Below are 72,089 nucleotides of genomic sequence, written 5' to 3' on the forward strand. Positions count from 1 at the left end.
TCATATACAGTCATACCTCGGAACTCGTCAGACCCTGTACTTGCCACCTTTTGATGAGAAAACAATGTTTCAGCACTCGTCACTTGCTAGAACTTATATGAGTAACACCAGTGCCCCCTGCCACCTCCCCCGCCACAAAAGAAAATGCTTCATCACTCGTTGCCTGTTCGGTACTTGTCAGTTTTGGGCACTTGTCACAAGTTCTGGAATGAATGAATGGGTATCGAAGTGTCCCTGTATTGGCCTGACTGCAGATTAGTTGGAAATTTGTCCTTTTGTTTTGTCTTTCATCATCTGGTTTTTGAGGGGTTTTATTTTGCTCTTTTTTTGTCCTTCATTCCTGAAGGATATTTTCATCGGTACCCACTTCTAGGTTGACAATATTTTTCTTTTTTTATATTTTAAAAGCGCCATGACCCTTCCTTCTGGCTCCCATGATTTCTGAAAAGAAATCTACAATCATTCGAATAATTATTTCTCTGTGTGGTAACATATCACTTCTTAAGATTTTCCCTTTTCTTTTGTTTATAGAAGTTTAATTGTATTTTGGGGCATAGAGGTCTTTGAACTTTTTCCTGCTTGGAATTTGTTCAGCCATTTGGTCTTTCTTAAAGTTGAAATGTTTTCAGCCATTATTTATTCAATATATATATTTGTTAATACTGTACTCTTTCTCCTCTCTACAAGGCAGTGAAAGATAATCTGTTACTATCCAACAAGCTCCTAAGACTCTGTTTATTGTTTTTCTTTTTGATGTTCAGATTGGACAATTTTTATTGTTCTATCCTTAGATTCACTGACTATTTTCTCTTTTATCTCCATGCTGCTACTGAGCCCATTAAATGAATTCTCAATGCTATTTATTATATTTTTCAATTCATTAGTTCAATTAATTCCTCATAACATCTTTTTTTCTGTGAGAAGGCATTCTATTTTTCCATTTGCTTCCAGCGTACTTGCAATTATTTGTGAAAGAACATTCATATTCTAAATTCTTTATAAAATAATTCCAACAATTCTGTCATCTGGCGATCAACATCTGCTTGTTGTCTTTTGCTATACAAGTTGAGAGTTTCCTAGTTCTTTGAATATCTGGTAATTTTGGTTTTAATTGTGGACACTTGGAGTATTAAGTGCCAGGACTGGGAGACTTGTCACATCCTAAGGAGGATGTGTACATCTTGGGTTTAGCAGGTCAGGTCCAAGCTGCACATCACAATGTGCCATTTGGGGGCTATTGCCTCAGTGTCCCTTCAGTGTTCATGTCCTTTTTGGTAGTATTCAGATGTGTCCCACCTGCGTGCCACAGTGGCTAGTGAGGATCTGGGTCTTGGTATATTTGTTCGTTCAGCTTTGGACTTATTTACTGTGCTTATTAGAATCAGATCTTTGCCTGTGGTCCAATAGTACATAAAGAATTGCATGGGGTTACTGTCCCAAGCTTCTCCACAATCAGCCCAATATTTTTCATATCCTTGGAGTGCCCTTTTCAGTTCTTCATCCGTGATTTTCATCCAAAGCACCGGAGGGAGCTTTGGTGACCCAGCAGCACACAGCTCTGCTGTGGACGACCTTGCTCAAGCCTGCATCCAGGGTCAGGTTACAAGAGTGTAGAGACACAGACCAAACAGCAACACAAATCCCTCTCTGCACACACGCACACACACATCACACACACACAAACCAACATTCTCCTCACTGTCTTGGAACCAGAGCTCCACACAATAGAGAGGAAGGTGTAGCCTTCTCAGGTGTTTGACTCCTGCAGGCTCCCATTTCCACCACAACTGTGGCTAGACCAGGGTAGCCTGGGGCCTGGAGTGTGAGCAAGGGTAGAAAATCGAGAGAGAAGAAAAATGGGGAGTTCTGTCTGCTTTCTTAAAGCTGGGAGCTCCTCTTCTGCTCTTTCAGCCAGAATGAGAAGAATCAGTCTGTGTTTCACTGCCCCACTGCTTGGGGGTTTCAGGGTACACTCAGATCGGGCTCAGAGAGGGAACCCAAAAGTTGGTAAACTCATTGCCAGTTCAGGGGAACCGTGATTTCTCATGTCCTTTCCCAGCCTGCTTGTTGCTATTTCTATTTCAGAATCCTCAAATAGTTGCTTCATGCATTCTGTCTGGTGTTTATAGCTGAATACAGTGCGAGGGAAGGTGGGCTAAGCATGCACCATCTCTTCTGCTCCTGGGACCAGTTTGCTGAGCACTAAAGTGTTAGTAAAAATATAGCCAGTTTCGTGTAAAGGTTTAAAAATACTTAACAAAGAAAGATTTTGGAATTTATAACGTCAGTGCCACTATTTCAGCTTTAGGATTACTACCAAAAGAAAGGACTATACCGATGTATTAGGAATTTTAAACATGAATAGGTGTTTTTAATATTGTCCATTGAGTGAGTAGCAATCGCAAAAGTTTATCTCTTCTTCAAACCCACGCATTGTCTTCAGTGAACTTTCACAGCACCTACACGAAGTACTTTCAACGGAGAACTGTACTGTGTGATTATGGATCATCTATTTTACTGTATGTTAACAGACAAATATTACTTTGAAACAAAGCTATAATATACTATCCAATTATTAAAAATGGGGAACAGGACATAGGGGAATATGTTGTTCATCAAGATACTCTCAGGATATCAGTTTGTGTGAAAAAATAAAATAAAAACAACCCCGCAAACAAACCAGTCATTCTATAAAACTGTTCTATATATTTGAATTCTGTACAAATAATGGCATGTTAAGTAGTTCTGCCCCAGGCAACAGAGAGTACCTTTAAGATACTCGAGACAGTGATCCATTTTAATTGGTGCTTTAGGTGAAAGTTCTTTGTAAGAAAAAACTGAAGCAAGAGCTTTGGGGGTACTCAGAATATAAGGTGTTGCAGGCAGCCTTCTTATTTTTTTCCTAAGTGGAAAGGTGAATACGACAGGAAATAGGTTTTCTTGAAATACTTCTTGCCCATATTGGCACCTCATTGTTCACCTTTCCCATTTCTATAAGGTATATTGTTTTTTTGTAAGCCAACAAGATGATAAGTGATTTCTTATTGAAGTTTTGTCTGAAAACTCTATCACACCTCTTATAATGGTAAACTACTGAAGAATAGCAGGGTTGAAAGGATGACATCCAATAGGAGAATTTCAGACATGGTAGGTAGTTGGTAATGAAGGAAACATTCTGAATTAAAGGCAATCCCATTCCTCCAAAGTTAAAGCTCATGTGTAAATGCTCATTTATAATGTCGCGTCCATCTTACGCTTCTTTATTGTCTATGAAACACGTGGTCTTTAAGACTATCATTCATAGAGCTGGAGTCACTGGTATACAGCATCGCCATGTGAAGGAGAACCTGAATTAGCCATTTATTAAGTATGAGTAAATGAGGGCAGCAGTTCCCCTAACAAACGGTAAATAGTAACTGTGGGTGTTCTTTTTGTCCTCAGTGACATGGTGCTCTTTGTTCTATGATGACGAGGTTCTACTTTCAAAAGAGGTGACTCAGCCTGTAAAACCACGTCTCCTTACTCGAAGAGTCGCGCAGCTAGTACTGGAAGAATGGACTCTTGCACTTAAGAGGCTCCCTATCTCTTAGGTTCCCAAGTGACAAAAAAAATTAGTAATACCAATAGCTGAAATTCATCAGGTCCTTCTAGGTGCCAAGTATTGTGTTAAGCCCTATACATGCATTAGTTAGTCTCATGTTAACCACGCAACTAATGTGGGCAGATACTGGTTTTATTCCTATTTAGGGGTATATTAAACTGACATGCTGAGAGGCAACGTACATTACTCAGGATAATTTAGGCTGCAAGTGGCAGCGCTAGCGTTTAAACCTTGATGCACTTGAGGTGTCCAACATCAAGGCCAATGTCTTACCCATTCTGCTCTAAGTAAATAGGAAACAGCTGTTGCTTCTAACCTTTTGGTTAACTTTTTTTTTTTTATGTTTCTCTCTCTGCTTTGACAGTCTCATTAGACCACCATTCTCACTCGCCAAAGCTACTCAGAATCTTTTTAGAAATTCCCAGGCATTTCTCCCAGGGCACCTGAGATCATTTTTATTGCCACTGTATGGCGTGGAGGCTTTCCCCTCCCTTCTTTTTTCCATGGAACTAGAAGAGGGTCTCCACTGACCCCACTGCAGTGCCATCTCCAGATGCCCAAGTTGGGTCCTTCGCTGGCTCCCAGGCGTCCCACCATTCTCAGGCCTCTGTACCCATGTACCAATGCCGTATCCATAGAAACACTGATGCTGGCTCTTTCCCACTGTGATCTGACTATAGTAGCCATTGGCTGAATTCCTCTTCTTCCTACTCTTCACAATGCGGTCCCCTCATCTTGCAACTCTCTTCAAAGATCTTTGATGTCATCACCCAAATGACATCTATACTCCCACTCAGGTTCATTTCTGCCAGATCACCATTCCCAATGTGATTATGGGTTTGTCACTTTGCTTAGTTGTTTTTCATTGACTGGATGGTGAATTCCATGACCATGGTTTTTTTCTACTTCACTCTTCATGGTTCCTAATGATTAGCATTGCATCTGGCATTGGGTAAGGACTCGACAAATGCCTGTTGAAGGTGAGAGTGAACTTTAACCTGGGTTTGAACCCCTTAAACTTGGCATAGGATTTATTGCAGTCAACATCTAAAGGTAGCTGCATGCACCCCAAGGTATAGGAAGAAGATATTATAAACTATACATTTATTTACCATGCATATGAATGTAAAGGATGGAATGAACTGAATTACATTTTATCTACAAGTTAACCTGAAATATTCTTGGGGAAGCATGGGAAGTCCATAAGATGAGGTGTTGACAGGGGTCCCCTCACTCCTCCGTCTTCATTGAATATATTGAGGCACATTGCCGTTTATATCTGCTTTGTCCAGCGGATGTGCAGACTGTATTACCAGGTTTTAACTAAACTAACTAAGATGGACACACAGCTTAAATAGACACTTGCAAAGAAACTGTAGATTGGACATGATAAAATACTAATAATGGAAGCATAAGTGAACCCCTGAAAATGAAAGAACCAGCACGTTTAGGGCTAGAATGAAATCTTCAAAAACAAGAAACTAGGTGAAAAATCAAACAATGTCCACCATATTATTCAGACTATAAGACAGCCCCCAAATTTGGGAAGGAAATGGGGGTGCATTTTATAGCCTGAATGTAGCTTATCTGGTGCCCTGTAGTGGGGGGCAGTGGCCTATGTTTCTTATGTTATTAAATATTTTACCACATTTTTTGCTTCAAAAAAATTTCCCTATTTTTCTCTGCTAACAACTTGTCCAAAAGATTTGGTATATAGTCACATTTGTCTGATTGAAAAGTCGATGTCCACAGGTTTAATTTAGCAAGAAGGATATCAGATGTAAGGGCTTGTCTACTGTTGTCGAGGATCACCTTGGCCCTGTGTGTGGTACCTCGAGATACCAGCTAGAGTGAAGTCATTACAATTAACAAGACATTTAGCAGATCACCATTGGAACTCTGGGAGCTTAAGGGCAAACCTTAGAGTTGCTTGAAGGCAAACCCTAAAGTTGTTTCAGGAATATGAAAAGGCATCTACTGTTCAATTCAGTACCTTACACAGTAACTGCACTGAATGATTAATGTCTAGAAGACTATTTAGAGGTTTCTTAATAGCAAGAAATAAAAAGAGCCACATACTTGTTCTTCCTGCTACTGCAGAAATTGCTGAAATAACATACAGGAAATAATGTAGAGTATAAGCTAAAATACTTACATTTATTAATAAATCGTGTAAAATAATGCATAAAGTATCAGCAAATATTTGAAGAAATAATCATCGTCTTGAATTATGCAATGTGGAACAGATCTACACTGTTTAATAAATATACAGCTGTTATAAACTATCCTAATTTATAATATTTGCTGAATTTTTATTCAACAATGTATTACATAACTTCTTTTTTGAGCCACTAGGGGAAATGTTCCCAAGAAAATATTTTTCACTATGGTAGGGTTTCTCTAATACAAACCATATTTTATGAAAAAGAGTGGGACTTTATCAGTAACTGAAATTATTGATGATATAGCTTCATTGGCTGGAATTACTTACAAAAAAGATTCTAGTGTTAAGTCTATGAAAAGAGCACCAGAAATGAAATGTATTCACCACTGCATCCAGGTGTAAACTAGAAATGCTCATGTGAATACACATTACAAGCAAGGTGGCTAATTTCATAAAGCAAGACTATGAAAACATAGAAGTCTCTCCATACAGGTTATAATGAAATGGAGATAGATTATAAAGACTTTTGTCCCTCAGAGATGCTCAGATTTTATCGTTGCAAATTTCTTAAAAATGTTGTTGAATTCAAAGGTGACTTATGTGTTAGTGTGCTGCCCAGAAGATACACATTTTTAAAAGGCCCACTTACGCAGTCTCTTTGGTGACATATTCACAATGGGTAGGAAAGAAGGATGTATTTTTAAAATACTGCACTCTGGGAATACATTTTGAAATACAATGTTTGATGAAATTTACACTGAAAGGCAATTTTGTTGCTGAAAACAACGTGTGTCCCACTTAAAAACAGCAATAACTCGTCATCTGAGCCGTTGAAAACCTGGCTGTGCCATTTTCGATCCTATTTTAAAATACTCTAAATAATATTTACAGGAAGGAGCAGTGCATAGAATAGATACTGAATGAATCAATCCACCACTACGTGCCTTTGTTTTCCTAATCTCTGAGTATAACCATTGCCTCATTTGTAAACTTCTCATAAAAACACTGAAGCAATAAAATGTCTATGTGTCAAAATACCACTATCGTCTGCAGTGTAAGTGACAAGAATGATAACTGTTAGGAGTATAGTTTAGGAAGAACGTGATGTTCTTTCTAATAAATTAAGTAATGCAATTAAATAACACAAACTACGTACCATAAAATTGCGTTTTATGCTTACCTCCTTTTAAATATTGCTTTTCATATACCTCATCATGTATGTTAATTGGTGGAGCATTAAATACATATAATGTGCATGTAAAGAAGAGTATTATGCTCACACCCAACAAATTGCTGCGGGGACGCATGCTCAGTTTACAAGAATGAGGCCACTGGAGTGAGTTTCCCGTGTGTGGGCTGCGGCAATGGATAGTGGGTAGAAAAGAGCATTTCGAGTCAGAGGTGCCTGGGTTTCAAGATGAGGCCTGCTCCAGCCTTGCCAGTTTTTCCCACTCTCCCGACCTCAGTTCCCTTTTCTGCACAGTGGAGGCGAAATTACCTCCTTCAGAGTGGCACGGTGATGGCCTGCTCTGTAAAACCGAGCCCAGTGCTCATCACTAGTAAGAGTGCAGCGCACGTGAACATATCTTTAAAAAACACCTTTGTAGGTTGTCCCGAAACATGTGAGGAGGCGGCCACATAGTTATCCCAAGTAGATGGTAATTTATCTGTAAACCTGCAAAAGAACGATAATGCCCACGTGTCATAGCAGCATGGCTTGTGATTGTACCAAAAATAGAATCTGGCACTCAGTTGAAAAGAGTGCATGATTAAATTGCATTATATCTCTTCAAGTAGACAGTCTATGAAATGAAAACAAATGCACCGACGTGGGTAGATCTCAGACACACAATTCTGAGGTGGTTTTAATTGAATTTATTGGGATGGCACTGGTTCACGAAACCATACAGGCTTCAAGTGTGTCACTCAGTGGAACCTCACCTGCACACCGCATTGTGCACCCATTGTCCAAAACAAAGTCTCTTTCCGTCCCCATTTTTCCCACCTTTGCCCGCCTCCACCTACTTCCCAACCCCAGGTCCCTCTGGCTAAAATTGTAGGATTTTTTTTAAAAAAGCGAGTTATATAACAACACACAAAAACTTCAGGAACATAAAAAACAAAATCGTTTACAGATAGGCACCCATGGAATGAAGGCATGGAGAAATGATCAGGGAGGTTGTATACCAAATTTGGGGGGTCCCCTCACAGTGTGCGGAGAAGGAATGTAGACAGAGGTAAAAACATGCCTCTTCACAGTGTTTGTAAGGTTTTATTCTTTAACCTTAATGGTCGAAACATGAAAGGTCATTTTATTCCCATTTGTACTTTGCTATTGCCATAGTTTTCACTCTTAAGAAAAGTCAAAGAAAGAAAAACACTTGTATATAAAGTAGTGAACAGTCAAGATTTGAGACTGCTGTGTAGGAGGGAGGGAGGGAGGGAGGGAGGAAGCAACGAAGGAAGGAAGGAAGGAAGGAAGGAAGGAAGGAAGGAAGGAAGGAAGGAAGGAAGGAAGGAAATTTTGAATACAAATGATTTGTTTGATATTTTCCTTCAAAAGGCATCTTGAAAAATATGTTGCTGCTTTTTTAAAATAAAAGGCATGTTGAATAAGTAAGCCCCCCAAAAGTTGGGGGGCAGCATATCTGGTTGCCGGGTTGGCATTTGGTACTTAATTATTCCCCTTTTGACAAAGGACATGTTTTAACATCTTCAGCATCCAGGTAACTCTCCTTGTGTGAAGTCTGAGTGAGAAAAGGAAGTGCATTGTTAGTTTCTCTACCTTTCTTCTTTTTATTTTAATAAGAAATGGTATCATCGCAGGCAGACAGTTTGATGTCACATGTCTCTGATATTTTCACGGTGCATAGCAGGGCGCCGGCGCTCTGCAGCTGTACGACATGCAGGCAATTTTTTTCTCTCCCCCTTCACATCAGAGGCTCCAAAACCAGCTCCCCAGCACCAGGCACAAAGACTATCAATAAACATTCCATCTTTTCATCTTTCCCTTTGTTATTTTAGAAAGAAAAGGCAGAGCCATGATTTTTAACTGTCAAACAGTAAACATTTCAGAAATGACTTCTCTTCGCGTCTTTGTTGGCCAGGAGCTCTCCTACCTCCAGCCCCTGGGCTCGACCCCAGGGGATGGGTTGGAAGCTTCATTCCCTAGGGAGAGTCACTGCGTGCTGGGCACAGTCACTGGCCTTTCCACTGATCAGACAGGCAGGCAGGAGCCTTGGGAGGATGTGTGTGGCTCTTCCTGGCACCTGTGTGTGTCCCCTCCCTGGCTGTCTCCATGCCATTCCCTCCAAGCCTTTCCTGTCAATGGGAGTGGCTCGCTCACATACCTGGCAGAATTGCAGGCCACTTGTGTTAGCATACCAGCAATGCCGGGTTGCTAGGGAGCTGTCCTCTGTGCCTCCCTTGATCTATTTTTAAATTTCCACGCTTGTTTCCTCTCTGAAAAGAAGCAAAGAATAATACGGCTTGGCTTTCTCCTCTCTTAAGAGACAAAGTAACCAACAAGGCTAAGACTTGTTGTGAAGTTAAAAAGCATTTGCTAATTAAGCTTCAGAATGTTACGGTGTTTGTACCCATCTAGTTTCTGCTTAATTAATTTCCAGATAAGGCAGCATCTCAGAAGAGGTAGAAGCTGGTGTCTGTAAGGAGTGTAGGTGAAATTTGCTGATATTTTTAAAATCCATTATGAAGCTCTTGAACCACTATTTTTTCCAAGCGTTTAACAATAACCCATTGTGAGGCGCCCAGAACCCCCCACCGCGGGGACTAGATGAGACATTTAGAGGGCTATTGAAGAGTGAGTTTTCACAGCTGATACACAGAAAAGTATTTAGCACAGGTGTTTCAATAACTGTGAAATCCTGAGGAAATTCACTGTTCTGTGACAGTTACGTTCGGTGTCTTGTATGGGATGAAGTCTTATGGTAACTTGCAAAATATCTGTAATATAAATAAAAGAAGAAGGAGAACAAAATTAGCTTTTCACAGAACTCCAGAATTGTTCCTTGTATGGAAAAGTCTTCCTTTTTGGCCATTGGTAACTAGCAGTTTTCTTGGTATTTTTTCCCAAGTTAAAATGAATCCAATTTCAAATGTTGCTGGTGAATTTTTAAAGCGATGTGTTATATGCATGCAGGTGTGGAGAAATCTGGTAAATAACAAGTGTGCTTGTCTCCATGTGTCGGGATAATTTTTTCTGAGCCTTTAAGAAAAGATATTTTTCTCCTTCTCCACAAGGCACTTTCTAACCTCGATAGCAGCTGATCAACAAGGTTAGGAGCTGATCACTCTCCAAATTGCAAGGCCAGAAGTTACACTGTCTAGGATCCATAGGAATATCCAAATGCCACTATTTAAGAAGGCATGAGCTTGGGTATTGTGGTTTCTTTGTATATCGATGCAGGGTTCAGGAAAATAGGTGAGGTCTTTTTGTGGGGACTGTTATTCTATACAAAGTTCCAAAACGCTCTTGGTCTGTCTTTTATAGTATTCCTCAAATACATTTTACCAGTTGAGATATTGTTAAAAATGCACCCATCCATAGGAGAGTTTATGTGGAAACCACCAGAATTACAGTGGAATTTCTTCATTTTAAAACCCACAGTTTGAATTTCTAATATCTGTTGACATCTTTTTCAGGGGAGCGATCCTTTTTCTAAACTCTTCATTGCCTTTAATTTTCACACCAAAAAAAAAATCCTATAAAGGAAATACTATTACTATTCCCATTTTAACAGCTGAAACAACTTCAGTTTCTTGGGAGGAAGTCATTCGAGCTAGATCATTCGAACCCAGGCCAGCCAGGTCACAGAATCCATGCACGTACCCATCCTGCTATGTGACCCCCCCTCCCATGGACACACGGTCCAAGTCACTGGTGTTAGCTTAAATGTTTGGAACGGTTTTTCAGCTAACCAGTTCAAGGATCTGCCAAGATGGACCCCTGAAAAGTTGGCACGTGGCATATGGTACTCAAGAAATTAGCCTGGGAGAGGCAAGTTGTCCTTACAGATCGGCAAAATATGTGTTTTCATCCTGGCCACTCTACTGAGTAATTTAACCAGGGTGAGTTCATTCAGTTTCTCCATCTATACGCTGGCGGTCATACTATCTGCCTCCCAGGGGGCTATGAGGAATGAATGAGATGCAACCCGTAAAACACCTGGCATGTGGCAACTTGGGATACATAGCCGCTAAACGCCAACACTCGCACCGTCCAAGTGGAGTTCGGAAATTGTGGTCACAGTTTACCTTCCAATGTCAGGGCTCAGGCTTGTTCCTACGTGTCGAAGGACAGTGCTCGGTGTTAAGCTCTGAGCACCAAAGCCCACTTCCATGTTTCTGGCAACATATGGGAGGACGTGGCTCTAGTCTTCAAGGGGAAAAACTGGAACAGCAGAACATGGAACCAGGGTTGCCCATCAGCTACATCATGAAGGGTGCCCTCCTTCGCCCACCTCGGTGATGTTTTGGTGTACTGATGTTCTTGGAGACGGGGGACTTGCTCCTCGTTGACATCTGGATTTCCTTTATGACTCAGACACCGTTGATATCATAAAAGGACGCATCGCTGGTGAGAAATTGGCTTTTCGTTTTTTAGCATTTCATGGCGTGACTCGGAAGCCATTGGCTGACAGCCCAAAATGCCCTCCTGGTGACTTGGTGTTTATGGAAGAGGGACACAGAAAACCACAGAGTCTCCCCAGCGAAATGGGATCTTCTCGCACTGTTTTTGGTGTAGACCTGTCACGTGTGACACCTCATCTGGGCTGGGGCGAAGATTCCAATATTACCACTGCAGTGATCAACTAAGAAGGTGCAAAGCAATCTCCGAGAGTACCTGGTGTTCTTTCACTTGCTAAGTAGTTACTACCGCTCAACGCAAAATGCCCAGCACACAGTGCTCTGTACAGTGTACCAAACGCCGCGAGATACCAAACAACATGGAGAGCAACGGACTCCCTTCCCGCTCATTTGCATGAGAAAAGCAGGCAGGTAAACTGGACAGGGGGTGCCCTCCTTGTTCTCTGACAATGTTGGGGTGGGCAAAAAGAGGCTTGCAGCCGTGAGTACATGAAACCCAGAGTGTGTTCTTATATTATTATTTATTAATTTTTACAGTCTTTTCCACATGAACAGCTATGAACCTACTTTTGTCTACCCCTGTGTTGCGGAAGGAGGTAGCAATGGCCAGGGTGAGTTTTTTCAGGACATACCTGTTCTTTGCTTTCTTCTTCTCTTTGGCTTCCAAAGCAGTGCAGAAATGAGTCCAGAAGTAAGAGATGAATAACGTGGTTAACTTGGTCACAGGAAAGCTGGGTTGGAGACTGTGGCTAGGATTTAGGGCCCTCGTGGGTTTCTCCCAGCCCGCCGCGTCCCATTGGCCAGCCCAGTGAACTGATTCCTGCCCTGCTCTCCCTGGCTCCGGCGGATCTCCGTGGTGGCTCACCAAGGGGACGAGAGCCTCCAAGAGGGAAATGAATGTGTGGTGGCACTTTTCCTCCCACCACGAAAGTTGTCATTCTGCCTCGTGTGAACAGACGTGAGAAATGGGGCTGGAAAAAAAGGGTGAGCACTTTTCCCTTTCCCAAGAAGCCAAAAGAAGTTGCATTTTGGCTCAAGAGGGAAACCCATGTAGACGGGAAAATCTGTTCCCCTTACAATCAGTTTGTGAGCCGAATCCTGAAGGACAAGAGGAGCCTGCAGAAGCGGATGGGAAAAGCAGGTCAGACGGACGACGCAGCGTGTGCCAAGGGGGAGATGAAAGGGCCTGGCGTGAGATCCAGGCGAATGAAGGGAAGAAAATAGACTTGCTTTCGGGTTTATGTTTACAGCTCCCAACGTGCTTCGCTATCAATATTTCCTTTTGATCTTCACAATAATGCTGACGGATAAATGGTGATAGCAATTGATATTCCTTTTTTTATATATGGCATCCGAGATGGAATGAGCTAGGTTATAGAAGCACTTCAAGCATCTAGACTACAAATAATAAATATTTGTCATTAAAACAACCTTTCTTTGCAACAGCCCTCTTGCTTAGCTTTTCACATCTCTCACTGTGGGCAGAAAGCAGCCTCCATTGGCTGGGGGGAAGGAACCTTGTGTAGTTGGGAAATATGAACTCAGGTTTGTCTCTCAATGCCCAAGAGGACCAAGTGAATTCTAGTGTTGGCCAAATGCACTCTTGCATTCCTAATCACCTGTGTGTTATACCAGATGAAGGGAGCACTGCCTTGCTCACTGTCTCTCCCCTCTTTTCCTATAGCCCATCCCTTTAGGAGGTATTAAAAAAAATATATCACAAACATTTAGAGGGGAGNGCTGGGGGGAAGGAACCTTGTATAGTTGGGAAATATGAACTCAGGTTTGTCTCTCAATGCCCAAGAGGACCAAGTGGATTCTAGTGTTGGCCAAATGCACTCTTGCATTCCTAATCACCTGTGTGTTATACCAGATGAAGGGAGCACTGCCTTGCTCACTGTCTCTCCCCTCTTTTCCTACAGCCCATCCCTTTAGGAGGTATTAAAAAAATATATCACAAACATTTAGAGGGGAGCAGGGGAACTCATTGATTTTCTGAAAGCAATTTGTTAATTAACATCAAAGGAATGGAATCTGACTTGCATTGCCTAGTGAGTGGCATTTTTCCATAGTCCTGGTTGCTATGGTGATGAAGGAAACTCATTTGTTCTGGGTCACTCCTAAATTTGTGCATGAAAGCATAAGAGATTATTCCTGTCTAATCAAGTTATATGGAAAAGTTGAAGGGGCGGTGCTGTGTTTTACAGCCATCAGCCCTCAACAGAAGAAAACACAATAGCCGAGAAAAGGGGATTATATCTTCCTTTCAAAAACAGAACTGAGAGTCTCTAACTGACCCCAAAGCCTCTTCCAGCAGGATATCTTTTTCCCCCCTGCACTAATATGAGGGATGTGGAATCACGTTTCTTAAAGGGAATTAGAGTACATATTGAAAAACTCTACAACCGACTTTGCATAATGAATAAGGAGTAGGGTGTGCATTCATTAAACAATTTTACTTTTGAACTTAAATTCTACAGTGTGTCAAATGCCTCACTAGCTCTGCACTGCCAGGAAACCAAGTTCTGTTACAATTAACATAATTGGGAAAGCTGGAATCAAGAAGAAATGGCTCACCTCCTTTTCACCAGATGTCCTGGCCCCTGTGGTGTGCAGATTTAAGCATCTCAGGCACATTCCCCTGCCTGTCCAACACCTCAGTTACTCCTTAAGCAGATGGTGGTTTTGTATGTCATTATTGAACGTCTGCTTTAACCCAAACATTCTTATAAGATTGAGGCTTCGTTATATTTTGATTTTTATTTATATGAAGTATTCCCCCCCCAAGACACATGGACGTGAATTCAAATCTTTATCCTGCCATTCATTAGCTGTGTGATTTGAAAAAAAAAATCTGTTGACATGTCGACACCTCAGCCTTCTTATGTATAGAATGAGTATACTAAAGTTTACCTATACAGGATTGTTTGCATCCCTCACCTATTGCCGAGTAACAAATGGTGCCTGACATTTAGCAGCCTTAATAAGCAAACATTTGTTATCTCACACAGGTTCTGATGGTGAGGGCTCAGAGCAGTTTAGCTGGGTGATTCTGGCTAAGGATCTCTTGTGCAATCACAACTGGATACCAGTCACAGCTGTAGTCATCTGTAGCATCCATGGAGGCTGGAGATAGCCAGCCTTCTGAGCTCACTCACGTGGTTGCTAGGGAGTTCCAATTTCCTCCAGGCATTTGGCCTGAGACTGCAGTATTCCTCATCCTGTGGTCCACTCCCTAGCAGAGGGCTTCTCCCAGAAGGAGTGATCTGAGAAGAAAAGAGTGAGAGCTCAAGAACAAGAGAAAGCACTAGACACAGAAGCCACAGTCCTTTTTATAACCTAATCTCGATAGTGACAACCCATCACTCTTGCTATAATTTAGTAGAGATAAGTTACTGACCCCAAAGGTGCCCAGAAAGATCATACTCAAGGAAAAGAAAATTAAGTTCCACTTCCAGAAGAAATGAATAGCAGAGAAATGACCACTTAACCCATATTATATTGACAACAGAAGTCACAGTCGGTGTCAACATTATTGGGTTGATAAAATAGACTCTGCCTTTAATGGAAGAACTATAAAGTCACCTAGAAGAAGATACAGAGAAAGGTATATTCTCTGCCCTTTGAGATTGAGAACAATAATAGAATTTATAATAAGTAACAGAATATGGTAAAGTCCCTAAGAGACATCAGTGAAGAAGAAGAATGAGCCATGGACCATTAGATCTTACTGTAAACCCATCTCTTCCTCTTATAAAATATGAATTTGTTATTTAACTTTTTGGCACCTCAGTTTCTTCATCATAACAATGGTTTTTGTAAAGATTAAATCTGATCCCATCATGGAAGTGAATACCAGTGTCTGGTCCACAGCAAGAACTCAGTAAAGAAAGAAATTACAAGACTAGAGCTGTGAGAATTCATGTTCTCATGACAGAAGCAAGACATCCCTATGAGAAACAACTAGGGAATGATTATAGGTAAGAACAGAATAAGAGAAAATAGTGTGTAAAATTTGATCCACATGGAGAGGGTTTAGTTAGGAAAATCGTCTCCATCTACGTAGAATGTTGGGCACCGAATAAGTAACTTTAGTTCTTTCTCTCCTTTGTTTGTTATCAATTAATTTCAGAAGAAGATGCATATATTTATATTTATTCTGACCACTTATAGGCTATTCTGTCAATAAATTGATGTCGTTGTCATGGAAGCAATTAAGAATCAGGAATCAAAACTCAGAAGAATATAGGCTCCTGACCATGGCTCATTTTTACAATGTATTTTTTTTCCTTTACAATAAGTCACTTGTAAGGGAACTTGTCTTCCTTTTGTGGTTTCAAAGAAAATTTATTAAGCAAATATAGTTCTATAAGTGTCTAAATACAGATGCACATGTGTTTGATATATATAGTTGACATCTATATGCATTTTACACATATTTGTGCATTTCAGTTATGGCTAATTATATTATTCCCTCATTGACTTGGCTAAGTTTAGAATTTTCCTGTTATCCTAGATATTGAGACTAAACTCAAACTCAAGGATTCTTTATATTCGAGTTTTCTTTGTCCTTGGGTAAAATCTCTGCTCTCAAGGAGTTTCCAATGTATTTGAGGAAATAAAAAAAAAAACATTCAAAAATAAATGTTCTAGAAAATGTGTAAGGTTCTATAGAAGGAATTAGACTCCCTCATGTCCTGTATCTGTCTTCCTATGCATTCTGGTACACCTCCTCCATGTTTTTAACTTTAAGTATTTTAGCAGACTTTCTTCAAAGGCGCCATCCTTATTCATTCTCCTTTATTTCAGTTCAATTAGCAGTGATCAACAATGTTCTAATTGTGGAAGGACTGTGTTAGATGCTTTGGAAAGTGGGAAATGAAAGGTCACCATGGTTGTTGAGAGATCCTAGCACATGAGGGAGTCGTATTAAAAAACTATCTGTTTGGTATATCTAATGAAATTTTCTGTGTTCCTTCTTCGAAGGGAAGAAGTCACAAAGTAAGTGACATTTGAGCTGTTCTTAACTGATGATGAAGACTTTGTTAAGAAAACATAAAGATAGAAGTACTGTACAAACAAAAACACAGAGATGTCTTGCAGGCGTTTCAAACTTTGTGTGTTAATTTGGGCAAAGGACCAAGGCTGGAAGTGGAGCTATGGAAGTTTAAGAATAATGATATTTTTGTGAAACCGTATATATAGAGAGCCATAGAGAGACACTATGGACAGAAGGAATGAGAAACATGAAGAATCATCAATTATGGACAGAAAAAGAAAACAGCAGTGGAGACAAAGAAGTTATTACAATAAAGGGAGTGCAGTGTCATGGAAAATGAGGGAGTCTGAAATGCAAAAGAAAAATCAATCGTAGAATAAATGAGGACAATGAAGATGAAGTTGGTGAAAATTCATTATCTTACCGGAGAGAGGATTTTTCTTATGAGTCATGAGAACACAAAGAAAGAACAAGTGAGCAAAGAATAAAATTTTAACGAGACTAGAAAAGACGTTGAAGAAGTCCATATGAAAGGGTCTCAGTGTTATTATTTCATCGATCGATCTGGGTGTGGTGAAGTTAGTAGTGAGTTCATTCTTTCGCTCACTGCCCCTTACACTGGATCGCTAGACTCCTTTCATAATCTGAACAAAATCCCAGCCAAGTACTACAGCTTTTCTGGCCTCTTTAATTCCCAAGAACAGCCTTCTTTTGCTAAATGAATATTCCCAACCAGTGTAATGTTTCGTCTCAAATGCATTCAGATTAAATTAATGCACTCAAATGAAAACCTTCTCTATTCCCTCAGCTCAGGCTTACTTTAGGCCTAGAAGCTTGCAGTGGGAAAGGATGCATGGATTTATTCTTCTCTCTCCCTTCCTCACCCGATTCCCTACTCTCTATCTTTTTTTTTTCCTCGTTCCCCCAGGACCTAGTTACATAGAGAGTGGACTAAAGGGAACATTGCTGTCTATATGACTGGAACAGTGGCACTCTATTGTCCTTATTCTCTTGAGATGAATGTACAATGTCTGGTTCCATATTTGTTTCATTGAGTTTCTCAAAAGAGAATCTTTTGGTGAGTGTTTCAAACATTCTCCCACTGGGAAGCACCATTTACAACTTTGGTAATCCAAGCAAAGCTTCTTAGTCTGCTCAACTACTTTCAGTTCCACCTTCATCCTCTCCTTCTGGCTGTCCATCTCTTGCTGGATCACTTCATGCCACTATGCAGTTCTTAGGACAATCCTAGCTGGTACTCTGTCTCGAGGGCCTTTCATTCACCAGGAGATTGTGACAGTGTTTCCAGCTACTGGTAGAGGGACAGTTTCTTCCCTGGCTACTCCAGACACCCCCAGCTTTTCCCAGCAAGAGGCAGGGAAGATCCTAGGTTCTCTACCTCCAAGGATATATATTTAGGTCTCCTCTTAAAAGGTTTTTCACTTGGAATAGGGTGAGGAGCGAGGACAAGATGTAATGGTACTTCAACTCTTCTCCCCAGTGAAATTCCCTCAGGAACCCTTAAGCCTTAACATCTTATACATTCAAAAGGAATGATGGGCCTATGCTAGCAGAATTGGTTTTGAGCCATCTCCTTTGCAAGTCCTATGTAGCTGGTTTAGCAACACTCTTTAGAATGGGGGAGTGTTTGGCAACTGTTTTGTTATAGTCAGCCAAGGACCATGGAGAAAATTCAAGACAACAGGAAGAGATGAATTTTACATCCTGATACATTAGTAAAATGGGAGATTAGATCATTTGTTGAGTCTGAACAGGGGCATTTAGGGATCTTTGTGGTTAATAAAAGAGAAATAGGGACCACAATAAATGAAGCAGACAGTCAATTAACAATGAGGAGAAAGATTTGGTGAATACAATCAGGAGGTTCAATAACATGAATATAAACTCCAAGCCATCAGTGCAATTATGGGAATTTTGCTGTTGTAAACCAGTAAATGAAATAGAGAATTTGATTCCAATGGTGATGACTGGCAAACAGTTTGCAGCAGAAGGTGGTACTAATCAATAGTTAAGACCTGCAAGAGAAACCAGACGAGGTAGAAAGAGAATGACAGTAACCTTCACCTTTGAATTAACAGTTCCTAGGTGCCAAGGAGTTGCTAAAGTCTTTACATACATACACTTATGTGATATTATCCTTGTTTTACAGGGAAAAGAAGGGCGTTTTCAGACTCTTTGACTTAAGTAACTTTGCCTTCAAGTCCTACAGCTTCGAGTAGAATGTGGAGTTTGAACTCAGGTCTGTTGCACATAGAGTCAGTACTTGGGGGCGAATCAGAGAAGTACAAGTAGACTTGGAGGTGCATGTGTATATAGATCCAAATGAAAAGAAGGGTGTGGTTAGTGTCAAGTGAAATGATGGAAGCCTGTAAATCAAGAAAAGGAGTTTAAAGTTATACTCAGAGAGTACTAATGAGGTGCACGGTTGCTTAGTGGAGTGGAGCTGAAAGTCACTGGAGTAGAAATAAATCTAAGGACTGATTCACTAGGGTGTTGTGTACTTGATTCTTGTGATGTATCCATTCTAGCTGAACACGGAGCGTAAGGAACAAAAGAGAGAATATGTGATATAGCAGTGGTCCCCAACTTTTTAGTCCCAGGGACTGGTTTTGGGGAAGAATATTTTTCCACACATCGGACCATTTGTTGGGGGGGGGGGTTTAGGGATGATCCAAGTACATTACATTTAAGCTCATCTCCTGTTGTGTGGAGTCAGTTCCCAACAGGCCTGGACTGGTATTGGTCTATGGCCTGGAGGGTGGGGACCCCCGATCTAGGGAATAAAGATGTCAAAGAACAGGGAAATGCCATGGATGTAGGCAACATGTGCCGTCCTCGTAACAAGCCGAAGTTGTTAAATGAAATGAATAGCAAAAAGAACCAGGAATTAGGAGTGGAATTTATACTAAGAATAAACACAGTGCCAATACTGAGTCCTCATTCTAAGGTATGAGAAAAGGAGTTACCTTTAGAAGAAATTGAGTGGGATGTGTGGTTTTCAAGGAGAGAAAGAAGACCATTCTCTATACTTTCTCTTCCCCAGTGAGACCTTTCCTTGCCACCTACTCTAAAGTAACTCCCTCCGTTAATCCTTCTCCATCACGCTAACGTCCTTTCTTTTCTTCATGTTGCTTATGATTACATAAAACCATGCAGTTGTTGAATACTTTAGCCATCACTCACATGTGAACCTGGGGGCAGAAACTTTGATTTGTTGTCCCCTATAGTTTTATCATAGAAAATAGGGCCTGGCCCATAGTAGATGCTCAGTAAATCTGGGTTAGGTAAATGCGTGAAGTGGAATGAATGAGAAAAATCTTGAGAGTATGTTCCAGCTTTGAGAGAGTATAATCAAAGTAGCAAAGAGAAGAAGCAGGAACGATGGTCAATTTGAGAAGAATGGGTCTGAGCCAGATGGAGAGAGTGTTTAGCAAAATATAAAATACTCCCAACTAGACAAGTTTAACTTTCACTGGTACATGGAAATGCCTTGAATGGTGGCGTTAGACAGCCAAGAAGCAACCAGAAAGTAATCAGATGATCGGGTTCAATATTCCAAAGATGTCTTTGGGACTTGGGTGAGTTGTGGATTCTTCACCACCAATGACTTCCTAACATCAGCTGTGACTGTTGAAGAAGGTGATGAGGACACTGGAGAAGGTAATGAGGTCACTGAATAGGAGCTCTTATTTTTTCCCATTCCTTTTTTTATTTATCATATTTATGTTAAAACTCCTTAAATGATTCTGGGTTTTTTTTTCAGCTAACATAAAGTGAAATGTTGATGTTATTCCATAAAAAATTGTGTTTCTTTAATAAAGAAAACTACGATTGGAGAAGGATATGGTAAATGAGTGCTCACAAAATAATTTCATTTGCATATCGGTTTCCAATAGTGAAGAAGAGGGAGAAAATAAGGCTCTATGGGGTACATTCCTTTCGCAACGTTAAAGTTGAAAACAGGCAGAGAAATCGGAAAATGGCGGCAAGCAGAAGGGCTGAGAAAGCTAATTTTTCCATCTACATGAAAAACAGACTAGAATTTGGATTAAATGGGTGTTATCATTGTTACACAATATAAAATTTGCTTAGGGATCTACATTGGAGTTAACCAGAAACAGCCTCCAAAATGTCTGTGTGGAATGGTTACTGGGCCGTCTGTTTCAACGGGGCGAGGTGGGGTGGCCAAGCCTCGACAATTCTCTAGCATGCAGATCTGTGCAAGACAGTCTGTTCTTATGAGGGTCTAATAAAATCAAGCTTTTAAAAAAAAATTGATTCTCTAAATTCTGACCAAATAGTCTGAAACGGTTGTTTATCCTAACGTATTAGTGCTCATTAGATAGAACACAGGAATTGCCAAGGAGGATTAGTGTGGGTTTTATTTGTTTGTTTGTTTATATTTCCTTATTGGGATTTATAACTTCAGCCACGGATAGAAGGCGGGATACAGCAGTGTGTGATCTGAAAAAAAAAATAATTAAAATATGGGAAAACAAGGGATTTGGTCCATGATCCAGATTGCAAGTTTGAACAGACAGGGAAGGCATTCAGAGAACAAACATAAAATTTAAAAATATGGTAAGGCAAGAAGGCTCATTATCTTTACGGTCTACTCAAAAGGACGTGGACAGGGCAGGAGGTCTTACCAAATCCCAGGAGGCGGAGGCACCAGCAATGGGGGTCTGTGACGTCAGAGGCTGTGCAGTGTAGGTTCAGACTGCTGTACTCTGTAGTTAGATTGCGGTGTGCATGACCCAGCCAGACCACTTGTGAGCAGGTCTTTGACAAATTACTTTGCCTCTCTGAACCCTGTTTTCTCGTCTGTGAAATGAGGAAAGTAATAGAATCCACCGTATAAGTTGTTAAAGGGATCAAATCAGACAATGCTTAGAACAATATCTGGCCTATAAATATTCATTATTATTTCATCACCACCACCATTTCTGGCACCTATTACAATATCGGGCACATGGCAGACAGGAGGTAAATATGCAACACCTGACTGAATGAATGAAGTTCATTTTACCCTGGGGGGCTAAAACTGGGCCACATGCTCAGTACCTGCATGCTTCAGTCCGTCAAGGCATGGAAATGAGTCATGCGTACTCAGTGTACATTAAGCAAAAAGCAATCAGTCTTTTTGGACTGCCTCTTATTTTCTCACTCTGGCTGTACATCTAGGCTCAGAAATATTTCTGTACTCTCCATAATATGTCAGCTCAAACACTGATCAATGGCAACTGCCTACTCTTCTGTGTCAAGGAAGCGTTAGGGAGGAGTGGGGACTGTGGCACCTTGGGAACCCCGTAAGCTTGTAGAGCAGACAGCCTCTCCACCAGTCCAACTGATTGTTGCATTTGAGGATACAAGCCTAGTGTTGCTGACTCTGACTTTTTTTAGAAAAACCTGGAAACTCAGTATTTTTCTTTACACGTCGCCTCGATGTTTGTAGTCATTGCTTGTCTTTTCAACACTGGGCATGCTTGCTGGCTATTCTGTGACCATACACTGATGATCCAGGAATAGGACTCTAGGTGGGAGAGTGATCTATTAAAATGCAAATCCCACTGGAATGCATAGCTCCTAACAGCACCACCATCAGCAAGTGTCACTAGAGAGAGGACTGGGAGAGGGGCCTAAAAACATCTGGGGGAGGAGAGATAAAAGGAGAGAGGGGAGGAAGCCAGAGGCCAAACCTGCTTACTCCACCATTTCAGCCACAACTGGTCAGAATACAGAGAACGAGAGGGAAATGGGATGCTATTTTTGAGTGGCCATGAAGGGAGAGTTTAAGGGAATATTTCAAAGTAAGAGTCCTTGGAAAAGATGAAAAAAAACTAAAAGTTCTGTTTTCCAGTTGACATGAAAAGTGTGGGGCGGTCAGTTTTAAAACCTCCCTCTTAGAAAGACAGTGTTGTCTGCCACTTGGCTCCATCCACTCATGCTTGTTTCTGAGACACACAGATCCCTCAGCGCTTTCTCATGGGGGGAGACATTTGGGGAAACTGATCGTTCTCTCTTTGAACCACTTGCTGAGCACATTTTTCTTCTGCCTAAGCTTGCTGCTCTTGTCTTTGATCATGGTCTTGTTACACGTTTCACAAAAGTCTGCCTTTGATTTTGGTCATGACCTATACTGTGGCATGCACCTGGAAGCTCCCTTCACTGCACAAGCTGGCCACATCCCTGCTTCTGGGTACCAGGTTCCTGCCATTGTCCACATCATTGATTTAAGGCCCATTGCATCTGATTTCCCATTCAAGGAGAGAAGCAATAAAACAGAAATAGAGCATGCAGTCATGGCCTGGGAGGAGCTTAACATCTAGAGGAGAATGTAAAACATTAAACAATAGCAATGTGTGATATCCTCTATAGTATTATATATAGTATGTATATAGTATGAAATAGTAGTCCATATAGTATACTGAAAAGTACTGCCTTGCAAATAGAAAGATAGGATTAACTACAAAAATTGCATAGAGTTCTTTACCTCCCAGGTAGGTGAGGATGAAAACAAATACTGTTTATTCAGCAGCTGACGTGCAGTCCTGGCTTATAATAGGTGATCCCAAAACACAAATACATAGTTTCTTGCCATCCACTGTCATACTAGAAATTTATTTTCCCCCATTTTTTCTTGTCTATGTCTCTTGACCTCCATTCCCACTTTACTGTGCTGATTTCAATCATCGAAGACTAGTTTTGCCTTTTCTTAACTGTATGTAAATGGAATTGTTCGTTATGTACTCTGTTGTACCCGGCTTCTTTCATTCAACACTTCTTTTCCTGTGATAGTCATCCATAAACAAGGTATGAGAGAGTTCCTATTGCTTCACATTCTCACCAACATTTAATATTCCCACTTTTTAAATGTAGACATCCTGGGAAGGATATATTAGTACCCACTGATGATTTGATTTGTTTTATGTGTAAGGGGAGTAGAAAGGTTAATACTGTCTTGCATTCAGTGGTCATTTGGATATTCCCCCACTCCTTTCTGAAATACTTGTTCATCTCTCTAGCTCATTTTTTTAAAAAACTGGTTACTTGGTTAATTGCCTTCTCCTTTGGATTTGCTTTCTTATTTCTAGAAGCAATTGAGAGTGTCTTTATTGGTCTAAGGCTTGTCTTTTCACTCTCTCAATGGTGCCTTGAAAAGGAAAATTTTAATTTTATTGAATTTCAATTTATGAAATGTTTAATGGTTTTTTTTTTGTGGACTTAAGGAAACTTAGCTTATCCAAGTAGCTCAGCTGATGTATCGATTCTTTTGAGATGGTTCTTTTGGAACCCCACTGATTAAACACCTGTCAAAAGTTTGTACATACGTGTTAGTCCCAATCAAAAGATGTATCTGAAGTATATTAGAACTTATCACTACTGTTCACTATCCTTGAATTTAAGTATTGGCACAGCTCAAACTTTTAAGTCTGGATTGCTCACTCAACAACTCTGGACTGGTCTTCACATACCTTTTCTACAGGACTAGTCTCAATGGGCCTTTCTACAGCCCACAGCCCATGGCTGAGATGCACCCAGAGTAACTGGAGACATTTTCAGCTATAGGAGGGGGATAAAGGCTCTGTCTTTTTTATGTTCGTTAAGTAAGTGCGTTTATTCTAAAATTGAGTTGGCCCACAGTTGGCTATGTATTACATTATTGAGCATCTGTCCTTTACTTCCATCCTCCAAAGTTTTCTAAATGTTTGGGGAAGAACATCTGTGATCAGAAGGGCTCTGCCTCATTTTAATTTTATTTTCACCAGGACAGAAATTACAGGACTCTTGTGCCTCCAAGTTCAACTTCCTTTTAAGTTATATGACATACCTGGGGCAAATTTCTCCCTACTCTATTGAGAAGGACTCAAAATTGATTGCTTAATAAATAAGTTTAAATTAATTTACCTAATGATATTATTTTTTCTTATAGCTTACCTTTCAGTGATAATGGAGGATTGGGATTTAGATCATTATATTAGTTTGTGAGGGCTGCCATAAGAAAATAGCACAGACTGGCTGACCTAAACAATGGAAATTAGTTTTCCCACCATCCTGGAAGCTGAAGGTTCAAAGTCAAAGTGTCAGCAGGCTTGGTTTCTTCTGAGGTCTCTTTGCTTGGCTTGCAGGTGGCTGCCCTCTCACTATGACATCACACAGTCTTTCCTCTGTGCTCACCCAGCCCTGGTATCTCTCTGTGTGTTTAAATTTTCTCTTCTTGTAAGGACATCAGTCAGACTGGCTGAGGACCCATCCTAATAGCTTCATTGTAAACTTAATTACCTTCTCTAAATATAGTCTAAACACATGGAGGGGTGTCGGGAGGTTAAATCTTCAACATATGGGTTTTGAGGGAGACACCATTCAGCCCACAACCATCACTGATGTGTCTTTAGGAGAGTTTGATAAAGAGAAGCCCTAGATTAGAAAGCAGATAGTTTGTCCAACAATCTGCATTCCTGCCATTGTCATGGAAGGTTTGAGAAACTGAGTAGCCATGGAAAGCCCAGAAAACAACATGACCCAGATGTACAAATGAGGAGATAGCAGAGCGAATGGATAAGTGCTGAGGTGATGCAGTTCAGGGCCACACCCTGAGCCAAGAGGGATCCCAAAGGAAGGTTTTCTGATTCAGGATATTTGGTTGTTGATTTTGAAGGGGTTGAAGATCGTGCATTTTCTGGAAGATGGAGGACATCACCTGAGAGAGGGAGGTTAAGTACACAGACCAAGGATGTCAGCCAGAGATAAATGGATGGGATAGAAATGAAAATGGGTTCTATTTATTGGAGTCACTTCAGGTCTTCCTTCATGGAACTCGGTTTGATGTGTAAAACCCTACCACTGATTTAGGAAACATTTATTGAAGTGTTTGTTAAAATAAAATTTGTATGATGTTTGAGTCTTGTTTCCTGAGTGGGGAAAAATCTCTTCTATTATGCCATCTAATACTGGTCAAATCTGTTACTGTGCAGTCCCCCAGTGACTCCAAATCCTAGGACTCAGATCCTGTGGAAAATCCTTCCTTCCCTAGGGGCATATCAGACCAGTGGTCTGACATAGCATCTCATGTCCAAGATGAGCCATGAGAAGAAAGTGAAACAATAGCCAGTGCCCCCTTCATGTGGCCCGGGACACACAGGTTGTCTCGTGTCTACAGAGGTCCCAGGTGAGGTGGCAGCCAGACACACGCAGGGAGAAAAAGTGTCTGAGAACTGCTTGCCTAATGAGCTGCATGCTCCTAACTTATTAAACTATTCTGTCCATTGAAAATGGAGTTTTCCTTTTTAAAGTCAAAATCGAACTAGATTCTAAATTTTTTCTCCATGTAAAACTATGCACATTGTTTAAAAGAAATCAAACAATGCAGTAGAATATAAAGCATAAAACAACAATCACCTGAAAATCTTCCACCCCGAATTAAGCATTGTATCCTATTGGTGATAATTATTTTCAACATCTTTCCATGACTAGGTATTTATAAAATTTTACATAGTTGAAATCATATCGTAGCAGCTTATGGGTCACCTGCTTTTGTCATTTAATGATAGATCATGGATTCCTTTAGACAGTAACGCATTTGGGTCTCCTTCATTAGTTTTAATGGCTGCATGGTACTCCTTTGTGTGGATAACCCAAAATTTTTTTTAACATTTTGAAGGACCTTGGAGTTGTCTCTGACTTTTTTGCTGTTATAAGCAGACTTTAGTGAACCTGACAGTGTACTATTATGCACTGGTCCTATTATTTTCTTGGATAAATTCCTAGAATCTGGAGACATTCTTAAAATAACTATTTGTGGATAAGATACAACATTTTCCCAACATATGCCAGACCCCTCTTTTAGTTTTAGTCATTTTGCATTAAATATTTATGGCTTCCCCTTTCACCTTCAAAGACTCTGCCACCCTCAGCCTCAAACCTTGCTTGGTTGGAGGGAGAGAGCACCCAATGCAGTTTTTATGTTGATGTTTGAGTTGTCATGGACTCTTATTAATGGGTGGGGATGATAGAAATTCTTATGGTAGATCCATGAAATGCACAGCTGCTGTGAATTGGTTGATTTCTCCCCAGACATTAAAAGAAGGATGGAACTTAGGTAGAGCACTTTTGAAAGGAAAAACGGAAGAACAGTGAGGATAGTAAATGGAATGTGCTTGGCATTTGGGGAGAAAAGAAGAGAAAAATGATTACAATCTTTTTGCTTAAGATCTTTCCCCATTTACTTCTCCAGACATCTCTCCATATCCCTTCCTGATCTCTTCCCCATCTAGGGATTGTCTTTCAATCTCTCAAGCAGAGGAAGCTCTCACCTATCCCTGCTTGTGTCATTTCCTTTGCTCTATGTCTGGAGCACCCCTCTCCCTTCCATTCCTCTCTCCCTAAAACACCATCTTTCACTTGACTGAGAAATGTGTACCAGTGGTGCTCATCTTATGCCTAGTTCCCGGTGTTACTCACACTAGGAAAGCCCTCCCCGAATCACCCAGATGAATTACTCTATTTGCATCCATCTGGCCACTAATAGGGTCTTGGTTTCATTGGCTTTAAATACCTTATTTTAATTGCCTGCTTCCTTCCATTCAAGGGTGATACCATATGTGTATAGTGGCTGTGCCCATCATATGCATCACTCATATCATTAGGGTGTAATTCAGGGCTTGGAAATTGTGGACACCGATGAATGTTTTAATGAACAGATGAATAAATGAACGAAATGCAACCAACAGACCAGTGTTGTTAGAATGTACTGACCTGCAAGTAGACAGTTGGAACTGAGGCTAGAGAGTCGGAGTGTCTTTCGTGCAGTGTCTCGGAGGCGGACGAGAATGTTAAAAATAGTTTAGCATTAAAATCTTAATCTATAAGCTCCTCCGGAACTCTCAAAGCTAAAAGGAGAAATACCAAAGGTTTTTAAAAACCAATTAAATGCAGTTAGTTATTTTTTCTTATCAAATCAATGGTGGCCAATGGAAAACATCAGACTGGCAACTTGGGAAGGAGGTGATCACAAGCAACTCTGTGATTGTTCCAGGAAAATAGTTGTTTCTCCAGAAAATGGAGAGAAGTGAAAATAAAAACTGTAATTCTCCCTCAAGTCATGATTAGCTTAGAGCAGCCTTTGCCAAAATAGTATTTTGTGGAAAATAATTTCAGATTATAATAGTAGATGTGCACAATGACATTTAAGCTTGGGAAAGACTGCCTATAAAATTCACTTCTTGGATGTTCAGCATGCACATTAGCATATTAGATGTTCCCAGAACTCCTGAAAGAAAGTTGTTTGGCTTCTTTTAACCTCCTGTTTCCCAAACTTAATTGTGACGCAGAATATGTTCCAAAGCATATGCATGGGTGTGTTGCAGAAGAATAGAGTGTGAGAACCATTGCCCTAAGAAGTCAGAGGTAGAATTTCTGAGACTATTCAGGATTAATAATATATTTGATACCACTTTTGCCACTGTGCTTCCTAGGACTTACTGGATCTTGTGTGTTCTTACAATTAAACTACTTATTTTAAATTATTTAAACTGCATCCTAGACTCTTCACTTTCAGACAAATCTATGGAGACAAAAAGTCTCAGCTAAAGTATGCTGCTGGTAAAATATATGTTCATCTTTCTTGGATACTCATGAGACACAAATGCATGGGGAAGAAGAGATACCACTAGACTACTTTTAATAATGATGTGAAAAACATCTAAGCTTGGCATACTGTTTGTAAACAGCTACAGGATTTCTGTTTCTTTCTTCTTTTAAGTGCCTCCATGTATTTTCCAGAGAAGGATAAATATTCACACTCCACTCCTACTAGTCGTTTTCATTTGCTCATTTCTAAAATTCTGTAAGTCAATGAATTTCAAATTGGCAGAATGTGAATTAATGTGACTTAGATCATAAATCAACAGTTTAGCATTTTAAATGAAAATATATTTCCTATTGTGTAGCCGAGTTCTGTGAAGTGTATAAAGTACTCCTCATCTGAGTAAGCAACCCTAACAACTACATATTACTTTCATTTTCAGACATTTTTTTGGAAAAAAATTCTATTCCAGAAAAGGTTTCTATGTGTAAAGGAACCCAATAAATCAGAACAGATAAAAGTGGAGCATTTTCTTTGAAGTGGGGGATCATCATCACTAAACAGTGACCATAAAGTAGGATGCAGAAAACTTTTTAAAAATGAATATGAATACATCTTAAGAGCAGAGACTCCTGTATATGTCGCAGGTACATTGCAATGGGAGAGAAAGTGTAATTGGGTTCAAATTGCAGGTTAACCACATACTAATTCTGTAATCCTGGGCAAGTTCATGTCTGTCAAATTGGGAAAATGCCATTACTTCCTCTTTATGATTGTTGTAATACATAAATGAGCGAATGTAAAGTTCTTAGCATACACTAGACACACAGAGAGGCTCAGTGAATGTTATTTATTATAATTATAAGGTTATTATAAGCTGGTGGATAAATTAGTTCTGATCTTTTCATTTCCATAGGCTTTTCCAATTGTTTTAGAAGGAAACTATCTTAAGTACACCTCAGTTTCCATGCTCAGTGGTACATTTCGTACATTCTGCATAATCAATATTGATTTGCTGTTTTTGAGTTGATCTGCTAGTATTTGCTGATTTGTTGCTTATATCTCTAAAATCTATTTTTTTTGGCTTTTCCCCTGGTCTCTATTTGCCAAGCAATAGGCAGAAATCTATCTCATTTTCCCTCATCTTCTCATGTCATCCCTAATTTCCCTCCCCTACCCCAAGGGACGGTCTCTTTTTCTGAAAGATTTTATTTTTTTTAATAACCAGATTCTGTGTGGACAGTGTTGTTTTTTTTTTCTGTTCATCTTGGCTTATACTATAGTTACAATCTCCAGGTGGAAGCTAGCTGTCACTTCTACTACTTTCTGTTTTGATTTTGTTTGGTTTTGTTTAAAAGAAAAGAAGAAAGTACTTTTGCCCGTTCTACTAAAATATACTCTCCAGTGAGGGGTAATGATATAAAAAATGGACGTTGGACACAGGCATACTTGGGTTCCTATTAACCACTCTTTATTACTAGCTCTATCAGCTTGGGCAATTCACTTCACCACAGGGAGCCTCAGCTTCCTCATTTGTGTAATGAGCAGACCGCTAACTTTGTAGAATGGCAGGGAAGAGAAAACATGTACCTCTAGGATAAAAGGACCCCATAAACGTGGACTCTGATAATTATCACTTCCCTGTTTTGTTTTAAAAGTTTGTCTTTCAGTTAGCAAATCAAAAGGCAAAATTTATTTTAACATTTAATTTCAGCAAAACAGACGTGTGCTTAATCGTCAAGTATAATTTGAATCTGGCAGGGGCTACCATCAGAATCTTCTCTCATTTCAGCTGATGAAGCATTATTCAGCTCCTGTTCTGTATAGCAAACCAATAGGGCATTGATTTTAAATTTTAAAAGATTCCCTTTTAACAATTTGGAGGTATTCCGTCATTGAAGAATACCTTGCTCAATGACTTTGTTAACAGTCTAGGTGAAGTTATTTTGAAGAGTATGAGGAGCACAGGGCATCGTTTAAAATGCAGAGTCTAATTTTAGCTTCTAGTTAGAATCATATCTGAAATGTGATGCAGTGTAAATGAACAAACACACATTGTGTGTGTGGGAGGGGGGTGTGTGTGTAATCACGTATCTCTCCTCCCCACTAGAGAGAGAGTGAAATCCTGCCAAAATTAGAGTCAAGGTCACCAGACTTGAAGACGCCAAGTGATTGATGTGATGCAAGTTAGAATCACTGTCACAGACTCATTCAAAAATGTTTCTGCTGGAGTGGAAAACCTTGGCTTTGGAGTGTGACCATCCTGAATTCAAACCATCACTCATGGACTTTGTAACCATGAGCAAACTTGTTAGCCTCTTTGATCAATTTTTATGGGAATACTAGCATCTACCCTGTAATGTGGTTATATACAACGAGGAAGATAATGTGCTTGCTGTGTGGTGATGACTCTGGGATCACCAGTATACCTTTCCCCCCGAGGACCCCACCCTGATGGAGGTCTCACCCTGAGTGTAGTACACCAAGCCGGATGCTCCATCTGGGATTTACAACCATGCGTTAAGTTCACACACTGGCACACTTTAGACTTAAACATTGATCTGCCTGAGTAATTTCTTGTTCTACCATTACTAGCTCTGCAAATTCTGGCAAGTAACTTAACCCCTCTGAGATTTGGTTTCCTCACCTGTAAAATTAAGCCCGTAAGAATTATAGAAGTACTTATAGTATATTCATATGCAAAGTTTAAGGACTCAATGAAAATGTTGTTGTTAATGTTACTAAATGATGATACTACAACAAAACAGCATATAGGCTTGAGTCAGTTTTTAAGGAATTCATTCCAGTTATCAGAAATTGTAGGAGAGCTCATAAGGAAGTTAAACAAGCATAGACAGGAGTGATCTTCATTGTATTTCATTTCTTCCCATCATTCAGACAAGAGGTTCTCACCGAGCACCACATTGTGGGCACCGAAGTTACTATTAATGATGCTGACCCCTTTGCAGCAGCAGAGACAAGAAAAAGTCATCAGTTTTCTAATGATCCTCTCAGGGAGCCCACCCTGGCCTTCTCTAAGTGCTCAGAATATTACCAGGCTACAGATATCTCCACCCTTGCGCCAGAGTCTACATTATTTGGTGTCTCTAATCATAGCACAGTGAGATGAAGATATTTTACTCTAATTACTGTCATCTTAAAGGGTGTGCTGTGATGAATCTATGTAAATATCTCATGAATGTGACCACATTTTTAGCTCTGAACTCTGGCTCCTAGGAGTCAGTGTGAACTAATTGAATAACAGAAAACTCATAATTTTGCTACTGTAAAGAATCAAAAAGTGTCCTGTAAATATGCAGCTAGGTCAGCATGCATGGTTCTCTATAGAATAAAATTTTAAATAACTCTCCAGTTTCTTTGTGTCTTGTGCATATTAGCAGAAGATACTAAATTGGAAGAAATGACATGAGACAACTTGGGGAATGGAAGATGCACTGTAACTCTAATTCCTGCAGTCTGAAATGTCACATATTCTATGTAGGTCCTTAGTGGTGCCTGGTCAGTGCTTGTTCACTATGAGAAAATACTGGGTGTTCACAAAGGCAGAAGGTAGGACAATTCTGTGTTCTTTTTTCAGGTTTGTACTGCTGTGTATCCTCAGGCAACATCTTGGATTTCTTTCTCTGAGCTGAGAGGAATAACAGTCATGTTTTCTGTCTTACTTGATCTTCAACACATCCCATTCAGATTGCTGAATCTGTGTTCTGCTGCTTCTGGCCTCTACCAGGCTGCCCACCTTTGCCAGACTAGTCTCATCAGCACACAGCTTTCAGCATATGATGCTCTTAAAATGACCCTGAAATGCTCTGAAATACTCTTGCCTGGTCAAATGATAGAGTAGAAACATGGAAGATTATAACCAATGATTGTAAGTGTGAAGCATGGTGGTCATAGGTGTTGAAAGTCAAGAGAAACCCAACGTAAACTGACAAGCAGGCAAACAGAATTTACTGAGTAATTCAACTGAAGAATCATACAGGATGTTCAGCTTCAAGTATCCCGGGCTCTCCCATTAGAAAGGTCTGTTCTCTTTCGATCTCTGATGTCTTGGCCCCACTCTGCTTCCTACGGATTGGCTTCAATTTCTGGCAGGATTTTCTCTTGAGGTGATAATAATGAGTAGTAGCTGCCCTGGGAATATTTTTCTCAAGAAGAAACACACAAATCTTTTTTCTAATGACACACGCAAATGTCCTGACATTCCATTTCACTGGACAGCTTTGGTCACGTGACCATTCGCGAACCATTCAATGGCTGTGACCATCTGAATGGCATTTTCTATTATGTAGGTCTTACTAGCACCCCGAAGTTCTGGATTCCCCCCACCCAGCCACACAGAAGTGGACCCTTCATGATGAGGAGGAGTTATTGCTGGGGATATAGTGAATGGTGGTGAGTGGCCCAAACAACAGAAGTGTATTGGCCATGCCTGTTATCAATTTAACCCCTATGCACAGTGTTAGCACAGCTTTTGAACTGGTGAACTGTCTGGAAGGTGGAGATTTAGGTGAACACAAATATCAAACAATGCAAAACCCATTACCTGCTGTAAACACTGTGTAAAAGAAGTTAGCAATATATACTCTGGCTACTCAAAAGATAATCTGAAAATTGCCTGAGAAAAAATTTGAAGAAACCACAGAGGTACCACCCACTCACCCACCCACCCCCCAAAAAGAAGGAAAAGAATAGGCAAAATAAAATACTGTAGCTTTTATATGTGATATTTTAAAAGTTCAACAAATTATTCAAATATAAAAGGGTAACATGGGTAATACAAGATAATAAGACAAGAAGATAAGTCATTTATCAATTAGTATGTAATCTGAGAAAACATTTTAAATAAAAGATCTAAAGATTTAATAATGAAGCACTTCATAAGATGAACTATATTAGCTTCTAATAGTTTAACTAATCCTTGCCATTTCTGCTCAATAAGGCACATTATTCCAGTGCCACACAGGAATTGTCATGGGGGTGGAGTGGGGAAAGAAAAGAAGAAATTTTTATTCCATGTCTGATGAAAACCACTGATTTCAAATAATACAAATAGAAGAGCCTGTGGAATTTCTTTCTGCAGATTGATTAGTTGGGTGGCATCTATTTCCAACACAGTGTTAGTTTGTCTCACATTCTTATTCTCTTATGTTTCTATATCATGATTAATTACATCCTCATAACAATGCTAGTAATTTTATATTTTTTACAGATTACAGTTTTTTAAAATCCCCGCCAGGTGAGCACTCCCATCCTCTATAATTTTCAGAGTCAGCTTTCCTATCTTCTATTTAGGAGGCTATTTGCAAGTGTAACCTATAGGAAGTGGACTGCACAGGGTTAGGTATGAAAGCATCCAATATCCAGCAGAGTCTGTTTGAAGTACTGCCACTCTACTGTGGCGGAAGATGTTTTAAATCAAAGGAACAGAAGCACCATAGAGGGAACACTCTTGTTTCCTAGATCTTTGCATTCCTGGAAGTACTTCTTGGAAGCCAGATTTTTTCCTCTAAAATGTTGATGTCCTGGCAGTGAATGAATAGTCCTTTTTACCATTTGGAAAGATTCAGAAATAGAGACTATTGGACCACAGATCATGGTATAGGTCAATCTTGCCGCAATAACTACCAGATCTGGGGTGGAATAGAAAAATGGCAAAGAGGAAGAGAGAGTGAGGAAAGGAAAGAGGCGGGGGAGAGGAACAGAAGATGAAAAGAAAGTGCATATTACCTTATCTTCAGGATTAGAATGGANAGAGGGAACACTCTTGTTTCCTAGATCTTTGCATTCCTGGAAGTACTTCTTGGAAGCCAGATTTTTTCCTCTAAAATGTTGATGTCCTGGCAGTGAATGAATAGTCCTTTTTACCATTTGGAAAGATTCAGAAATAGAGACTATTGGACCACAGATCATGGTATAGGTCAATCTTGCCACAATAACTACCAGATCTGGGGTGGAATAGAAAAATGGCAAAGAGGAAGAGAGAGTGAGGAAAGGAAAGAGGTGGGGGAGAGGAACAGAAGATGAAAAGAAGGTGCATATTACCTTATCTTCAGGATTAGAATGGAAGCTGGTAACAGCAATCAGCTAAAATAAAAGGATCACAATTTACAATAGCCAAGTCCTGGAAGCAACCTAAGTGCCCATTAGCAAATGAGAGGATCAAAAAATTATGGTATATTTATACAATGTAATATTACCCAGCAGAAAGAAAGATGGAGCTCCTACCCTGTGTGACAGCATGGATGGAGCTGGAGAGCATTATGCTAAGTGAAATAAGCCAGGCAGTGAAAAACAATCCTACCATATGACTTCACCTACAAATGGAACCTAATCAACAAAACAAACAAGCAAAATATAATCAGAGACATTGAAATAAAGAATCAACTGACAGTAAGCAGAGGGAAGATAACAGAGGAAAGAACAGGAAGGATCATCAAGGAACACATATAAAGGACACAGCCAAGGGGGTGTAGGATTGAGCGTGGGAGGTAAGGGTGAGTGGGGCAGGGGAAAATGCTGGTAGGAATAGGGAGACAGCCATACTTGAACAACAATAGAAAAAAGGAATCAGATGGGGTGACACATGGAGAACACAGTCTAGAGCAGAGGTTGGCAAACAACATTTCATGACATTGCCTTGTCACCTATTTTCTTTTTGTTGTTTGTTTGTTTGTACAGCCCATGGGACAAGAATATTTTTTACATTTTTAAATGTTTGAAAGATTCACAAGAAAAATAGCATTTCATGATCCATGAGAACTGTGACATTCAAATTTCAATGTCCATAAACCAATAAACCAAGTAGTTTATTGGAACATAGCTCACTTACTTACATATTGGTCTATGTGTTCATGATACAAAGGCAGAGTTGAATAATGGTGACAGGGACCTATGGATTGCAGCCTAAAATATTTACTACCTGGCCTTTCATAGAAAAACTTTGTCAACCCCTGATCCAGAGAAAGGAGATTTTTAAGAGAATAATGGATAAAGCTAAAGATCTGGATGCATGCCATACTATTCTTATAGTTTAAAATAAACTGCTTGGTAAAAGTGACTTATTTTTACAAATAACTCTCCATTATTTAAACCATCAATTTAAAACATCCCTGCCATTTGTTTTATTGTCATAGAACTATAGAAATTGAGGGAGACAGCAGACAGTGCCCAGGTTAGAATGCATGACATCTAATTTAGTCTACCTGGAACTTCTGTTCCTCAGGCAGTGAGGAAGAGACGAATTTTTTCCAAAAGCGATGTAGTTCCACACTGTTAGCACATGCTAAGCAGAAACTAAAACAGAGATTCTCTGTCTCTGTTTCCAAGTAAAAGGGGTCTAATTCCCTGAGCTTTGGACACCCTTGGTTTTCTGTGTCAAGGACTCGAGCTTGACATGGAAAGTACTTATGTTGTGAGACATGAAGTGGGCCCCATATGAAGTGTGTATAAGCTAATACAGTGTGAATGTTGGACAGGGAGGAGACTCAGAGGTCATGTCCATTGGCACCTTTGTGGTGTGACTGATGCAAGAGCCAGTGTCCATTGGAGTACAGGCATTAGCTTGCATTTTTCTTAAATGTGTAGGAAAATTATGCACATATTCCTATCTGAAGTATAGAGAAATGTAGGTAGATAGACATTCCATGGGTCTTGTCTTTTTTCTTCAGTGCATACATTTTGACTGGTGTTTGTGGATACAATTTTACATCATTGGACATTCTTGGAGTAGAATATAAGGAATATAAGGAATTTCTACTTTTCAAATTTACTTTTGTGAAACCATTTAATTTCAGTGTATGAGGATACACAAATAAACAGCTTGCCAAAATTGTTTGTTTTAGTCAAGCATTTCAGATTATTACAAAAGACTTCCTAATTGCTTGTCAATTAAATCTCCTGGCCTCAAGGTTTTATACTCTAATAGAAGGATATGAACAAGTGACATAAAATTAAGAATCTAAAGGGAAATGTAGATGGAGTTCTTTTTTTATTTGGATAATGACTCATTGTGCCTTATAATTTATAATTATAGGAATAATAAAAATTCTTAGTAATATAGTTCAGAAGTAATTGTTCATAAACTTAGTTTCATACATTATTCACCAACAAAAGGAGATTATGTAAATATGTCACTTAGCAATGTAGGTTTAAATTTTTAATAAACTTTTGGGCCCTTAAATGCACATAGAACTTTAGTTTTAGCAATACTAAGCAAATAAAGTATAATGCTTGATATAGTTTAAAATTACTAGTAATTATGGGAAAAAAGTATAATAAATGTCAAGTCATTATATCATGGGAAGTTTTTAACTTGTAGTTGAAAATTATGCTCTCTAATGTGTGTGGATAATTGTTCATAAGTAATGTATATAATTTTGGGAAAAACTAGATTAAATTAGAAATTAAAAGAATATTAAATCTTAATCATAACCATGTGACCATATGGGCATCATCAACAAAAAGAAAAAGATATACATCCAGACAGGCTCCCTCTATGCCACCAAATAAAATGGGGCTGGAGTGGATGCTGACAACTTAATTATGACAGTATAAGTCATATTCTGCATGACTGTAAAAAATAATATATGGAATTAGACCACACAGGCACATAGGTCACATCAAACAAAAGAAAACAGAGCAAGAAAAGCCTCTTATTCTGTCTAAATCACATGTTGACAAACTATAGCCCAGGGGCCAACCAACTCTGGTTGTTCTTGTATGTAAAGTTTCATTGGAATTCAGCCAGGTCACTTCCTTTGCAATTCGTGTATGGAAATGCTGCATTCAGGTTATAACAGCGGAGTTGAATAGTTGTGATAGAGATCTTGACCTGGAAAGCATAAAATATTTATTGTCTTGCCCTTTATACAAAAAGTTTGTTAATCCCTGGCCAAAAATATGCCTCTAGCTGTCTTTATTGTTTATTTTGGTCTTGACAATAAAGATTTCATTTTCTGCATTTCTATTTTTATCAAAAAATACTGATTTAACAGTTTTTATTTCTTCCGCATCATTTGTATTTAGTGTTGCTAACTGTTTCAATACCTGTAGGAATAGTCATGAGAATTGACAAAGAAAAGAAAATCAATGAAAAATTGAGCAAAGGATAAAAAGAGACAACTCACATATGGGGAAACCATACTGGCTGTATGGGGAGAAATGTCAATATCGTTACCTACGAGAAGTTATCAATTAAAATAAAAATTAAATATCATTTTACACCCATCAGATTGGAAAAAGTTAGAAGGTTTGAAATAAAAAATGTTAGACAGGTTGTTGTTAAACAGAACCCTTCATCTCCTGCCTCGTACGTGTTTGAGCAAATTCTAGGTGGAGAAAGCTGGCAGCAACTAGTGAATTTAAGCTTCTCTATATTTTATATCTCAGAGGTGTATTTCTCAGTACTTATCCCAGAAAAAGTAAAATGTCTCTCACAGGACTGAGACAAGGGCTGTTCACAGGCCAGACACCCAATGTCCAAAACAATAGTCACAAAACACAACCATAGCACCCTAAAGTAAATGTTATGGTGAGAGACTCACTGGGGGCCTCTAGTCTAATATCAGCCAGGAAATTATGTAATTGTGCTTTCTTAGTGTCAGTATTTTATTGGCATCATTTGGGTTCTCCTGAATTCCCAGTAACTTGAATTTTTATCTGCTATGTGAAGGCATTAATGACAGATTCGTCGCAAAGCTGGTCATGACACGGCGGTGCTGTTTTCATAAAAAGAATCCCTGAATTTAACCCTCCACACCTGCTCTGCTTATCTCCCCCCTTCCCCAGAAATGAGATACACATTAATAAAAGTTCTTCTATTATAGAAAGAAAATCCATATTTTTTGTTAATTACCCATTCTAATTGCTCATCTGAAACTGTTCTTTCCTACATTCTGCCTTAAAATTTTCCTTTAAAAAAAATCCCCAAACCCCCACAAAACAAAATCGTATTTTTCTTTCAGAGGCTCTGGATGATACAGAGAACTGAACATATTCCTTCCTCGTGTTTATTTACAATAAACTTGACATTTTCTTCCTAAAATAAGATGATTGCGGATGATCCACTTCTCTATCTTCCCCTTGATTCACAAAATAGCCCACATAGTGCCACGCCCATTTGAGTAAATATGCTCAGTTTCACCCAGGCAGAGGCGTGGCTTGGTTTAAGAGATTCATTGGTTCATATTCCCAAGTTCCCAGGTGCATGTGCCTCCAGTAACCTTTTCACTTCCTAATGGTGACTTTCTGCATCGAGGTTCTTTGGGAACAATCTTCCTGCCAGTTATGCTGGGTGACTCTATATTTTCTACAGAGTGTGCAGCAGAAATCTCTCATGGAAACTGTCTTTCTTGCATACCTTCCTAGAAATGAATACTATTGATTTGACACTGTTCCGAGGAAGAACTCAGGTTTATAAGTTGTCAGTTGCAGCCAGACACACACACACACACACACACACACACACACAACCTAGGGCCCTGGCTGGTGTAGCTCAGTGGATTGAGCACAGGCCTGTGAACCAAAGGATCAGAGTTCAATTCCCAGTCAGGGCACATGCCTGGGCTGCAGGCCAGTTTCCAGCAGGGGATGCACAAGAGGCAACCATACATTGATATTTCTCTCCCTGTCTCCTTCCCTTCCCCTCTAAAGATAAATAAATAAAATCTTCGGGAAAAAAACTAGGATTAATCAAGGATTCCTAACTATCAAAGTCCAAAGGTCCACTTTAGGGCTTTAAGTAAGTGATTTGTGTTGATAGGACAAAGTTTGGAAAATCAGGTTCAGAAGTGAATGGCTTTGGTTTTGGTTTTATTTATTTATTTTTTGTATCTTAGAATATGTAAAGGGACTTGATCCATTGATTTAACATGATTACATTCTCTCTGTACCACCTTTAAGATCTGTGGTCATACAATTTTGGGGGTTCCCTGTAGGGTAATGAATTAGATGACAATTCAATTAGTAAAGCAGGAACAAAATGATTATCATGCATAGCTAACAAATTGATACATGTTTGCTTCTTCATATTTTATTCTATTCCCTTGCTTTTCTATTTTAATACTGTTTTAAGGGAAGTCACATGCATGCAATTGCAAATATGCTTGCTTGCATTTCTGAGTGGTTCCAAGGGGCATTTTCCCCTTTTCTGTGCCTCACAGACTTAAACATTGCCATCAAGGTTATCATTTCATAGCTGTCGAAATGTTGCCATTCATCTTCTGTGATGTAATTTTACATCATCCAAACTATAGCCGTGTATAACATTTCATTGATATTCTGTCAAATGTCACACGCTTTCAAGTTCAGTACCTACACATTTATTGCATTGAAGCTGGAGATTACCTGAATATCGCCTTGTCAGGTGCTTCTTCCCATTAGATATGAAGGAGATATACAGGAGAGGCAATGGCCCCCTCCTGCCTTCAAGTGTGTAGGATAAAAAGATTTTTCTAAGGACTAGCTGTGTTCTAACATGATGATTGCAACTTATTTATTTTGAGAGCTCCATAGCTTGTATTTTGTAGGAAATGCATAAATGAATGACATAAATGAAAGTGTATGTAGTCATTTAGCAAAACATGTCTTAGCTACAGCCGTTGACCTCTGAGTCCTTTACCAAGTACTATATAGGTGAATATGAAAGGAATGTACAAATAGAAAAAAAAAACAAAGGAAGAGGAGGAAAAGAGCAAGAAGAGAAAAAAGGAGAAGAAGGAGTAGTAGTCATTGAAGTTGTTTTTGAAAATATAATATCATAACTCTTAGGAACACAGACTTTTAGGGTCAGACAGATCAGGGTGTTAAACCCATACTATGGTTTTCTTGCCTTGCGGCCCAATATAATAGGGTGGGGGACTGTTATTGAGCTTTCCTTTTGTTCCAGGGACTGTTTAAGGGATTTATGCACATAAGCTTATTTAATCCTCAGAACAATTCTATGAGATATGGGTTCATAGCACAACCATGATTATTATCCCCACGTGGTGAGGGAGGAAGTAAGACCCAGAGAGTCTTACTAACTTGCCCAGCTAGTTAGTGACAAAGCTGGAACTGAATCCAGCCCTCACCCTTACCAAGAGTGGTTAACCACTGACTCTCTTACAATGCTACGTCTCAACAAACTGAGCTTTTCTAAACCACACTTTATAATATAGAACATAGAGTAATGATACCTACCCTCTAGGCTGAATGAGAGAATTATGTTAGAATTATGTGACCAGGAGAAAGATGTTCCCACAACTAGAGAGACTATAGATACATTCTGATCAGCAATTTGTATTTCCTGTGTTCTGCCACACACATCACCTCAGGAGTCCACCCAGGTCCTGTGAGGCATACAGGAGAAACTCCATAAATACCAGTGGGGCAGGGGCAACTTTGCAGAAGGTCAGGAGACCCCGCGTTAGCAATAAAGGAAAGATAAAGATGTTGCTTCTTTCCTGTCAGTGGTCTCCTGAGATCCCCAGGGCATGTTCTCATATGCACAAACCTTCTTACTCAGCATTCAGGCAAAAACCAATAGGCTTCGGGCGAATCAATGTATGTAAATATACACACATTCCTGTGGTTTCAACTAGTCGTGGACTTATTCAGATAAATATCAACTATTTTTATATTCAGCCAGATAGACACAAAATAGGCAGGCATTCATTTTCTCATTTACTATTACGTCAGGAAGTAGATACTTGAACGTCGGCTCTCCAATCAAGTGTAAGTCATTGATTCAGAAGTTTTCCCTTTGAAACATAACCTGCAAAGTTTATAAGAAAATAAAGAAGAGGATAAGCCACAGTACTTGAAATCCAGAAGCTTATAATTTCTTTGCATAAAGGACACACGTGTAATAGAAACATCACAGTAGTTAAGTCAATAGATGTGTAAATGTTAACATTCACTCAGATATTCAGGCACCAGACATTCACTGACTAGCTCCTATGAACCAGCACAGTGCTCAGAGTTAAGAACACTGTGATGGATTAAACATGTACATTCAGCACTCATGGACCTTGTATCATGGTGGAGGAGATGAGAACATACATAACAATAAGGAAAGATTATAAAAACCATTATGTAAAAAGTGAGCGTAGACTAGAAGAGTAGAATTTCAGAGAAGGGAATTGTATTTGTCTGCTGGGGCTGCCATTACAAAATACTGCAGACTCTTTGGCTTAAACAACAGAAACTGATTTCCTCCCAGTTCTGGAGAGGAGAAGTGCAAGATCAAGATGTTCCCAGGGTTGATTCCTCCTGAGGCCTCCCTCTTTGGACTGTAGATGGCCGTTTCCCTTCCATGTCTTCCTGTGGTCTTTCCTCTCTTTGTGCAACTGTGCTCTAACTTCCTTTTTGTATAAGGACACAGGTCATATTGGTTTAGGGTTCATCCTAATTACCTCATTTTTACTCAGTTACCTCTTTAAACACCCTATCTCCAAATACACTCACATTCTGAGATACTAGGGGATTAGGATGTCAGCATACGAATTGGGGGAGATGCAATTCAGTCCATAACACAAGACATCAGCATTATCTCTGGCAGGGTTTCCTAGCACTGGTCCAAGACTAGTTGGACCAGAACCATTTGAAGATAAAACATAGCAATCTGGGCTCTACTCCTAGAGAATTGGAACACAGAGAAATGATTTTAAGCTTTCTAGATGATTTTGTTGTAAATTCGGGTTTAGGAACCCCTAGTACATAGTCAAGAATAGTTGGAAGAACATAGTTACATGGTCAGGCTTGGACTGCACACGGGAGGGTGAAATAATTTAGATAGCATGAGTTCTCAAACTTTTTAGGCTCACAATCTCTTTGAAGGTAGTTAAAAACTTTTCTGTACCTGAGGTTTATTATCAATATTTACTGAACTAGACAATTAAAACCTAGGCATTTACAAATAAGTTATTAATATATCAAAAATAAAAAAACATTACATGTTGAGATAGTTTTATGACTATTTTCTAAAATAAAACTCAACAAGCAAAAAGACTGACATTGCTTTACATTTTTGCAACTCTCTTCAATATGTGGCTCAGTGTCTGCTTCCGCATTCAATGTGTTGTGACATCACTCATGCAGCCTCCAGGAAACTCCACTGCGCAGGTGTAAGGGAATGAAAAGGATAATCAGATGTTAGGAGTGGCTTTGATACATCTTTAGGAATGGACACTGACATTTGACTTCAATGGAATTTCAAGTGTTGTGAAATACTTTTTCCAATTATTTAAAAGTATAAAGCCTCTTCTTAACTCTGGGTCAAACAAAAATAGGCAGTGGGTCCGATTGATTCCTGGGGTTGTAGTTTGCCTTGTGGTTAGGAATGTGGGGTTCACAGTCAAACTGGGAGGCAAGTGCAGATCGAACAATTTACTAGCTGAGTGATCATTTGAGGCAACCCCTCTAAGCCTCTTTTTCCCCAGCTGCAAATGGTGATAATGGGAACTACTTTATGAAGATGGCCTCAGTTTAGTATGCACAAAGGGCTACTCAGTTTCTGAATCAAAGAAGGTCTCAGTTACTGGCCACTGGTACCATTGCTAGTTTTTGTTTTTATCAACTGGTGCTACAACATTCTAGGTGAGTGACCTTGAGATAAATCCCACTTTGAACTTAATGTTTGAGCTTGTAGTGAAAGATAATACAGTCTATTTCAGGAGCAAGACTGGTTGCTTGTAAATTTGAGTAAAGCCTTTTTCTCTCTGGGTCTAATATTCTTCACCCTTAAAATAAAGTTGGTGGAAGGCCAGGTCCACTCTAAAATTCTAGAGGCCCTGAACCCAGGAATGTTGATGGCTTGCTCATGTCTCTATTTTCCCACGAAAAAATGGGAGTGAAACAATATTGCCATTCCTCTGGGAAATGTACAAATTTTAAAATATCCCCTAGTGAAAGAAAGTTCAATACTCTAGGTCATTTTAATTAACTGACAAATGTAAGAGCCAATGAGAATGTGGGAAACAATTGACTCCTCTTCCATATTTTAGTTGTTCACCTGTGCTGGTTACAAATTTCAAATTTCTAAATGGACTTTCGTGTTTGGGTAAATAGAACACATTAGGTATTTTATTTTATTTTTGATCAGCTTACACTAATTCAGTCTCAGTCAAACTGGGGTTCTGGAACAAGCAATTTGTGTTGTGTTCTCTGAACATCTTTGATAGGAACAGATACTCAATCAGACAAATGTAATTTAAATGGGGATTTACTGTAAAGATGTACATGAGAGGGTCCTGTAGCTGAAAAGCTCAGGCTTCTAAGAGGGCGTGGTTCATCACACCTTGTTTTGTCTTAGTGCCCACTGAATTCCTTCCTCATTCACAACCAACCAGTGCCCAATATTAATTAGACCGCATCTCAGAAAGAGTCATGTCTACTGCTAAATGTACTATTAGTTAGAGATCTGTAAACCAGGCCATATCATGGGACACCGGCTCAATATCTATTGAGGACCTACTATATTCAAGGACCTACTATATGCAAGTTTCTCTTTTAGGCACTGAGATATATCATTGAACAAAGCAACAAGACCCTGCTCTGTGAAGGGAAACAAAGGAAAACATGAAAAGTGATAAGTGTTAGAAAATGGTTCGGGGACTTCTTGAAATACATTGGTCTGTGCAGGCCTCTCTGGGGAGGAAACATTTCAGCCATGGCTTTCAGGATGCGAGGGGGACAATTATGCAAAAATAGTGATGATGGTGATGGTGTCAATAAGTATGATGATAGAAGCACACACCTGTAAAGCTATTATTTGCAGATGTTGTTCTGTCTGTATTACACACACCGACTCATTTAATCCACAAAATCATCCTATGAAGTAGGCAGTATTATTAAAACTTTATATTATTTTCCTGGTATGGGATCATATTCTAGGTACCTAAACCACAAAGGTTCTATTAAATTAACACAAAAAAATAAAGAGGTGGTAGGACTCTCCCTTTTTGTGTTGAAGGTATATGGATCACTTCATTGTCAAAAGCGGATGTAATCCAATTGAAATATCTTAAATGTTGGTGAAAGTCATAGTAGGAACTCCATTGTTCTGGCCACTGATGTACACTGCTTTGATAAGAATTCCAAACACAGCCCTAACTACTGTGACTCAGTTGGTTGGGCATCATCCCACAAACCAAAAGGCTGCCAGTTCAATTCCCAGTCAGGGCACCTGCCTGGGTTGTGGTTTTGGTACTGTGTCAGGGTGCGTGTAGGAGGCAACCAATTGATGTTTCTCTCTCACACTGATGTTTCTCTCCCTCTCTCCCTCCCTTACCCTCTCTCTAAAATTACATAAAATCTTTTGTAAAAAGGATACCAAATACAATAGCATGCAATGAAAGAAAGGGGAATGAATTAATTCAGTAACTATTTTGCAAACAGCAGTTTATGCTAAAAATAATACCTTTTAATTTTGAGTTATTTTCCACACAGCTTATAAACCATCTATTAATGATGAAAGTTCACCACTGAAAAATCAGTGTGATTTTTTAGACACAGGCTTGAGTTTTAACTTATTGGTGGAGAAATTTCACCTCTTCAACTCAGGTTGGGTCATTATGTGAATGGCGTAACAGAGAATAATTTAAATACCTCATCCCTTTGCTTTATCTCACCCTTCTAATATACATACCATGCAATCATCCCAGTATTTATGGAGGGAAACAATGTGTGAGACATTGTGCCAGGAATATATGAGTCATTGAGACTTCAACATGTGCTGGGACGAAGTATATATAAGACACATGCATAAATAATAACAATGAGGCAAACATTAATGCTGCACTTACTGAGTGCCAGATACTATGGGATGTATATTATGTGCACTCTCTCTAATCCTTACAAGATGGTTTCAAGATAGTTGTTATTAATTCTGAAGGAGTAGAAGCTCAGAAGGGATAAGTAGCTTGCCCACAGAGCTAATAAGTAGCAAAATCAGAATTTGAACATGCTTGTCAGATGGCAAAGAAAATGCCTATTCTATTCTGATAACATTTCCCTGTGTGTTCAACGAGATGTTATTAAAAATGACAAAAAATGTTTACAAGGTCAAGTCAGTTTGGGAACATTGGGTTGGACAGAGTTAAGCAGTTTTATTACCTAAAGGACTTTTTAGGGTCTTTAGTGTGCTAATATGCCAAAAAGTCCCCCCCAAAAAACATAGTATAAATGTTGACCTTGCATTTTTAATTACTAAAACCCACAGTCATTCCAATGCATACACAGAGCATAGTATAATAGTATTGATCCTCGAGTATACTTTCCCCAGGCCTATTCCACCCAATAGGTGATGTTTTAAAAAGAGAGACGAGGCATAAGAAACACTAGGGAGATAAATGTAAAGAAGGTAATGGTGAGGAAGAGCAAAGTGAATGCTGAATTTTCAAGTCCACCTGTGGAAAATGCAGAAATTTAAAAGGAAAATGAGAGTATGCAGTGAAGAAGAAAAGCTAAGCATAAACTCAAAGTGAATGCTGTAATGACAAGAGCAAAGGTGTGGATTCCATCTCAGCTGAAGGCAGGAGGAGGAGTGGAGACACAAAAGAGAGAGTGGGAAGCCTTGAGTGAATAGACATTGAAATGGTTGTGGAAGTGGCAAGAGTGGGGATGACTCTGGAGGAAAAAATACCATCAAGCCTGTCAATTAAAGAATCTCCCATGAACCTTGAGATAGTGCTTCGTTTGAGTGGTGAAGGGTGAAGCCCTGTTAGGTAGGGTTTAAAAAAGTGAAGGTGGAGAATGTAAAATATTCTTTCCTCTTGTAACCTTCAAGTTGGCGGATAGCTCAGTAAGCAGTAGCAGTATCAAGGATCTGAGTAGAATTGAAGGTAGAAATTCAGGATGTAGTCAAGTATCGACGGTAAATATGAAGGGTAGTGAAATACCGACATTCCAGCTGATATTTTAGAGCTTGAGAGTTAAAGGTAGTTTTTCTTGGATTTGAGACCAGTTAAACTCCCCTGAGATCATAGAAGAAGTACGTATGAGGAGAAAAACAGAGAACTTATGAAGAAGGAAGAAGAAAAATTGAGTGACTTGCTTTCATGTGATCACCCAAACCATCCAATGAATAAAAATAAAATAACTTTATGTAAGGAGTTAATTTGAGGGTAGTGAAAAATACTTGTAAAAACTCTATTGGAAATATCATATGAAACTTAAAGGCCAGTTGAGTCAAACCTTATAAAATTGTTTATAATTTGATTATTTTAAGTATGTATTATTTTACATGTAAAAGTGTTATATGGTTTAATTTAATAATATAAAGGACTGCCCCGACTGATGTAACTCAGTGGATTGAGCTCAGGCTGAGACCCAAAGGGCTGCCAGTTGCATTTCCAGTCAGGGCACAGGCCTGGGTTGTGCGCCAGGTCCCCAGTAGGCGGCGCACAAGAGGCAACCAACGTTGAAAGAAACAACATTGATGTTTCTTTCCCTCTCTTTCTCCTTCCCTTCCCCTCTCTCTAAAAATGAATAAATAAAATCTCTAAAAAACATTATAAAGGACTCACAAAAGGGTTCTAACTGAGGCTGAATTGCATGAATTTTTGGTCTATGCATATTCTCTCAAATTCTCTGAGGCCAAAACAGTGAACGAGAGCAGAAAGGAGAAACCAGGAAATGAGCCTGGCGAGACAACAGATCAAAATATTAAGTCTCAAGCAACCTGTGGCGCCAATGAGGGTAATGCAGTATTTGAAGCCAAAGAGGGTTGTTGTGAGCGAGCAGAACACATGTGAAGAAATGAGGTTTGACAAAAGGAGGTTTGAAGAGAGAAAGTAAAATGTAGAAATTAATTTCAAAATAGTTGTTAATTAATTTCAAAATAACTGTACCTTAAGTTGTGGTTTCCTGAACAAAATATAATACTGTCCATGGTCCTGAAACATCAATGACGTTTCAGACAAGGTTGTTTTTCCCCTTTCCCATTGAGCTGGGAACCCATATCTGTAGTAGAAGGCAGCAAAGAGAGAGGGAGAGGAGGGAAGAGAGAGCACAGATTGAGGTAAATCAGTTGAAGAAACTGGTTAAAGACTACTATTGTAGATAATACTATTGAGGGATTTCTAGGGAGAAGAGAAAAGAGTCATTTTACCTCATTTTCAATCAAGCTCTGTGACCAGGAAAGAAACTGGATGAGAACAGGAAACACCCATAGCATATACGTTCTTGCAGTCAATATTCTAGCTACCCTCTCCCCACCCTCAACTAAACTGTAAGGTTTCTGAGTCCAAATTAATTCATTGGTGTCAGTTTCTGAAAGAGAGAGGAACTGTTGAAGCAACTGTATAGTGTGCATTTTGACTGTGAAGCCAAAGTGTTAGAAGAATGATAGGATTTTAATTCATACAGGAAAGACGGGTGATGCATCTAAGAAATGTGTGTGCCAACCCCTCCTTGTCTCATGAATCAAGAGAAATGAGCGAAGGGGACTTCAGCAATGACTGCTTCAAAGAAAATCATATTAGGAGGAGTTTGGTTTCACTTAAAATGAGAAGATGAAAAAGGATAATTTTTTAAAAGGGGGATAATGTACTGAATATGCTCAAGGGGAAATTAGAAATGGCTTAATATTAGGTTTCTATTTGCTGCTGTAATAAGTTGCCACAAGCTCAGTGGCTTAAAACAAATTTATTTCGTAACAGTTCTGTACGTCCGAAGTCTCAACATGGGTCTCCCTGAGATAAAGATCAAGGTGTTGGCAGACCTTTGTTCCTTTCTAGAGGTCCAAAGGGCTGAATCCATTGCCTTTGCTTAGATTCGAAACCCTGCCTACATTTGTTGTCTCATGGTCTCCTTTCTCCATCTTCACAGCAGCAATGTTGAATTTCCCTGGTCAGTCTTTCATCCTAACATCACCCTTTGACTCTCTTTGCTTCTTCCTTCTTCTTCTTTATGGATCTGTGCAATTACATTGAGCCCACCTGAATAATCCACAATAATCTCCTTATTTAAAGTCAGTGGAAGGTGCCTCATTAGCGCAGTAGGTACCGCGTCAGTCTCATAAAGCCAGTTGGTTATGAGCCTTAATACCCACCTGCTGTTTTACTGCCCTTTGCCATGTAACCCAGTTTATTCACAGGTCCTGAGGACATTTATGGGGATTAGGACGTGGGCATCTCTGGAGCCAGGCATTATTCTGCCCCCCATGGAGTTGGCTTAAGGATGTGCTCACATCCTATTTTGCCTCCCATGGGAAGTCTTCCAGGATTCCACTTTGGAGATATTCCTCTCCTTTACGAGAATGAAATGAGAACACACACTCAAAGTGGTTAAAACTACGTTTGACATTCGTGAAGCTGTGCTGGGTGTTTTTCACTTTCTGTCTTATGCAGGGAAATAATGAGCCCTTGGAGAAAGGATGTAAACTCTACTCTGCCTGACCCCAAAGCCCATTCATATAGACATTATAAGCTTCCAACAAGGTGAGACCTTAAGTAGCAGAAATCATCTACTGATGTGCTATTGCTATGAAACTTTTCTAATGAAGGGTAGGAAAAGTATCTGAGTTTATGGAGGGACTGATTACATTTGTTTTTATTAGATATTTATGGAATATCTACACCATCCCAGCTCTTGCTGAAGGCTCTGTGGAAAATGGCAATAAGCAAGAGCGATTGTAAGTTTTACAGAACTTACATTCTAGTTGGTTGTTTTGAGGGTGTGAGGAGCTGGGGTACACAACACAGCAAGTAATAAGAGTGTATAGCTTGGGGGGGGGAGTTAAGAAGTAGTGTAATGGATCTCCCTAAAAAATGTCAACTTTGTAACCCCTAGAACCTTTGAATACATTTCCTTCCCTCAGAAACTGGCTTTGCAGAGGTGATTAAGTTAGGAGTTGGAGATAGGGCAATTTTCCTGGGTTGCCTGGGACAGCCCAGTATCACATAGTCCTTAAAATTGGAAGAGTGGGGTGGAAGGGGCCGGCAGCGCCGTGTGATGGGAGAAAGACTCAACCCATTGGTGCCGCCTTTGAAGGTGGAGGAAGGACTCGAGGAATGGGGGCAGCCTCTAGAGACTCCAGAAAGGACCACAGCCCTGGTAATACCATGATTTTAGCCCTTGGAGACCTGTGCCAGACTTCTGACCTCCAGAACTGTATGACAATAACAAATCTGTGTTAATGAAAGCCACTCAATGTGAGAGAATGTGTTAGCGTGGCAATAGACACCTGGCACAGGACAGGCCCTGAGGGGAGTGACCAGGATCATACTGACAGTCGTCTTCCCTGAGATATTTTATGCACCTAAGAAATCCTTTTTCTCCGGAAACGATTTGGAATATTTTGTTTGTCATGAGTAACAGACCAAGCTGAGACAAATAAAACAAAACAGGGAGAGTCCTTATAGGGATATGGTGTTATCTCACAAAACGCAAGGGGTGGGGGTGGGGGGGGGCAATATAGCTAGTTCCTTAAAACAGATCCTGAACCATGAGAAGGGGGACTGTGCAGAATTTTCCCGTCCACAGTTTTTTTCTCTTCTTTTCTCAATATCTTTCCAAACTATCTGCCTGAGTCGCTCAGTCTGCCCAGGTGAATGTAATTATTGGCAGATCAGGAATGCGCGACGAGTCTAGTCACCCAAAGGCAGAATTGTAATGGAAACTTCTCTCTCTTTTTCTCTACCTTCCCCTTCCCCGTCCTCATTTATGGCAAAGCAATTCCCACGGGGCCAGCTTTGGTTAGGTGCCTTGGACCCATTGTAGAGAGCCCAGAGCTAGCCAGGGAAGGAGAGATCGTTATAAACCAAACTGACAGCCTAATACATATATTCCATGATGCTTATTCCACAACTGTAGAGATAATTTTAGAAAAAATGTATCATCTTCTTAGCCAGTCTTACTCGGTATCTGTTGGAAACAAAGAATTATGTGAGGCCACGTGAAGGATACAAAGGCAAACAACAAACAGTTATCCAGCACCTGTTTTTCTGCCAAGAACTCTGCTGAAGGCTTGGTTATAAAGTTGCAAAAAGCAGCAAGCTTAAGGAACGGTGGAGAGAGGGCTACTGAGATTATCCTGCGAAGTGTGCAGAATGGAAGATACATGCAAAGTGCAGCCACGGCATTCCCAATGACACGTGGCATCCTGCAGAATTGGCTGGGATGGAGTGGGACTGGAGCGAGTTCCCCCAAATCATTGGAACTTCCACGTGAACAAGGAGGAAAATGCTCTCAAGGAAGGGAGTGGTCTACTCTGCTACCGTCAAGAAGCAAATCACTGAGGTCTGAGCCAGTGAGTCGTTCGGAGTGACAGGGATTGCAGGGGGCGAAGATCGCAGTTATTGAAGGCTCGGAATCTAGCAGAGGAGTCAAGGCAGGCAATGCACAGCTGTCACTGGGTCTGGATGTAGCCGCATAATGTTGAAGTGACAAAAAACACACTGAGAGTTTCCAAGGGAGTCTTGGGGATTTGGGGTCAACTTTCAAATCCAGTTGGGAAGACTAGATCTGTTCCTAGGATAAGCTGGCTTTTAAAGCAGGTTCATAAATAGTCTGTGGGTGACTAGAATGAGCAAAACAGAACTTGAGATTAATTGAAATGTTCCTCTTCGGTTTCAAAGCACACACACATTATGCAAAGCAACGTACCACGATGCCGATCGCTACAGCATAGACGTAGAGTTTGTTCCCCAAGGTGATGTGGTTTCCATGAAACTGAAACTCTGTAATGGTTTCTCTCATCTTCTCTCTTTTCTTCAAGAATTGTCTGCCCTTTTTTAGAGGAAAAAGCTTTGCTGTGGCAGGAAAAATATGGGGAAGGCATCTTGAAATACCCACTGGCAGTGGGAAACCCCAGAGGAAGAGAATTTCCATCACAAAGTCTTGTCTTCTCATGGCATCTTTGAAGCTGGTCACTGGCCTGCACATACCAGATTCCTCTTGCTTTGTTTCTTTTTAAATTAATCATTTGCCATGTCGGGGTCTCAAGTGTTTACCGGGCGATTATGAACACATCGAAGTACTGATTGAAAGCTCTCGGGACCCCATATTCACCCTCATCGTCTTTTAGGTTTTATTTTGACGCATCATCAATTGGAATTTTTAATTCTGGCTATTCTCAACTGTTACTGCAATTTTACATATTATATTATCCCAGTCTTTTGATAAGGGTCATTATACATGCCACATTTGTTGCTAGAGCTCTGAGTCTGCAGTACCGCCTCTCATCCATTGGTTATGTTCCTTTGTTTGCTGCTTTCTGTGTATTATTAGTCTTAGAGTGTTTGAGACATTTTTCACTTTTAATTATTGTAAGTTCAGCACTAAACCCAGAGAAAAAGGAACCCCCGTCACTTATAAATTATGTGGATGAAATTCCCAAAGACATACCCTGCTTCTGAGGTTTTTGATTTTGTTCTTCTTTTTTTCCTCTTTTTTTTTTTTGTTTTGTTTTACAGTTTTTCTTCTAAAGAGGAGAGCCTGTCTTCTAGAACCCAGGTATTGATTGAATTATTCCTTTTGACATAATCGCACACTCCTTATGCAGACAGAAACACCACTGATTTTTATAAAGTAGTCACATTTGGGTTGTTTTTTTATTCCATCACTGGAAGTTTGTTTGAAAAATGGAAACCAGTTCAGAGTAATCTATCTTTCTACATAAGTATTTCGGTGGCACTTATCACAGCAGTACCTGGGCACTCAGAAGCACTATTAAACTAAAACACATACGCTGGAGGGGGAAAACAACTAGATGCTAAGAAAGCAAAGTTTAAAATATCAGAGCAATAGAAAAATGTTCTTTGTTCACAAGGAACCAATAGGAATATGTGTATGTGTGGTATATGTGCATGCATGTGTATACATGTGTGTGTGTGTGTGTGTGTGTGTATTCTTTCTCAGTCCACTTATTTAAAGACTTCTAAAGGATTATCCTAGGCCTTTGATTCTGGTACAAAACACCATGAGCCTTGATGTGGCAAATCAAGAATGCGATATGACACTTGTTCTGGCGCTCTGGGTAGAAGACAAAAACAAAAGCAAAAAGGTTATATAATAATAACGAAGCTATCAGTGGACCCCAAGGGTGTTTAGAAATCTCCAGTAGAATGCTCTTTTCTTTCCCGGGCACTCGAGAAAATGTGCCCGATGCTTGCACAGTAAAATATCCATAGATCATAGGGTCCATTACTGGGATACATTTAGGGAATGAATTGTTGGATGCTTTGAAGCTTGGTGAACTAACTGATTTCAAGAGAAAGGGACCAATCTCATAAATCAAATTCCAAACTGGCTTTGTAACGTAAGTGTCTTTTATTCCTTAGTGTAAGATCTGTAAAATTACAGTATTACATGCCAGATGTCAGGAGGGCGGACCGTCTGTGGTGTCAAAGGCTCTTTCTTCCATCCTTTTTACTATATAAAAGGGGAACTACTGAATAATTGCCCACTTTGTATCAAAAATGAAATCTTTTCTGAAATTATTGTACATGAGAATTTATATGTGAAAATAAGCCAATTTCCTTTGGCACATGTAATTTACAGATTTATATTACAGTTCAAGCCAACATATTGAGAAAAGTCACGTTAATGGGAAAGGAATAAATGTCTAATTTTCAGGAGAGTAACCACCATAAAGTTTTATTTGTACCGTGACGTTGTTTCTGAGTAAAAATACTTTCTGCTCCATTTCATGGTGTGTAACTTGCTGATTTCCCTCCTGTTTTAACCAAACGATTCAAATATTTCATGTGACCTTGCTCTGTAGTCAGAAACACTGCTGATAGAAATTACATTTCAAGGAGTAGAGCCATCTTCACCTCAGATTTACATAGTAGTTGGCAAATTAAAAGTATTTTAATAAGGCTAGCAGTGATAGTTCAGGAATGAGATTTAAGCTGAACTTCTTCTGTGCCAATGAGTGCATTAACTTTATTCAAAAATAGTGTATGTAAAATGGCATACAACTGACATGAGCTGATTATGATAATGTCTTAGTGCAAATTTTTGAAAATCAGGTACTATAAAAATATACCATTAACTTTATGTTAATAAAATATTTTGCTTGATGCCTTTTAAATTATTCATTTGAAGTAGTCTAAAAATATAAAAGAACTCTTATTATCATTCAATTTACATGATTACTTTTAAGTTCACTTTTTTGGTTTAACATAAACAGAGTGTAAAATTCACATCAAGCTTTGGTATTTAAAATGTGTAATTTTTATGCAAAAATTGAATGCTGTGTTACATTTTTAAGGTTGTCATTAGTATAAATATAATTTTGACTTTTGATTTGAAACAATTTAACCCTTAGGAGAAATTATTATGTTTCCCAGGTTGACTCATTATTGCTGCTTTGATTATAGATGACTTCCTTTGTAAAAACACTTTTAAAAGAATTTAAGCACTGTCTTGAAGCCCACGGGGTTTCCACAGATGCATTTGAAGAAATGATGAAAATTATCAAGAAAAGAGGATTCTTTTCTCGCCCAAAACCTCAGCTTTGGTTTTAAAAATTAAACAATCATTATGTGCCCCAAACTGTGTTGGGCTACTCCTGGACTGACAAAGAGGACAGCACTCTGGTCACCTCTCCTTCCTTCCATCACCTAGGACAACTGTAGCACAGTGTTGGGCCCACAGGGCTGCCCGGGATACTGGGTTTACACAGTCCAAAAAGTAAAACAAAGGAAGATAAGACAGTATAATTGGGCAAGAGCTCTAAACATGGTGCGGCTTAACTTGAGCGAGAGGAATATAATCTAGCTTTTTGTTGTATTTATTTATTTATGTTTATTGGTAGGTGATTTGCATTTGTTTGTTTTTCCATCACCATTTTGTCTCCCTATACCCTCTTCTTCCTCCACGGACTCCCCACCCCCTCACAGTTGCCACACTGTGGCCAATGTCCGCAAGTTCTTTCTCCTTTTTCTCTTTTTTGATCAATCTCTCCCCCCTCCCTGGCCCTCTGCAGATTTTTAAACAGATGACATAGCCTTTCATCTATAAAAGAGATACAGCCTCCCATCTAAATGGGAGAAGAATCTGAATGAAAGATTAGCGTTGTCTTCTTTAGACTATATGGAATATACCAAAGCCTAATTCTGTTCACAAGATAAATAATTTAAAATGTGCATTTACATATACATTTATACATACTTTAGTCCACATGCAAATGTAAAACCAGTTATATAAATAATTACTTCAAGCCATATGCAACTCTAACAATACGTAGATAGATGAGGAAGTGTTTCAAAAGCCAGACAATGGCTCACTTATTCCAAAAGGTGTTTTAGAGCTCTATTATTGGGAAGAAAAGGAGCTAGGAAGAAAATTGAAGCAGAATTTGCTGTAAGTGCTGTATATCAGTGCCTGATGCTTCATTCCATATGGGTCAAGCCGTGACTGTCTCAATCCTAAATATTTAAGAGAGTGAGGTTCTGTTGCATAGCACTGCAGGCAAACCTGTTATCAATGATGTCCTTTAGCACAGTCAGATAGGAATTTCTGACTTCTTTTGCATGGCTCGGTACAACCCTGCCTCCAAAGAACAATACTAATCTGACCTAGCTGGAGAAGGCACTGAGAGAGCATCCCACAAGTTGAATAGTATTAGTAAAATTAGACTATCTTATCCTATCAAAACTGCAAGGGACCCTAAAAACTAGTCATGTCTCTTCCCACTCTGCAGAGACTCCTTGCACAACATCCTTAGGTGACAGTCATCTACGCTCAATCTGAGTGAGTAAAGAAAAAGAGGGTCTTAGTCTGTGAGCACTACTTACTCAAATGCAAGCATTTCAGAATTTTAGAGACAGATGCCATTTTACAGTGTCCTCCCCCAAGGTCAGCATGTCTGTTCCTTCATCTCTTCTTTTCACCTTCTTATCTTCCATCATTCTCATCTTCTTCAGGGCACCTTCAAGTTTCTTTTTTTTTTCTATAAAACATATTACTTAGGCTGTCACATCGTGATCCGAAAACACACACACACACACACACACACACATACATCAGTGGACCTTGTCTTTAAGAAATTTATATTTAAAGGGGCAAGTAAACATGTATCAAAGAATACCACAAATGCAGAGTTATGGACTGGGTAAGTGTAAAAAGGAAAGCATCTAAAATTGCAATGGATTATGCAAAATACTGCATCAATTTTGGATCTGATGCGACCCCTGAAGAAGTAGAAAAGCTATTACTGACTTTGATATGATTAAATAATACTGAAGCCAGAAAATTTATTTAGCATTTGAGTTTGTGGTTAACTCAGACCTCTGTGTCTTTTTTGAATGAACTTCTGTTATAATATTTTCTTTCTACTTTCTGCTCATGTAATTGATTTTTGAACATCAACACAAAACCATACACTTATGCATGTAAAATTCCCTCATATGGGTTTTGGCTCAGGAATTTAACATGTCAAAGTCTACTTTTGAACCATAATTAAGGCATCCAACATATTAAGTAAACTTTTGTATGAGCTGAAAATATGATATACATCATTCAGTGAATTCAGTAAAGCACAAGACCAGAGGAGTTCATTGAAGACTTCTCAATGTTGGTACACTGCTTCATATATAAAATACTTCAGTACCTAAACATATGTAGAAACATATGTAGCATACAATTGTCTTTTGTGCTAATATCCATTTCTCCTTCTTCAGGCAATATATTTTCCCCAGGGAACCATGCATTTGCTTTTTTTTGCTCTACATGATTTTGAGGACTCAGTCTATCCCAGAGTCTCATGTTACCAGACTTGGTCATTGAACATATTGACTTCTGCTGGCTACAGAATTGGAACCATGACCTAAGTCCCTCTAGTAATATTAAATTCTTGACCTTTTATGGCAGAGTTGGAAGGAGAGACTGTCTTTCTGAAAATTGAAGCTGGGAAGACTCAAGAGTGGAGTTGTTGGGAGTCATCACGTAGGGAAGCTCTAGCTAAACATTCAAGTAATGGGTGAAAGTGAGCCAAGAGATAAAGAGAAAGAGGCCAGACCCTTACCCAGCTGTTCCAGAGTCAAAGCCAGGTCTAGACTTTTCCGTTACAAATACTATAATATGAACTCTTCAACTTCAGCCAGTTGGCATTCAGTTTCTGTCATTTGCCAAGTGTTCCAACTGATTTATCACATTATCATCAAGTCCACATTTTCCTTTTGGCGACAAGAACATCATGGGAGCCTTTGTCATCTGTTTTATTGAAATCTCTGTATAGAATTTCTAGAATAGTTTATTGGCCAGTCACTCTAGTAATCCTTTTGTCAAAGGAAATTAGATTTGTTTGTTTGTAGTAAATTTATTCTGGTTCACAGTGATCATCTCTTTTGTAAAACCATCTGGTTAATAATCCATGATAGAAGCTTGACTAGTTTAGAAGACAAATTTCATTTGCTTTTTGCATCCTTAACCATGGAATAATTTGTGTTTTTCCCTCTCATCTTTTATATGTTTTCTTTCTAAAGTTTTAGGCACACAATTCCCAAGATTTTTTTAGTACAGGTACCTTTTTAAAATACCAATATTTATCTCAAACCTCCAAGGGCTTATGGTTGTACTTTTGTAGTTATTTTATATTTAGAAAATATGTAAAGGCATGGAAATAAAGAAAAAATGGGCAGTAACCAGATGAGAGGGGGAAGGAGATAAGAGGGAAAAGAAGAGGAAGTGTGGTCAAGGAACATGTATGAATGTCTCATGCACAAAGACAACTGGGGGAGGATTGAATATGAGAGGTGGGGGGGGTGGGTAGGCCACGGAAGACTAATGGGGGAGAATGGGAAAAACTGTAATTAAATAATAATAAAAACATTTATAATATATAAGGGTAAAATTACTGTGAATCTGTCATTTTAAATAAAATTCCATTTTATTTATCATAGCATCTCTAAACATTTGATAAATTAATCTACATACATATGGAAACTATTACTTAGGCAATCCTTGTATAGATCTATGTATAAATGACTTAATCCTTATCAGTCTCGCCCCAGGTATACGTGGGCCAGATGAGGAAGTCTTGCTATAGCATATTTGTCTTGTGATGCCTAAAATTTGACCTCTGGCCCTTTTCCAACAAATGCAAGATTCTTTGGTCCCTTTATTCTAAAACCCTCTTCACTCTTTCCTGCCAGCCTCTGTGGAGGCTGCTCTTTTGACTCTGCTCAGTAGGAGTCTTGAGCTGAAAAGTGAGGACCTGATGGGGAAGAGTGTTTGGGCTCTCAAACCCACAAAGAAGCTGGAGCATAAGCTGACACTGGAAAAACTTTGCTTAGAAACAGAAAGTAGGGTTGGCCATGAGGTGGTTCCATTGGCTTTTTCTAGCACAGAAAGAAAGGGAGACTATCACACCATCCTCTCAGGGGGTAATTATCTAATGAAAAAGCACCCTCTTACAAGCTTTGCAGTGTGTGTGTGTGTGTGTGTGTGTGTAATCCTTGCTGGAGGATGTGTATTGATTTTAGAGAAAGGAGGAGGGAGAAAGAGGGAGAAACTTCAGTTGGTTGCCTCCCATACACACCCTACCAGGGATCAAACCCACAAAGTTTGGTGTATGGGACAATGATTAAACCAACTGAGCCACCAAGCCAGAGCCAGTATGTGGTTTTGTAGATAGTGGTTCTCACATGTGGACAACTGACAATGCCCAAATGTTCTTTCTGTCTGCTTAGGGTGGTTTATTCTTCAAATGAAGTTAAGCAAACTGAAGTTTGAGGGAAAACATGCTTAGTTTTGCCTCAGTAAGCTGATTGTCATTTTGTCATATCACCTTTACAGTTGACACAGTCTTGACAATGTGATACATAGCTCAAAGAAGGAGAAAGAAAAGGAGAACGAGGAGAAGCTTTCTCAGAATCAGAGAATCCCTACATACCAGGGATTTTTCAGAATCCCTAAATACCAGGCACAATTCTTTTCCTTTAAACCCATGTTGCTGTTGTTAGGAGGTGCTCTCTATAGGTTTCAGGGGAAACTCTGACACTCTGTTCATCGTGGTTGGTAATCAGCACCTTGGATGTTAAGCTTTGCTTTTTGCTCCCCATGCAGTAGTGAGGTACAGCTCTGTCCGGTCTGTGTGTTGATTTTTGAGAACATTGTACACAGTAGACATACAAAACTGAGATTCGTATCTAATGTCTCCATGTTGCTAACATTTGAAATCTTGGCGGAGATTTCCTCCAAAATGCCAAAGCATAAACTACTTGAATGAAGAGTTTTGTACTGCATAGTTCTGAGTCACATTATAAGAGGTACAGCACAGGAAGTTGAAGGATTTCAGAGAGTGGTTCTCTTAATGTCTGGGTTAACATGAAAAGCTGAAGAGCTTCCATATCTGGGTTACAGCATCTTTGTAAGTGGCCAGTTGTTCCAAACTCAGGTAGGCAAATGTATAGTTTTCAGTGATAAAGAACACTCAACACATAATGCCAGCCCCTTTTTATTTTTTCCCGAATAGTCTTCTTGAGAAGCATTTGGTCGTGTGACTCAGGTTATGAGTACAACTATCATCCCACAAATATCCCAGCTGCTTGAGACTTTGACACCGATGCCTGAATCACTGGACCCATCCCCCAAGCTTTCTCCTTGTCTCTGGTCCACTTTGCTACTTTGTTTTTCCAGAAAAGTCTTCATAAGACACTCATATAACACATTTTCTTTCTGTCACTCTGCAGTTGCATTTCAGGTCTACAGTCTAGGGGGAACTAGCCTTCAATATGCCAGTTATTGCAAATTGGAAATTAAAAGTGATGGAGGGATGTCCCTTGTTTTTTGGTGTTCTTGTACCTAGCCTGACCTTCTGTCTTCACGCTGTCAGACGTGTATATTTTAGCCATAGCACAACATAATGAGAGGCAGGTTGACTGAGTAGAAAGATCATGATTCAGGACAGTGTTGGAAAAGTTTATCTGTAAAGAGCCAGATAGAAAATATTTTAGGCTTTGCCGGCCAGATAGTCTCTGTCACAACTACTCAACTCTGCCATTGTAGTATGAAAGCAGTCATAGACAATACCTAAACAAATGTGCATGGTGTTCCAATACAATTTTATTTATGGACACAGTAATTGGAATTTCTATAATTTCCATGTCTCATGGCATATTCTTCTTCTGATTTTTTAAGCCATTGGAAAATGTAAAAATATTCTTAGCTCATAAGTCATACAGAAACAGGCTGTGGGCCAGACTTGGCTAGCAGGCTGTGGTTTGCCAACCCCTTGTTTATGAAAGAGATTGATTTGGACATGAATCAGAGCCGTACCCCATATAGTGGGTACAGGTAATGTAGCATCTCTGGAAATTAGTTTAATTGTTTAATTGTGTGTGCGTGCTTGTATGTGAGAGAAAGACAGAGACAGAGAGAGAGAGAAAAAAAATACCTACTTGCAGGAGTATGTCACATTTGATGAGTGATAAGGTAAACAAGTAATGTGGTCTTATAGGGACTCAAGAACTATGACATGCCTCTGCTGGGGAAATCAGACAACATGTTTCCCATGTGGAATGTGAAGAGCATCATCAAGTAATATGCACCCAATAGTTGCTGCTGGTGAGGAAAATACTAGATTCCATCTCTCTACTCTCATAAGGTAAAACAGCTTTGAATCAAATTCACTGGATGGACCTGGAGAGTTTTCTGAAATTCTTTGACTTTCTAATACTTCATCCTAATATGGAAATAATAATGATTCCTGCCATATAGCATTGTTGTGAAAAATGTGAAATGATGCATGTAAAATACTTAGACAGTGCCTATCCATTAAGGATTACTCAATAAATAAAAATGGTTAATACTAACACTGACCTTCATAATATGAAGTGGCTTTGGAGAACCTAAAAGATGAAGTTACACAACTATATGCCCACTGTCTGAGCAACTGGCCTTCCCTAATCTTTCAGAATTCCCCTTTGGTGCACCATACATTTCACTGTATCCTACTCTCCACTGGCTCATTCCCACTTCCAGGTCTTTGCTTATGAGTGTCTCTGATCCAAGAACCTTTTCCTCACTTTCTTTAGTGATATGCCATGAGAACTTCTAGAGTCTTCTCAATTTTCACCTCTATGGGGCCTTCACTAAAAGCTGTAGGTAGACTCTATGGGGCCTTCACTAAAAGCTGTAGGTAGACCCCACAGATGTTTCCTTCCATTTTGGTATCAATACCATTTTTGTAATATCTAATATAATTTTGCACCTAGCTCTATGCGATTTGGTTGCATTTTTAAATTATCTCCTTGTTAAAAGTTTTGTCTGGGGAACCAGACTTGGATCACCCAGAAAGGGAGGAATGGTGGAACCTAGTTGTTACATACCACCTTTCTCTAAAATATGGTCCATTGCTTTGAACACCTATCTGCTGGCTGATATAGTCACTTCAGCAGACAAAATTGACACTGTTCCTGATCCCAGGTCCTCTCCTGATCTTGATCTTTTAGTAAAGACTTCAGTGCCATGGAGTATTCTCCATCCAGGGGAGGTTGTCCTGTGCTGCCTGTTTTAACAATTGCTTATTACCTGTGATATCAGTGCTTGAGCTTGCTGTTTCTGCTACTCTTCGTGATAGGGACACACTTTACTGTCAACATCAGTTTATTTTGTTCAGAACATTAAACCAAAATTTAATGTTAAAATGTATCCTGATAAATATGTTGAGTCCTTGGTTTCCCTTTTGCGTGTCTCTTGAGAATCCTCAATTATTCATCACATGGTACCTGATTTTCTTCACTGAAATTTACTAGGAGCCCAATTAATTGCGATTCATTGAGTAGCATTTGGCAAAGCTAGATGAGGTCATTCAAACAGAGTTTGCGCTGATGGACGCATCATCTTTTGTTGCATTGAAGATAGGGGAGAAGCGAATCTTCTTTTCCTCACCTCGCCTTTCTAACTCAATTATTGCATATGCATTTTTTTTTTTTTATATTCAGAGGGAGAGGAAAAAGCCAAAGGGTAGGAGATGGAAGAAGGGTAAGGATAGGATGGCATTGCTACTCTTGCCAGTGAGACGTTTCTTCTCAATGCCTTTGGCCGAGGAGGTTCCAATTAAATGCCCTTCCAAGGCTGTGATTTTCTCTGCCCATCAGCCACAGCGTGCTCGGCAGGGTAATACACGAGGCTGTTCTGCCCTGCGGGCTAGACCTTCTGGTTCCCCAATTCCACAGCCCTGTGCAAAGAGGAGAGACAAGTAGCCTTGGTATCACGTTGTAGAGGAGAGACAATAGGAAGAGACTCAAATGCAATAATTATTTGCCAGCTCCTCTGTTGGCTTTGTCTTATCTCCTTCAGCAGGAAAAGATAGCAAGCTGCTGGAGTTTTAAAAGATAGGAAAACCGTGGCATGCGTCTCCCTAAATAAGTCTAGTTACCTGGAGCCCTAGAGAGAATGGCGTTAAACCCCAACACTGGTCAGAAAGACTGGGCATCTTTTGTGGGAGCTCTGAAAAGGAGGAAGACACAAGAAGGAAAGCATCTCCTTGTGATACCAGAAGCGAGAAGGAAAACATTTTTCGGTGACAGCCTTACCCTACTTTGCTTTATCCTTTTGTTTGGGCAGCAATCACAGACCCATATGCTGAGCGGTGGAAGATATTTTTCAGACGCATTTGTCTCATTGGAAGGCTTCTGAGCTTGTTTTATTGGCAACTGTGAAATCACCACTGGGTCTGTTGTGCGGTTCTTCTACAGATGGCTTGCATGGGTGGCTTGTTTCCACAGGATGAAATTTCCCTTTGGACTTAAGAAATTCATGCACAGCTAGTCTTTGACTTTGGTTTGATAAAATTCTCACACTGCTTCACCTGTACACCCATTGTCTTTGGCGTTTGTGACGGGTAAGGAGGGAGTCCATTCAAGTAGCGTTGATGCAGAGGAACATACCTGAAGCTTCGTCAGCCCTCCTGGTCCCTTTGAGATTGGGTGGAGCCCATGGGGTCAGTTCTGGTCTGGATGGGTGATGGGGGTCTGGCAGTTTTCTCAGCACATGCAGAAATCGGCACTGATGGGAGCGCCGAGTAATCTTACAGAATTTCACCTAAAGGCAGATGGCGACACACGGATTACACTTGTGGGTTTGGTGTTCATTTATTTCTTCTTCTCCATCTCTTCCCCGGAATAATCACAGTTACTCATGCAGTTCCTGCCGGTGACATTTCTGTGTGCCCAAGAGAGTGCAGTCCTGTTGGGTGCAGTTGCTTCAGCATTATCCCTTTGAAAATAAAATGCAAAGTATAAAATGGCCCCTTCTAGCTTGCAGGGAAGAAAGGGTACCCCATAACACCAGTCTTTTAAAGACTGGGTCATTTTCATTTCTTCAGATACCAAAACAGCAATCGAACCATTTGTGTGGCTTATGGGACAAAGGAGCTAGCTGCTGTGTCATGGCATCGGCTTTTCAGAGTCATGAAGAAATGGGCTTGAACAGCTACCTCATCACTCCCTGGTGGGTGGGCTCTGGTAAAACAGAGATAACATACCCTAGTGGTGTATGTGAGAATAAAACAGTGTAATGTAAAATGTCAGCAAAGGATCGTCACCTAATAAACTCAGCTGTGGTTGGTTGAGTACTCTCTCTTTGTCAGGCTCTGCTTCTCACATTGTACTCAGCTCATTGTCCTAAGGACTTTACATGCCAACTAGACGTATAACCCACTGCTCAGATGGGAAAACGAAGGTGGAAAAAGGGTCACTTTGCTGAGGAGGTGGAGGGAGTAATTAGTGACTGTAGGATTTGCACGTGTGTTCTTAATGACTGCTCCATTTTGGCTCTCCATGTAATATACAGATCAGGAGTGTTGAACTCATTTTCCCTGGGGGCCACATCAGCCTCACAGTTGCCTTCAAAGGGCCGAAATAATTTTAGGACTGCCTAAATGTCACTATTCCTTAACTGTTAAGGCATTGAAATTATATTCCGCCCTTTGAAGGCAAGCATGAGGCTGGTGTGGCCCCCAGTGAAAATGAGTTCTACACCCCTGATGTAGGTGATCAAAAATGGTTGATTCTCCTTTGCCCCCAATTCTCTAGGCCTTTACTTACTTTGGCTATAAAAACAGATGTGATTCTATGAGTGACTTAAAGGAGGTGACCCTTAGAAACACATGGAGAATATCTCCAAACTGAGCAAGGCTGGACCCAGGTGTGGGAAGATTCCCACTGGGTAGCATTTATTTATTTGGGGTCTTGGATTATTCAGACGCAAATGGCATTCTGAGGCAGAGGAAGAGAGGTGATCAAGGTAGAAAAAGTCTCACTGACCAACCAAACCTTCTTAACCTTCTGTTTTCTGACATTTTACATGAATCCAGATGCAGAGGAAAATCTGTTTTTTTGAAAATGGTAAAATTTCTATCTTGCTTGCTTGTTTATATTATTGTTTAGCTTCCTGTTAAAGGTGAGTTCATATGGTATTTGTCTTTCAATGCCTGGCTTATTTCGCTCAGCATAATGCTTTCCAGTTCCATCTATGCTGTTGCAAAGGGTAGAAGCTCCTTCTTTCTTTCTGCTGCATAGAATTCCATTGTGTAAATGTACCATAGTTTTTGGATCCATTCATTTACTGATGGGCATCTAGGTTGCTTCCAGAACTTGGCTGATTAGAGAACAGGCAGACAGTGACCAGAGTAGAGAGGGGAAGGAATTTCAGGGGAAACGGGGAAGGATTTACAGGAACTAGTATAAAAAACACATGGACAACAACTAAGGCAGGTGGGAATGGGAGGGAGGTGGGGAGCACTGAGGAGGTGGGCTGGGATGGGAGTAAAAGACAGAAAAATGTACTTGAACAACAATTAAATTTAAAAAAATATATACCTTCTTTAAAGGTAACTGGAGTCATGGCCGAGCTATAATTTCTGCCTCCGCTGTGTCTCACCACCTGGTCCTCCTTTGTAAGTGGCCTTGGGGCTTGAAGATGTCCACAAGGAGCTGGCGTGCCTTTTGTAGTTTAAACAATTTTCATCTCAGCCAAGTGTTTGGCACCAGCCCCCCACCCCCACCCCGTCACGCAGTGCAATGGGGGCTTTCAAGCCACTCTTAACATTATTACCCCCATGCCGTGTGCTTTTCCTGACATGCCTTTGCCCTGAGTTCATTTTTAGCACTTATAAGGGATTGCGTGCGTTTTATTAGCATTCATCTGCACTAAAGCCTAAGTTGTGATCAAATTTCCCAATATTATTAAATGGCAGGTGAAAAATTGTATGGCATGAAAAACAATAACAAAAAAAAACCCCATACATTTAAACTCACTCTGCTGCTAAACAGCAATCTAAATGAATATTTTCCTTGTTCCATCAACCGGCTTGTCATCTTCACAGAAGATGTGCGTGTCCATTCTGACCTAAAGTAACAAGGCAGCATCTACTGGCTTAGAACACCACTCACTGGGCATGAGTGCGTGTATGCAGGCATTCCCTGTTCTTTGAGGGCATCCCCCCCTTAAAAATAAGACATATGATCAAAAATCATTGGGAAAATGTAAAGCAGACACTGAGAGTGTCTGAAGATCTGACTTGAGGCATCACTGGGAAATGAAAACCTACAAATGCTCATCTTTTTTAAAGTATCCCTTAATAGAGGAGCCAAGGCTTGAGCACCTACAATATAAAAGTTTGAAAAGAGGGAAGACTGCGTGAGGGCTTACCACGCCACCGTCACCGTTCTTAGTGCTCATTTCACGTACTCATTGCAGCGCGCGGATGAGATAGGTACTGCTATTGCTACTGTCATTTCTCAGATGAAAAAAGGAAAGAAAAAGAAAACCCTGAGTCTTAGAGATATTAGGCAGCATATCCGTGGTTATCCAGCTGGAAATGGGGAAGTCAAGATTTCACCTGAAATCTTGATTTCACCACGGCCTGAGCTCATCCTCCCTGCCCCAGTCACAGCTTCCGAGATGGGCAAACCTACAGGTCAGGTGTCCAAATATCCGCCTGCCAGACATAAAGTGCTATTGCTTACCTGACTAAAAGGGAAATACAGGGGTACCCTTTAACTGTTTTGACAATCGAGTCACTGAGCTGGGAAGCTGGGAGTCACGGGAGAAGCGAGGAAAACCCAGGAGTGAGGAGGTTATAAGAGAATGGGAAAGAGAGGCTACAGGGAAGAGAAGCAGCAACAGGGGTACAGAGGAGCTGGCCAGTCTGAAGAGTAGAGAGAGATGTTAGCTACAAGGAAAGAGGAGAAAGGACAGCTCTGTAACAATCGCTTCAACCCCATCCTCACCCAGGGCACCAGACGCCTCCTTAAAGATAAGCCTGTCATCCAACAGCTCTGCAGTGGGAACAGTTGCTGGGACATCTAGTGAAAGGGCCCGTCAGGTCCCCCTTTCTGCCTGAGCCTTAGGCAGCATGACTCATCATTTTTACCCAATCCCACTTTACGTTAATCGGGACACATGATGGGAAGGCTTCATTGGGAATGACGTGAAATCTTTCATTCCACTGCAGTGGAAAACTGAACTATGTTTATCGTAGAATATGCAAGTTATAACTGGGAACCTATACAATCTGTGGTTTAAAATACATCCCTAAGCATGTAGTACCAAACTTGAAGGAAACACATAGGGCTTCCTTCTAAGGAAATTACTTTTAATGTTATCTTTGAACAAATCCAGGCAGGGTACCTGGTATATAATTGATGCTCAATAGGTGAGGGAAACAAAGAAGGAGGAGATAAAGAGGAACAGAAAGTGGCAAGGAAGAAAGTGGGCGGGGGGGGGAGTGTAGAAAGAAGAGCCAAACGTGTAAATAACTACTTAGGTGAGCATTGTATTCCCATTAACTTTGGTGCTGTTACCTGAGACATGATAGAAGTCAGATACAAGTGGTAGAACTAAACCAGTAAGAGTCACCAAGCCATTCAATGGGTGTTTCCGAGCAAAGACCGCTGAACGAAACAACACTTGAACAGTTTTGCATGGCCGATTAAGCCCATCTATTTTATGTTACACTGGTCCAATTGAACCTCAGTTAATCTTCCATAAACCCCAGATTTCTATAAAAATAACAAGTAATTGGGAGTTATTATTATCCCTGAGCTTTCTGATATGCCAGGTATTTAACAAATTGAGTTAGAATATACTTTTCTGGCCAATTCATTGACCTTTCAGTGCATTTAATAAATGATCCTTTCAGAACGGCAGACTTATCTGAAGAGAGTAAAGCTAATACACTGTCATCCAACATAGTGGGAGCAGGGATGATGCCCTGCACGTTTTTTAAAACCTTCTTGATTGGTATTGATATTCCTATGCATTCGATCTAACCACAGCACCAGAATCATAATCAGAACGTCGAGGTACTAAATTGAAAGAATGTGGAGGCCCATTGTAACTTCAAAGGTCAAATGATGATGTTTCTTATGCTCACATCTCTTTGAGTGTTCAGGAGTCCTTTTAAAAAGCTGTAACCGTACATTCTAGCTCTATGTTATCAACTTTGGGGTAGGAACAATATGCAGGTTTTAAATGATTCACCTCATTAAAACATTCTTGAATGGTGCTGGAATTTTTCACACTCTGTCTCCACTTGTGGGTTCACTGTGAGTCTGAAAGACCTGTAGGTGTAGACTTGTAAGGAGAGGATTTCACTCCTTGTGTGGTGAGTTCAGGAGTCCTACACCATCTCCTGGCTCTTGTTGATAAGACAAAGGGAAACAAGGAACTAGATCACTTTCTAGAGGAGGAGGGTATGGCCTGAGAGATTGATACTTGAGTTTTGCTTCTTAGTATAGTTTATACAAAGTTGGCTGTGTTATGTCATTTCAGAAGTCTAACACATGAATACCCTTCTCTCCACTTTTTAAAGGGAGAGGCAAATGTCCTAAATAAACTGCACTACACTAAAAGATTTTTTTTTCAAGAAAATAAGTTCTTAGCATAGAGGTTTTATTCATTCAACTCTGCAACCCCCTGGGTCTTACACCTGTGAAACAGGACCATGACTGATGATAATGATGAATGCCCAGTGTCAAGAAAGTGTAAATTCTTGCCTAGTGTTCCCCACCAGAGCAGGCAGAAAGGCATGCAACAATTTTAGGAAGATCTCTACCCCCCCCCCAACAATTAACAATTTTAAAATTTGATTCCCTAAAGAATTATTAATGAACTACTTGGGAAAATCCAGTTATCTAAAACAATTTTCAAGGCCCAATAAGCCAGTCTACTGCTCCCCAAGGACACAGTCCATTCTGGACATCTATCTAGAAGTTTCAGAGTTTCATTGCTAGTTCTGCCATTTTGAAGTCATGTGACATTCAGCAAGTTACTCAAATCTAAATCTCATTTTCCTTATGTAAAAAAAAATGGGGATAATAATGATAATCTCACACTGTTGAGGAATGCGCATTGAAAATTTAGCATAGTTCCTGACACATTGGACATTTGTAATAAATGGGAGAATTTCTTACCTTACATATTTTGCCTTAAATGTATTTGGAAGCAACCCATGAGTTTCTAAGCATTAGTTAGTGGCAATATATTTTCCAACAACTTTTAAGTCAGGTCCTCTAAATATAGTTAGGATGAAATTATCAGCACAAAGGTTTAAGGTCATCTGTCATCATTAACACTCCTCTGTCCCTTCATGATCTCCAGCAGTTCAGTCTCCAAAAATCCCATCTGCTAGAAGATGAAATGATGTCCAAGTCACCACGCTGTCATCTGCCTAGGCCAGGTCAGAGTTGTGTATACACAGCCTCAATCCACACAGCAAGCAACAACACCCTGGAGGACCTTCTGTGTTAGAACCAGTGAGTGAATAACAAAAATCCTCCATTTAATGAACACATACTATGGACTGGGCACCAGGATGAGTGTTATGGGTGCAGGTGTCGTTAGCATGGTGTTTATAAATGGGTTGTCAATAAGATAGCTTTAGGTTGAAGTCTTGGCTCTGGCCTCATTAGGTTGATGATTTTGGTGTGCGTTCCTTCCCTCTTTGTTTAAAATGTTAATGACCTTATATGCACTTCAGAGGGCTCTTGAGAGGGTTAAAAGGAATATTGAATGTTAACGGTATTTAGTACACTATAAGCTTCTTGACTCTCTTCCTTCTTTCACCTCTCATGATATTCTGTTTTCTCCAGCCTCACTGTCTTCTCCTTCTCGGTCTCTGGCAGTCCTCAGCCCTGCTTGACTAGCATGGAGTGACTGATGGCTCTTACCTGGTCCCTGTCTTCCCTAGGTGGCCTCATCCAAGGCATGTCCTAAAACACCACTTTGTTCCCAGTGAAACCTGTAACTTCCTGGTAATTTACACTGCAGCCATAACTTAGGGAGGTTAAGCAAGTTGGTCAAAGTCACATAGAAAGGGTCAAATTGGCATAAAACCAACATCTGTCCGACACTGAATTCTAAGCTATTAAAAATGCAGGAGGGAGAGGGGATAAAAAGCAAATGATGTTGTACCAGTGACCCAAGTACCAACTTCCAAACTCAACCAAAGAAGGAAATATTGGAGTGTTTACTCAACTTTATCTGGAGAAATCATGCAGTGTTTTTTTTTTGATGTGATAGTGAGGCTTATCCTTTAATTAGAATCTTAAAAACAGTCTTTGAAGGTTAAGAGTTCCATCTGAAACTTCACATCATTTTCAAGGAAAATTAATAAAAATTATTAATTGTTATAGCTCACTTACAAGAAGTTAGATGAGAACATTATGAAAAATTACTGAAATTATCAGATGGAATAATTAAAGATCAATTGTGAAATAATCACATAATTCTAGCTATATGCTGTATTGCTCTTCATTAATCAAAGATAATCTGGAATCGCAATACTTAATTAAATGCAAGAAAGTGTTTGTGTGTTCTGGCTCTGAAAGGAGATAATTGGAGAGTACAGAAGCTGTATAGTTATCAGCTTTTGCTGATTTTTAAGAGTCTAAAAATGTAAATTCTACAGTGTGGGGGTTGGTCATTTTGTGGACTGTTGAAATGTGTCTTAAAATAAATACTTGTGTTTTTGATAAAATAATAGTCTTCTCTTAGTCCTGGGAAAAATAAGGGATTTTAATTCATCAATAAGAAGAAAGTAATGCTTCTAAATTTGGTACATATATTAGATCTCAAAGGCCCACGAACAAATACCATCTCACTTTTCTTTCTCCATCCCCAAGGTAGTGACTCACTGGCCAAAATCCTCAGCGCTCCTTGAAAGTCGAAGTAATTCACTCTCCATTTGCAAAATAAGGCCGTATCAATACTCATATCAGTATTCATTTCTCTGCAGAAAGTACAATTTATACACAGTCATGTATCAATTTCAAATGCAATTCCTATTTTTAAATATAATTTATACACAATAGAATGCACCTACTTAAGATGTATGACCATGACTTTTCACAGATATATAGACCCATGGGACCCCTGTGACAATCAAGATCTGTCCCCCCAAAAAGGTCCTTGTTCCCCCACCCAGTGGAGGCCCACTTTCACCCTGGGCACTAGGCAGCCATTGATCTGTGTGTCTGTCTGATGGGATAGATTAAATTTGTCTTTGTTATTTAAATGGAAGTGTACGACATGTGTTGTATTCTCTTGGGTCTGACTTCCTTTGCTCAGCATTATACTTTAAAGATCCAATCCTCTTAACATATTCCTTCTTTATTCCTAAGTAGTACTTCATTGGACAAATGTGTCGTTATGCTATTCATAATATGCTATTCTAAATAAAGCTAGTATGAACTCTTGCTTATAAGACTTTTGTTTTATCATAATGTAATTCCGTTTTCATATCATTTTATACCATTTGTTCACCCTCGTTCACTGTGTCAACCAAGTGAAAATCAATTTCAGTAATCTCTCCAGGATGTAGGAAGATTGCTTGCCACGCTGCATGTGGAAATATACTAAAATATAGAAATGCCATCCTTTGAAAAATAAGGCTTCTACGTGCATTGTTTCCTTGCTTTTTCATATCATGCTTTTATATAGGTAGGAAAGAGGCTATCATTATCATTAGCTCGCAAATTTGTAAACTGGGTTTCAGCGCAGTTAAGGGATCGGTGCAATAGCTCACAGTGGATAAGTGCTAGAGCCAGACCGGAACCTGCTTTACAAATTCTTAATCCGGTGCGCTTTCCACTCTGCCTTGTGGAAAAAATGCGTACTTCTGTCAACACATCCTTATTGAGTTCCCTCTGCTTGACTGATACTGTGTTGGGATGTAAGGAATCACATTACCACAACAGCAGCAACAAAAATCTGAGTGTTCCCCTCGAGGAATTTATTATTTAATTGAGAAGACAATACACATACAGGAAAAAAAAATGCGGTGCAATTGCAAGGCAACTAGTTAAGGTTGTTACAGACATGGAGTCTGTGCTGCCCGGCAAACAGGTGTTGAGTTAATAAGCAGCAAAGTAAAAGGGGAGGCAGTTTTCTGGAAAAAGTTCATGAAGGGAGTGACTTATTGGTTTATTTATTTACTTAGTGCTACACATTGACAACCAAAACGTGTGGATTGTGAAAGAAGAGGTAGCAGGAAAAGCTGAGAACGTATGCCTATGTGGTAAGGAGCAATTTGGAATCAGCAAGACTGAGAGGATTTATTTTCGGGTTCAATATACAGGGTAGGGCCAGTGGACTGTCAAGTTGAATTACGTAGAATTTACTCAGTGGACAGCAGGGAGACATGGCAGTCTTTTAAGTAGCTGAGGACAGCGAGTGACACACACGGTCCAAGTGGTGCTTCACAAAGAAAAACTGCCCACAGATTGCACAATGGGGTAGACCGAGGAATGACCACTGAAGAGGCCAGTGCACAGACTGCTGTGACTGGGGTCTGAAGGAAAGACCAAGGGGAAGGAAGAGATAGAAGTCCACACAAAAAAATGAAAGTAAAAACAGACAAGTGATTACAGCGCTTCACTCCATGGCTTCCTAACGCAGCGGCATTCAACGAAATTTCTCTAACCTCCTTGTGCTAACGGAACCGTGTTTCCCGGCCGCAGTAGTGATGATAATAACGCTGTGCTGCATAGGACTTGATTTTGGCCGGGAGCTTAATTCTTTTTGCTAAAATTCACTGCCTGTCAACTTACCAAAGGATGCACTGACTTGCTTATTTCAGGGCTTCTCTTTGGAGGATAGTTTAAAATAGCACCCATCAGTCTTAATCACAACTATTTTCCAAAATGTTTCCCAAATTAATAAGAGCAGAACTGGAGGCAGTGACCCTGTAGGGGAATACGATAAAAATAGCTCACCCGTAATTAGAAGTGAAATCTCCTTTCATTGAGCAATAGGAAACTGGCCAAACCCAGCAGCTTTTCATGCTGTGCTGTGTTCAGGGGTCCTAAAGCAAGTGCTCCCTAAGTTCCCGCTCCTGTCACCCATTGGTCTGGTGCGTGCATTTCTTTGGTTTCCGGCTCGAAGGCTGCCAGCTTTGGCCTTATTTGCCATGCTCTGGACACACGTGTGAGTTGGATCCTGGTAATTAAATGAACTGTCCTCACGAACAGACCTCAATTAAAGGCGTATGTGGGTCATGGCCAATTTGAAGAACCCCCAAACCCCCTCTCCAGCCCCATAGACACTCATTAGAACGTCTTGATTGACTTGGAAGCTGAAGAAGCCCTTAACTAAAGATACAAGGCCATGAAGTTAAAAATGGCTCTAACCTTTCTGAAACGAGGCGCTTTGGTTCTCAGCGCAGTGATTCTTTCTGCGTATTACAAATGGAATGCTACGCGTGGTCATGCATGGGAACTTGGGAGAAGATCGTCTTCAAATCCTACTCGATGTGTAGATGCTCACAGTGTCACTTACCTTTTTCTCCCTCTTTCTTCATCTGTAAAGTCAGAAGGATAGTAGTACTTGCCCCCAAAAGTTAAAGATTAAATAAAGCAATCTATTTGGGGTGCTAAGTATTGTGCGTGGCACCTACCTAGCACTTAAATATTAATGGTTATGTTCTGCCTGGGGCTCCTGCTACTGTTGTTTTGTTTTGTTGTTGCTGCCGTGGTTGTTTCAGCCCAAACTTTTAGTCATTTCTCTGAAGGTATTTTCAGTGTAGTGGGGAAAACAGAAATATAGACATCGCAAGGCCGAATTTAAAAAGTACTGTATATAGGTACGAGCAGGGTACTGTGGAAAGAGCAGAAGAATGAATAATTCTGCAGGAGCGATCAGAGACCATTGAATAGGT

The sequence above is a fragment of the Sturnira hondurensis genome, unplaced genomic scaffold, assembly GCF_014824575.4.
Source record: "Sturnira hondurensis isolate 20B ecotype Veracruz unplaced genomic scaffold, ASM1482457v3 Scaffold0000022, whole genome shotgun sequence".
NCBI lineage: Eukaryota > Metazoa > Chordata > Mammalia > Chiroptera > Phyllostomidae > Sturnira > Sturnira hondurensis.